This window comes from Pyrus communis, chromosome 8 (genome assembly GCF_963583255.1).
Source record: "Pyrus communis chromosome 8, drPyrComm1.1, whole genome shotgun sequence".
Classification (NCBI taxonomy): Eukaryota; Viridiplantae; Streptophyta; class Magnoliopsida; order Rosales; family Rosaceae; genus Pyrus; species Pyrus communis.
The window spans coordinates 1,270,055-1,339,050 of record NC_084810.1 but is presented as its reverse complement, the minus strand read 5'-3'; the positions used below and the strand labels follow the sequence as shown (position 1 = coordinate 1,339,050).

The 68,996-nt window shown below is 37.6% G+C and overlaps 11 protein-coding genes across 12 annotated transcripts in view; 7 read left to right on the top strand and 4 right to left on the bottom strand.

Annotated features, from left to right (window-relative positions):
- LOC137741529 (gibberellin receptor GID1B-like) overlaps positions 1–1,016 on the bottom strand; it is a 2,545-nt gene extending 1,529 nt beyond the window's left edge. The window contains exons 1-2 of the mRNA XM_068481230.1: positions 350–1,016; positions 1–19 (exon numbers count right to left, since the gene is read on the bottom strand). The exon at positions 1–19 is cut by the window's left edge and continues 1,529 nt beyond it. Coding sequence (XP_068337331.1) covers positions 1–19; positions 350–388 — 58 coding nt within the window. The 5' untranslated portion in view covers positions 389–1,016. The remainder of the gene's footprint in view (positions 20–349) is intronic.
- Positions 1,017–22,857: 21,841 nt separating this feature from the next.
- On the top strand, positions 22,858–24,616 carry LOC137743456 (protein VAPYRIN-LIKE-like). Its single transcript, XM_068483348.1, has one exon. The coding sequence runs from the start codon at positions 22,988–22,990 to the stop codon at positions 24,398–24,400; it is 1,413 nt and encodes a 470-aa protein (XP_068339449.1). The 5' UTR covers positions 22,858–22,987; the 3' UTR covers positions 24,401–24,616.
- A 1,280-nt stretch (positions 24,617–25,896) lies between these two features.
- On the top strand, positions 25,897–27,013 carry LOC137742777 (histone H2AX). Its single transcript, XM_068482725.1, has 2 exons — positions 25,897–26,203; positions 26,663–27,013. Exons 1-2 carry the CDS (start codon positions 26,009–26,011, stop codon positions 26,882–26,884), a joined length of 417 nt encoding a protein of 138 aa, XP_068338826.1. The 5' UTR covers positions 25,897–26,008; the 3' UTR covers positions 26,885–27,013.
- A 1,088-nt stretch (positions 27,014–28,101) lies between these two features.
- On the top strand, positions 28,102–31,334 carry LOC137743566 (uncharacterized). Its single transcript, XM_068483485.1, has 11 exons — positions 28,102–28,252; positions 28,330–28,538; positions 28,636–28,724; positions 28,819–28,875; positions 29,118–29,226; positions 29,320–29,421; positions 29,515–29,579; positions 29,705–29,808; positions 29,911–29,975; positions 30,298–30,352; positions 30,741–31,334. The coding sequence occupies exons 1-11, from the start codon at positions 28,195–28,197 to the stop codon at positions 30,899–30,901; spliced, it is 1,074 nt and encodes a 357-aa protein (XP_068339586.1). The 5' UTR covers positions 28,102–28,194; the 3' UTR covers positions 30,902–31,334.
- A 501-nt stretch (positions 31,335–31,835) lies between these two features.
- On the top strand, positions 31,836–37,905 carry LOC137742603 (serine/threonine-protein phosphatase BSL1-like). The gene is made up of 21 exons (XM_068482511.1): positions 31,836–32,231; positions 32,327–32,387; positions 32,503–32,581; positions 32,773–32,852; positions 32,963–33,057; positions 33,186–33,285; positions 33,371–33,440; positions 33,569–33,670; positions 33,942–34,023; positions 34,123–34,293; positions 34,411–34,594; positions 34,687–34,888; positions 34,969–35,136; positions 35,273–35,511; positions 35,764–35,848; positions 35,938–36,036; positions 36,124–36,323; positions 36,408–36,483; positions 37,018–37,153; positions 37,224–37,363; positions 37,473–37,905. Exons 1-21 carry the CDS (start codon positions 32,027–32,029, stop codon positions 37,554–37,556), a joined length of 2,658 nt encoding a protein of 885 aa, XP_068338612.1. The 5' UTR covers positions 31,836–32,026; the 3' UTR covers positions 37,557–37,905.
- A 700-nt stretch (positions 37,906–38,605) lies between these two features.
- LOC137743876 (pentatricopeptide repeat-containing protein At2g22410, mitochondrial-like) lies at positions 38,606–40,766 on the top strand. The gene has a single exon (XM_068483810.1). It carries the CDS (start codon positions 38,668–38,670, stop codon positions 40,741–40,743), a length of 2,076 nt encoding a protein of 691 aa, XP_068339911.1. The 5' UTR covers positions 38,606–38,667; the 3' UTR covers positions 40,744–40,766.
- A 925-nt stretch (positions 40,767–41,691) lies between these two features.
- Positions 41,692–43,550, top strand: LOC137741736 (protein SLOW WALKER 1-like). The gene has a single exon (XM_068481452.1). The coding sequence runs from the start codon at positions 41,774–41,776 to the stop codon at positions 43,421–43,423; it is 1,650 nt and encodes a 549-aa protein (XP_068337553.1). The 5' UTR covers positions 41,692–41,773; the 3' UTR covers positions 43,424–43,550.
- A 519-nt stretch (positions 43,551–44,069) lies between these two features.
- Positions 44,070–51,643, bottom strand: LOC137741735 (sister-chromatid cohesion protein 3). Of its 2 annotated transcripts, none has more exons than XM_068481450.1 (21): positions 51,477–51,643; positions 51,185–51,386; positions 50,606–50,718; positions 50,310–50,402; positions 49,753–49,916; positions 49,424–49,660; positions 49,134–49,278; positions 48,864–49,042; positions 48,623–48,768; positions 48,391–48,518; positions 47,752–47,925; positions 47,165–47,326; positions 46,883–47,083; positions 46,663–46,800; positions 46,371–46,568; positions 46,110–46,254; positions 45,754–45,860; positions 45,391–45,528; positions 45,006–45,271; positions 44,782–44,906; positions 44,070–44,552 (listed from the first exon to the last, which is right to left on the bottom strand). In XM_068481450.1, the coding sequence occupies exons 1-21, from the start codon at positions 51,528–51,530 to the stop codon at positions 44,296–44,298; spliced, it is 3,372 nt and encodes a 1,123-aa protein (XP_068337551.1). In that variant the 5' UTR covers positions 51,531–51,643; the 3' UTR covers positions 44,070–44,295. The 2 variants fall into 2 exon arrangements, with proteins under 2 accessions (XP_068337551.1, XP_068337552.1); XM_068481451.1 differs by having other exon boundaries at positions 51,185–51,383.
- A 1,017-nt stretch (positions 51,644–52,660) lies between these two features.
- LOC137742021 (NPL4-like protein 2) lies at positions 52,661–56,121 on the bottom strand. Its single transcript, XM_068481752.1, has 2 exons — positions 54,999–56,121; positions 52,661–53,178 (listed from the first exon to the last, which is right to left on the bottom strand). Exons 1-2 carry the CDS (start codon positions 55,989–55,991, stop codon positions 52,924–52,926), a joined length of 1,248 nt encoding a protein of 415 aa, XP_068337853.1. The 5' UTR covers positions 55,992–56,121; the 3' UTR covers positions 52,661–52,923.
- Positions 56,122–61,330: 5,209 nt separating this feature from the next.
- LOC137743477 (rho GTPase-activating protein 2) lies at positions 61,331–64,143 on the top strand. Its single transcript, XM_068483377.1, has 4 exons — positions 61,331–61,833; positions 62,505–62,625; positions 62,714–63,064; positions 63,164–64,143. The coding sequence occupies exons 1-4, from the start codon at positions 61,502–61,504 to the stop codon at positions 63,755–63,757; spliced, it is 1,398 nt and encodes a 465-aa protein (XP_068339478.1). The 5' UTR covers positions 61,331–61,501; the 3' UTR covers positions 63,758–64,143.
- A 4,056-nt stretch (positions 64,144–68,199) lies between these two features.
- LOC137741805 (uncharacterized) lies at positions 68,200–68,709 on the bottom strand. The gene has a single exon (XM_068481523.1). It carries the CDS (start codon positions 68,707–68,709, stop codon positions 68,200–68,202), a length of 510 nt encoding a protein of 169 aa, XP_068337624.1.
- Positions 68,710–68,996: the final 287 nt, after the last annotated feature.

The following is a 68,996-nucleotide window of genomic DNA, read 5'->3' as shown; positions in this document are numbered from 1 at the left end:
TGTTGAGAGGGACAACTTTCTGCATACAGAAAAGAAGCGTAAGCAACCAAACCAAAAGCCCCCAAACAAACAAAAGGGGAAGAACAAACAACGATGTGACTAATTTGTACTTTCCACAACAAAAAATGGAAGAATTAGAAAGAACTCTGAAAATTCAAGCCCCTTGAAACCAAATCAAAAAGGGGTAAAAATCCAATTAAAATTTTGGATTTTGCCCCAAATGAAACACTCCGAAAACAAAAAAATAACGAAATGGTTAATCGTCGCCTTGGTAGGCAGCCCAATTCAGAAATTGGAAGAAAAAAGGGGTCAAATTTGAGAAAAATAAGGAGAGAGGCGAACCAGCTACCTTGGATTCATTGACGTTGACTTCATTACTACCAGCCATGGCTCTATAATCTCTGTGTATCTCTCAAAACCCAGCTAAATTTTCAGAAACCCAGCAAGAAGGGCTCAAAACCCAGCAACTATCCTCAGCAAAACGCCCCCTTTGACGAACATAATAGAAAGTGAGAAGAAATAAAAAGGGTACGAGCAGAGCTGCTGGGTTTGCGGAAAGGACGTGATGGGTTTGCTCAAAGGACCAGTGTATTTTTTCGGTCTCTGGTGTGGGAAGTGCTGGGTTTATTGTACCCCACTCGGAGGAATTTTGGATTCCTCGTTCTGGGTTTTGCTGAACCAAGAGAGAGGGATGAGAAGACACTTCTGTGAAATAATAAGGTTATAAGAGAGCAGAAGCAGAGACAGATCAAGGATATCAGTTTAGAGAGAGAAAGTACAAATTTAAGAGAGAGAGAGAGAGAGAGAGAGAGAGAGAGAGACAGGGGGGGAGAGATTGAGAGTCAAACGCCTAGGAACGACGGTGGTGGACGGAGACGAAAGAGACGACAAAGCGGGCGGCCGAATTAAACTGTTCAGCGGGACCTACTTTTTCTATATTTTTTTCCTTTTATTTTTTGCCTTCCGCAGCTCCGCTTCGTTTTTTTGGTTTTCCTGAGTTGTAGTCTTTAGAGAGAGAGAGGAGTTTGTGTTGTGGCGTGTTCGCTAGCGCGAATGGGTTAAAAAGGTGCGAATGGCTAGCGACAGCTCCGTTGTTGCTTCGAGTGTAATTGGAATACGACGTGATACATTACATTGCACAATCACACATAATGTATCATTATGTATTTTACGTATACTGAAAAATATTTTTGGATTTGTTGAAATTTCTCACATTAACTGTATCAATGAAAAAAGAAGAATTTAAATATCAAACCCACTCAAACTAGCATCGAGACCTTTTGTGATAAAACCTCACACCTGATGTCAGATTGTGCATGTGGTAATTACCAAGTTGGGGACAATATTGATATTGTTGGAAGTGGGTCATATGGCCTATCTCTCTGATAATTCTACATGATATCAGAACCAGAGAGCGGGGCTGTACAGTACTGCCACGTGATGGGTGGGCCCCTTTGACCCTGCGCGATGATGGTGGATCCTTTGGCCCCGCGTGTAGGGTGAGTCCCCTTGACTCCACGTTGGATGGGTCCCCTTGACCCTGAACGACGATAGTGGGTCTCTTAGCCTCGCATGTAGGGTGAGTTCCATTGGCTCTACGTGATTGTCGATGTGTGAATCTTCCACGTGTGACCCATTAATTGGCCAGGTCCCACGTGAGGGGGTGTGTTGAAATGTCTCACGTCTACCGTATCAATGAGAAAAGAAAAGTTTAAATATCCTAACCCCACTCCAACTAACACCGAGGTCTTTTATGATAAAACCCCACACCTAACAAATTGTGCAGGTGGTAATTACCAAGTTGGGGACAGTATCAATGTTGTTGGAAGTGGGCTGTATGGTCTGTCTCTCTGATAATGGATTCACTTTTTTTTTTTTTGCACTTTTTTTATTTAATTATTTTCTAGTTTCTCATAAATAATAAAATTGTCATCGTAAATGTTTTGGTATTTACAAACTTCAAAAATTATATCATTGTTATATTTTGGATGATTTAGTTTATGATCACATTTCAGCTTTGTGTGTGAATGTCACATCTCTACCCGAGGTCCACCATTTCTCGGGCCCACTTTACCACCGTAGCACAATATTGTCTGTTTTGGGCCCCAATCACGCTCTCAAAGTTCCAATGGAACCCAAAACCAGTGAGCTCCAAAAATGCCTCATGCTAGGTATGGATGGAAATATACATATAAGGCTTACAGGATCCACTCCCATGGACGATGTGGGATATCACAATCCACCACCCTTAGGGGCCTAATGTCCTTGTCAACACACACGTGCCGAGGGATTGGCTCTGATACCAAATTGTCACATCCCGAGCCCACTCCACAACCTTAGCATGATATTATCCGTTTTGGGCCCCAACCACGCCCTCAAGGTTTTGTTTCTGAGAAGTCACACGAGAACTTCCCAGTGGGTCACCCATCAAGAGTGCTCTCGCACGCTACTCACTTAACTTCGGAGTTTCCATGGAACTCGAAGCCAGTGAGCTCCTAAAAGGCCTCGTGCTAGGTAGGGATGAGAATATACATATAAGGCTTACAGGATCTACTCCCCTAGACGATATGGAATGTCACAATGAAGTCTTGTCTTTCTTAAATATATATGAGCATTGAACAAATTTCATTACCTTTTACTGGGTTCTCTTCAACTTTGATTAGTATTATCCTAGTTGATTATTTTGGAGGTAAAATTATCCATTAGAGCTTAAACTTCAACTTTCTGGTGTGTAGTTTAGGATTACTTAATCGAAGATTCGGAATAAATACATTTAAATTATTTATTTTTTCTGCAAGAAGAAATAACTCGTTTGTAAGTGTTTTTAAAATAATTGAAAAAACTTGTGGAGAAAAAGATTTTTAGTTCCAAACACATTAAAAGTGTTTTCTACAATAAATGACAGTTATGTGTTTTTTGTAAGAAACGGTGCAAATGCTTTTCAGAATTCACTTACATTTTATCATAAACTTTTTCAGATATTTTAAAAGCAATTTCATACCAGCCGGAAAACTTGCGAGTAGTGAATATAAAATGATGTTATTTTGAATAAAAAAATGAGGGACGGTGGCCAGTGCATTGCATTGTTAAGTGTTAACAACTTTCTACTCTGTTGTATGTTCCGCAATATTCCCTGCTAGTGACTACATAATTTCCTCATAAAAGCTAACTATGTTTTTTAATTTCACATTTTCTAAATATTCATTCTTCTTTTTCTATATTATTTTATAAATATTCTTTCAAAGGATACAACATTTAAAATATTTCCAGCAAAATAACTATTAACCAGTTAATTTTACATGGATGTGCAAAAAGCAAAAAAAAATGTGGTTCATCATATCTCTTCGTGAAAATCTAGCTCTAACAACAGCAATGTACAAATTTTCAAAGATTCAATATCTAGACCTACATATTTATATTTGAGTTCTAAAGACATGGCAGATTTACGTCTTTTGATCTTCTTCTTCAATTTGAAAAGGGTTAAGATTTGAGTTTTTTGGCATTGGAGGAGAAAACATTGCTAATGCTTAGGTATTAACATTTGGTTATGTTATTAGAGATGATTGGACCCAAATTTCAAATCTGATTTTCTTGGTTGAATAACTTTTTTTCTACTTGGCGTAGGTTTCTCATTAGACTCAAATATCATATTGAAATTCAAATTTGGCTCTCAACTTTTTATTGGTAACATAAGATGGTGTATCGCCCTAAAAATTAGCTAAAAGAGTTATTACAAATATTTTGAGTCCTATAAACTCCCTTCGTATCATCAAATGGCCGAGTTTTAATCAAATGAGGAGGATTCTCAAAAATTGGTACCCACAATCCATATTATAGATCCAAATTGACAATGTCATATGTCATTAGCGATGGGCAAAATACCCACGGGTATAGGGTAAATGCGGTTACTCATCTATTTAAAGTTCATGGTTACGATTAGAGGTAATCGTTTAGATAAACAAACGGTTATGAGTATAACCGTTCACTCGTGAAATTAAAGTAGACGGTTATAGGTATTGCTTGCAGTTATGACAGGTTCTATTTATCCGTTTATTTTAATATATGTAAATTAAAAAAAAAAATTAAAAACCCTAAATTGTTCGATCTCAGTGATTTGAGAGAGAAAATAAGTTCTTATCACAATAGGTGCTTCTTATGCCCGCATGTTCCATTTTCAAACGTGCTCGAGAGTGCAGAGGCAGCAAGTAGTAGAGTATGGAGGCAAGGAAACAATTCAGCCCGAGCTTTTCAAAATTATGACAAATTTTTTATTTTTAATTATAAAGTTATTAACAGTTATGAGTGAATAAACGGTTATGATTATAAACAGTTATGAGTGAATAACTGCGATTATCTGTCCGTCATAACCGTTGCTCATCCCTATTTGCCACCATACTCTTCTTCTTTTGTAGACATGCACTAACTTGCAGTTAGCTCTCAACTTCGCCGAAAACTTATATTTATGTTTTAAGTTTCTGGACACAAAAAATCTTTGACTCATATTAAATTTAAATATTAGATTTAAAGTCCAAAATTTCAGATGCACTAAGATACTTTTAGAAAATTCAAAAGAAATAAACAATATAAATATATAAAAAATAAAAACAACCTGCGTGCGGCCGACGCGATAGCACGTGGCGACAAAGGGTTCCGTCCCGATTCTTTTGCCAAACCACCACAACAAAATCTCGATTTTACCCTTGTCACATCCTCAAAACCACGAGCCTATCATTGATGAGGAGGAGGACGACACGTTTTTTGTCCGCTAGTGGAAGGCGCGTGATGGCATGTTTTTTATGATGTGCAGGTAGTTTTGTCACGACAATCTACTTTTTCAAGAATCAAAATATCTATAAAGTTATTTTAGCTTTTTGATATTATCGTGTGATTCACCAGTATCGAACTCAAACGTATCATATGAATGGGAACTTAAAATTTATTATTAACCATTAGATCAGACCGTGGTGGTTCTCGAGGTGACTATTGACGGAGGCGCTTTATCAACAAAATAAAGAAATTATAGCGTGGGCTTTGAGTTTTGTCGTATTATCTGGAGCGTGTTCGATCGTCAATCCTCATCGTGGGCTACGGACACGTGGCGAACGGATATCACTAACGTTTTCCGGGCGGGGCCCACTTTCCGAAAACAAGTTGATACGATGAACTCGGTGGCGGGACCCACCTTTTGAAGCTCCTCCCCGTGATGGCCACCAGACCATGTGAGAGCGCCACGTGGCCCTGATGGTTTGGCTTTTAGTAGATGATTGATTAAGATATTCCTTTGAGACGTTTGATGTGCGACAGTTCGGTCGATCTCCACCGTTGGTGTTGATTGCTTTAACTTTTAATGAATGGGTTCGGTAATGGGGTACATTGTTAAAAGAACATCGATTTTTTTTTTCTTCGACCATGAGTCATTGTGGATGATTTTTTTATAATTACTTTTTTTTTATTGTTTTTTTATTTTTTCGTGTTATGTTATGTTGTCGGAATGTGAATTTTACGCATAGTGATAGATTAATTTTTTTAAGCACTTTGGAGTTCGACCACTTTTACAAGAAAGAAATACAGTGACGAAACATATTGGAGGGCTAAGTACGGACATCCAACTTTTAGAGATGATTTTAAATTGATCCTCACCTTCTAAAACATTCTAAATACCAACCTAATGTTTCTAAAAATTGGCATCTATTAAGTCACTAGCGTTAAGTGATGGCAAGTAAAATATGAAAGTGTGTTTTAACTCTCAAGTCATTAGTGGAGTTTTGAATCTCCAAAATAATGCATTTTAGCCAAATAAATTTACAATTTAACCTTGCTAAAAAGGTAATGAGGTGAGAGATTAGAGCTCCAAAGACAACGATCGTAAAAACAAACTTTAAATCACCTCAAAGGATTGAGTAGTTATCTGTAATTAACTCTAAATTATACTAGGTTGATCAAGTCATGTTTCTTCAGTGAAATTGTTACGAGTTTAGCTTGAGTGCTATATTCTTAGATAGTTCAGCCAATTGTTTTTATGTTTTTATTGTTTCCTGTTGATGGTCGTATGTGTTTCGCTTTCAATATCTACAGCTTATTTATTCACTAAAAAAACTCTTAATATAACCTTCGCGTTGGAAAAAAAAAAAAAATTTTTTCTTGTTTTTAATGAACTTCTTTTAACTCTATAAATTACAAATAACCTATGCAACCGACACCAATTTTATAAATAAGCTGTAAACAATGTGATATGATATTGCAAATGATAAAGACACGAGGACTAGATAAAGAACAAATTCATTTAAATTGCCAACTGGCTTTTGGATGTCTACAAAGACTAACCAATTCCATATGTGTGGCTTGTTTGGTGGGTTAGATGAAATTGGTGTTAGAATGAAATAAGATTAACAAGGATATGTTAAATAACGCATTCTATTAAACGTTCTCCCCTATTACTCTCAGTGATGCTTATTTTATATTTTAACATAACAAAATTGAATTCAAGTTCATTTTAATTGATCATAATTTATTCTAACCAGTTCACCAAACAAGTCGAAAACCTTTCGAGATGGTTATAGTCTGAACGTTCACACCCAACCAAGAGTCCAAACTCCATTCATTTGAACTTTTATTGAACAAAAATAAAATAAAAAGAATATTGTGGGAGTGCTTTGTAATATTTGGACGTATACGTTGTCGTATTGTGAGAGGTGGCTAAGCATGTGCCACGCCACACCCCACGCAAACAAACAAACCAGCCAAACATAATGCCGTGTTCCTTACACTTGTCTTTTGACATGTTTTTAAGCACAAGAAATGATGAAAAATAATATTCTATTATTAGTATAAAGAAGATTTTTCTTATTATTATAATAACGAGCGGAAAGGGATCCAGAGAGGATTCTTTTTTTTTAATCTAAAAATTCAGAGAATTTGTATCATTGAAATTTGATCTAACAGCTGAAGTTATTGTAACTTTTAAAGTGGTCCTATGTTTGTAACCGTTTGATCAAATTTTAATGACACGAATTTCCTGATTTTATGAATTAGGAGGAAGGAATGCGAAAAGAATTCATGTACATAACGAAAAGAGGTTCGAAACTTAGCACCGTGTCTATTAGGATATTAAAATTATTGCAACATTAATTATCCCTACAAATGAGAATTTTTTTTGGAATTGGGTGTAATTCCATGATATTGTATCAAACAACTTAGTTATCAAATTAAAAATCATCTAAGTAAAATTTAATAAATTGTGAAATTATTTGATCACCATATATATAAAAAATCGATGATTTTGGAAATAACTAGTAACATTACGAGAATAATTTCTATATTTAACACATATAGTTTAGTCGTCTCTAATTTTATTGATTTTCTATACAAAATGATCTTTAAATGATAACTAAGTAAATTATTTTGTTCAGAAAAAAAAGAAGAAAAAAACTAAGTAAATAATTGACTTCAAATGTTACACTTCGAAGGGAAAAATAGGTTAATCACAACAAGATTACAATACGGTGTGTTCAAAATAATAGATAAACTTTTATGTAACTAATTTATTGCTCGTTTAGCATTTCAAGTCAATAATCCAAAGTCATGTGAAGAAGGAAAATACCTAAAATGTTGTCACTACAATGCATCCATCTCATTAAGGTCTGTCTTATATATGTTGGAACTTGACGAATATGATTTCACATCAATCATATAACAACATAATATATAATTAATTATGAATTTTTTTTTTTTTAATACAACCGAAACCTTTGTAGTAAAATCTCTATACCTAATAATTGGTGGTTGAGATGCTAAAGAGATGCTCTCAAAGTGAGATTCTCTATTGATTTTTTGTTACCTCATTGTTTAACGTTAATTCTCATATCAACATTATAAAACATTGTATCAAAATCATTCTCCATGTTACTGTTATAAAATATTATGTAAAAAATATGAGATTGACACATAATTTATATAAATTTCTACTTTTAAGAAAATCACCTCACCATTTCTCTAAATGATCAAGTTGAAATAACATGGATAAGGTTGGAAGTAGATCATGCTTGTCCCTTTTAAAACTAGGTATTAAGTAGGGGAATAGGGTGTTTGTATCTTTTGGGAGCTAGATTTTCTAGCAACGTGGGGGCTCCACCATTGTGTTTGGCCTTTTGTGCGTTCGGTCAACAACGAGGAACAGCTTTTGGCTTCTTGTGTCGATCTGGTCAATCCCACTAAGTTAGAGAGAGAGAGGGAGGGAGAGAGAGAGAGAGAGAGAGGGGGGGGGGGGTGAATTACAGTAGAGAAATATTTATTTTGATAAAATTCCAAATGGATTTAGATTTAGAAATCAATCGGACGTGCTTTTAAAATGATTAAAAATATTTTTAGAACTAATCATTGATAAAGATACAAGTAAATTATAGAAAAACACTTAAAATAATTTTTGAAAGAAACACCAGTTATGTGTTTCTTGTAAAAAGCACTTAAAATACTTTTAAAACCCAAAAATATTTTATCTAAAAGTACTTCAATTATTTTAAAAGCACATCCAAACAAGTTTTTATATATTCAGAAATAGACATATATATAAATAATAAATTCAATTAACGAAATTATGGTGAAAGTCTTAATATAATTCGAATCTTAATGAACGGAGTTCATGATTCTGAGTCATACTCTTCATAATATATATAATTCAACATTAATCCCCTTTCATTAACGGTGGATTATTCTGTCGATTTGTCTAATGAGAATTGTCTTCTTTTGGGTAAAGAATATTTCAAGTTCAACTAACACATGCGATAAGTTGAGGACGAGGTTTTATACTTTAATATAAGTTATTTTATCGAAAATGGAATTTGAAATTATCATAACTCTTCACTTTCATCATTGAGATTTATATTCGATAGACACAAAACAAATCCATCATGTACAATGAATGAGGGTTTGGATGATTAGGTGTGATCAATTAAGATAAATAAACCACATAACATATAAGAATGTACAAGCACCACGAGTTGGTTCTGTGATTGAAGAATTTCAGGCCTGTATTCGATACGAAACATTTCGAGTTTGATTTCTAGCATTAGTGAATCACGCGATAATGGTTAGAGGGAGACTGAAATGTCTCTATAAGTCTTCATGACCCCTGAAAGAATGAACTGTCGTAGCAAAGCCACCAGCTGATCTCTTAAAAAAAAAAAAAAAAAAAAACATGTAAGAATGTACATTGTATGTGAATATGAATGTATATTATGGGGTGATTAAATGCATGTGTCTTGAGTAAAACAAGAACCACGAATCATGCGTGTGTCTAAATGCATCTTCCCCAAAAGTTTTGTCTGTCGAGAATAAAAGGCCAAGGACGGTCGCTTTATTTGTTGGGTTTTACCAAACTGTTAACAAAGCATTAATCTTTGATACATTGAATATATTTGCCTAAGAAGCGAGAAAATAAATTGGTATTAAATTTGCAGTTTATGGAAATTGAATGTAAATTTTCTCACTTACAAGTGAAAAATAATGTCACCATACTATAAAACTAGGTGACAACAACACATTAATCTTATTAGGGTTTTTATTGGATATATAGTAAAGGCCTCAGTGGAATAAGGACATTGAGGCGAATGATAGGCATGTATTTCACAATATACGTCATAGGTTCAATTCCTAACATGATGAATCACACGATGGTAATCAAAGGGAGGTTAATATGCTTATGTGAGTCTTCATGGCTTCTCAGAAATGTGGATTGCCGTAACGAAACCACCAACTGGTTCTATTCTTAAAAAAAAAAAAAAATTTAAACATTATTATGAGATTTGTGTTAGCATTAGTTATGCATAAACGCCACGTGATCAACTGTTGTTGAACCACACATTCATACATGACTAACACTAGTGTATTTTTTGTTTTACACGAACAACACAAGAGTGTATGTGAATTGCACTTAAAACTTTAGTAAATTAAGTCACTACCAATTATCGTCCAGGAGAATCGTCCATAACGATTGAGGTTCTATCAATCTTTGATTCTTTTAGCCTATTTAACAACCAAACAATCACCTCATTTGTGGCTTATTTCTTGGTTAATTTTGTAGCTATATGCACACACACACACATTAATGTTGGACATTGCTATAGGGTTATTGTTCACATGTCACACTCATTGAATACACTTTTTTTTTGGGCAAGTGGTTATCGAATATAATATAGGCCCCGGGGGGTGAAGGTTGACATAATGTCTGTTTGTCCCAAAACAGTTATTCAGATGACTAGACCAGAGCATGTGTTAGTTAACCCAAATTAGGATAATTTATTAGCCATTTGCTTCAACTTAGAAAGGAGTGAAGTAAGTTTAAAGGAGCTAAGCTTAATTTGTCTGAATTAAATAGATAATTAGTACAAACAACAATAATAACAAAGCTTCATTCTATTAAGTGGGATCAAGTCTATGAATCTTAGAATGTCACTGCGGTTAAAGTTACGTCAAGTCTTCTGGTAACTCCAAGTACTACATATCTTTCTTATAGTTTCTCTCAAAGTCTTCCCAGATCTTTCTCTAACCCTTTACGCCCGAGTCTCTATCTCATAATTGTATCTTTTAACCGAAGCTTGTGCTGAACTCGTTATAAAAGTATCACATCTCATAATAATAAAGTATTGAACTCATTATAAAGTAAGATGGACATAATATTTCCTACTTACAAATGAAGAAGAATATTACTTACAAGTGAATTAATGGATAATTGTAATGTACAAATTCATAGTATTTTGTTGACAAAACCTTTAGATAACAAATATTTTCTTACATAGATTGATCCTTTTTTCTATACAACTATAAATTATATGGGTGTGCAATGGAAGAAGTCACGCCATGAACTCGTCATAATAATCTGTTGCTCTTTATGGGAGTCGAAGTTTAAAATTTCTAACTTATAAATGAAGATGATTATTACTAGACCATAGACAATTTGGATCGTATTATGAACGTTGTATTTTAAAAAGATATTGACTTTCTTTTTTGAGGATTCTAAGTTGGTTTGAATATTAATTTCTTGCAATGCATGAGATAAGACAATTAGTAACGTGGACAACCCTTGCAAACTCACAAACTCTACCGCCAAGATAATATAAACATATGTGTTTTATGGATTAAACTTTGCTTATCTTGCATAAACTTTAGATTACGGATTGGATTGAGTCAAAGGACACATTGTCAAAATATAACTTAATAAAAATTAGTATTGAATAATTTCCAATTCTATTAAAATAATTTAAAATTATGATAAAATGTGGTGATGGCATTGATGACGAATTGATGAAACGAAAGAAAAAAATAATAAGCAAAGAAAACGACTATGGCAACGATGATGTGGTTCCCTACTTTGAGTACAAGTTGTATGTGGAGTGCATACATAAAACATGACACATGACACATAATTTGTATGCAAATTTTTTTGGTACAGAAAAGCTAACTCACAACATTAAAGGAAACAAAGTGAGTTCGAAAGACCCGAGAAATACCATCTATAAAGCGTTGATCCAGTCCAAATAGGAGGCTTATCAAAGACATGAACGCCAATATCTATATTAAAACTTCAGTTTGCCAACTAATCCGTCACATAATTTTGTAGAAGTCTTAGTTTAGTACTTTTTCCAAACTCCCTATCTATCAAGGTGTACAATCTATATGGGAATGTTGTTTATGTTGTTTCACTTTGCAACTTCATCCTAAATTTCTTCAGAAATCGAGAATGGTTTTGAGAAATTGGTTGAAACGATTAATTTACAAATTTCAATTGCTAAAATAATTAATTTTTATATCTAATTGATATATTGTCAGTTCAATCAGTATGCCCCGTTAAATATTCTCAATGTAATATTGCTAAGGACCACTGAAGCCCAATAACTACAAGAGAAAAGTTTGAAGATAAATTGCTTATGCCTACAAGGAGGACTTCCAAGTGTTTTTTTAGAAAGACGTTAGGTTTCCAATAAAAATTTCAACATACTTACGATAACAACAACGTTTATGAGTTTAAGTACTTTTCGAAAGATAGGACCAATTTCAAACGGAGACTTTGGATCATGCGAACCTTGCAAGTGTCTTGACATAAGAAGCTGCTCACAGAAATGGGCGTGGAATTTAAGTAGTGACAACCCTAAATCCAAACTTTAGACTAAAAAGTGCCCGAAAGATATCATCTTTGTTTTTGCCTCCTTTACGAGATTCACCAGAGGTTTCTTTGGTTTTTACCTTGTTTCTTCTTTGCGATACATCTAACAAAAATACATTGGAGATCTTTTGGTAAGACTGATGCTTGGAAGACCAAAAATTTAGACTATTTTTGATGTGGCAGTTGTTGGTTTGATTCTTTTTTTAAATCATTCAAAAAAAGCCCAACTATCAATTGTCACATCGTCTGGTCTACAAAAAATGGTCTAAAAATTTAGTATCTGTAACATTTTCTCATTGGTAATATGAAAAGCAGCAAATTAGGAAAATAAAGTTGGTGGTTTTGTTGGTAAGTCCGTTTGGGTCTGTCTTTATCAAACGACAGGGCTTTTAACGTTGGGTTTTATTTTTCCATTTGGAATCTTGGGGCCCTTTGTTTTTGCACAAGACTTTGCAACAAATATAGGTTATGAACATGTTAAAGAATTCTAGAGTAATGGTAGTCGGTAGTCTGGTTTTATATTTATTAGATTTACAAGTAAGTAAAAATAGTATTTTTTTCAATTCAATTTTGACCGTACATTTCCCGTATTACTGGTTTTGATGAAGCAATTTCATATTGTAAAGGCACGTTTGGAAATGCTTTTAAAAATAACTAAAAACATATTTAGATTGCTAAAATCGCTTACATAAACGTTTAATACAAAGATTTAAAGTGCCTATTAGTGAAAAAAAATTATTAAGTGTTTTCTAAAAGAATCACATGCTATATCCTTATTTCATAAATTGTTTTCATATATGTAAGAAATTTCAATTTGCGTATCATAAAAGGGCTTTGAAAACATAAGTACTTTAAAAAAAAAAAAACATTTTCAGGCATGTCCTAGTACAAGGTAATGTGAAGGAGTGTGTTGTCTTGAAGAGATTTTTCAGTGCGACTGGAACACTGGATAGTACATTGTATGTCACTTTACAAATTGTGGGATATGTGTATTAAAAAGTTAAGAACTTAAAAAATAAAATTTCTCACCACTTACATAAAAATACATAATGTACCACTTGTGTTCCGGTTACAATAAAAAATTTCTCTTTGTCTTGTTTAAGATGGGCCTAGTCCTCAAAATGTTTTGCTGGACAATATAAAATGGGTTGACATAATTCAGGAAGTGGGCTTTTGGTACAATTTTTGTTTGTCCTCCTCTTCCATCTGCTACTTGCCATCACCAATCGCAGACAACAAAAACTCAGATCAGTTGCAGTTTCAGAGAGATGGTACCGCAACATTAACACAACAAGGTTCATACTTTTGGACAAAGGCAAGACTACCACCGCTACTACTACAACGTCACAGGCCCAAAAGAAGACGTGCTTGGCCCTCGCGGTGGACGAAACGGCGGCGGTTCACTTCGGGCTGTGGGGTGACGAGTGCGACGCCTTCGAGCCCGGCGACATCGTGCAGTTGAGTAACGGCATCTTCTCTTACGTCAGGAACAACTTTTTGCTGAGGGCGGGAAAGAGAGGTAAAAGAAGGTAGGGGAGTTTGAGATGGCGTTTGTTGAGACGCCAATAATTCTAAGAAGTACGTGCAAGAGGCTGTGATTTCGCCGCATTCTTGTATTTTTGACTCAAATACTGAGCGCAATGACGCTCTAGGATTTATACAACCGATTCCACTTAGTAGAAAAAAAGCTTTGTTATTGTTGTTGTACAATTTAAATGCTTTGTTATAGAACAATCCAAACATTTTCATTTTGTAAGTTTGGTTTTATTCGAGCGATATTCTGATTCAGTGTAAACTATGGAGTTGAGGTTCGAAAGTAAATGTAAAGAGGGGAAGCACAAACTCATGCATAAGGGTTTTTCGTTCCCTTTTGTTGGTTTTTACAGATCGCCCAACAACACATGACTGGTGGCAGTGGGACTCATCTTGGTGGGAAAACACAAGACAGAGACCTTACCATCTGAACCGACTAATCTTGGCCATGCATACGGTCTTTGATAATATGAAAAAAAGAGAAGAAAATTAGCATAATAGAAGTTGGTGGTTTTGTTTGTAATTCAATTTGTATCAGACGTTAAGACGTTTAGAGTCCTTTAATAATCATTTGGTTTCACTTTTAAACAACGTCAAATTGTTTGAGTTTTTAGTTTTTGTTCGTGTTTTTCTTTATACATTTTTTTTGTTCCAAATGATAACAAAAAACTAAAAACGAACTCGTTAGCAGACGAGATCTAAAGAGTAGGTTTGATAAATCGATCTGCATGCTTCTTAAGGCCCTTTTGTGTTTTGGACAAGAGTTTGCAAATGTTAGTGCCTAGCCTGTTCAAGATGGGCTTCCTCCTCACAAACTTTGTTTGATTTGCCAAAGCTTAAGGCCCTTTTATTTTTAAACATACATTGGATGTAAAAAGGCTTTTCGTAACAAAAGTTTTCTTGACTATTAGACCATTACCAACTCTTGGATTAAAACTACAAGTGGTCATCTACCACAATAGTGAAGAGGAGTGTTACCTTTGCACCACAGAGTGGGTTCGAACCCCGTCGGCTTCCTAATATAACAAATCTATTGTTTGACCATAAAAATAAAATAAAATAAAAAAAAACTCTTGGATTATAACCTAAAATTTAGGTTTTAAACTAACACAATTTTCTCCAATGGTTGGGTCTAAAATAAATGGAGGCCGCGGCAGGGCGAGGGCTGATGGGAAGTGGGGCCCACCTCTAACAAGAATGTAACCACCCAAAACGTTATTTTCATGATCTCTTTAGTAACTTTTATGTTGAGGTAATGGTTGATTTCCTATTTGAACTTGTATAATATTGGTCAATTTCTCTCTTGAATTTTAATTAGCTGTATACCCTCCAGAACTTTTATAATTGGCCATTTTCTTCCTAAACTTTAATTCCCCCCCCCCCCCCCCCCCACACCAAAACTCTAAACCCGAAAGTTTTTTTTTTTTTTTATTTTTTAATTTTTTTAAAAAAAAGGTGTACTAAGTGAATTAGCAGAAGAATAGAAAAAACAATATGTTGTCCACATTAGGGATAAGATTATGTGTTTTGCAATTATAAAATTAAAGTTTATGGAAGAAATTCGCCAATTATAAAAGTTCGGGGAGTAATCGGCTAAAATTAAAGTTAAGAGAAAATTAGCAAATTATAAAAGTTCAGGGAAGTAATAAATTAAAATTAAAGTTCATGAGAGAAATTGACAACTTCTTACAAATTTAAAGAAAAAATCGACAAAACCTCTATTATCTTTACACGCACTCTTTATATGCCAAATATGCTTTTCAATGTTTTTATATTAAGCCGAAAATCACTACCTCATCAGAAAGAACAACGTATGAAATGAAAACAATACAAAACCAGCTGCAAGATGACCACTAATTTTCATATAAACTCATAAGAAAGAACAAAATATGTAATGCAAACAATACAAAACCAGCTGCAAGATGACCACTAATTTTTATATTTTATATGCTAAAAAAATAAAAAATGATATAACTATTAGCTTGGTTCAATAAAATAAAAAATAATGTATTTTAATTGGACAGAAGCATCCAATCAATGGTTCATTTATATGAAAAGAGATTATCACGTGATCTCTTCCATCAAAGTCACCAGATCTAATGATCCGGACTTTTGAAATTTCATCTAACGGTAAAAAATTATTATAGCTTTTAAAATATCAAAACAAGTGGGCCGTTGATGAAATTTTAAAAGTCTGGATCACTTAATCAGGTGGTTTTGATGGAAAAGATTCGAAGAGATCTCTTTCCCTTTTATATGAATATTCTTTATCTTTTATTAAGAAATGACAGCATCTTATTAGATTTAATACGTAAATTAATCTGCCACTTAGTACTACAGTCTGATGGTATTTCTCTTTACTTGAAAGTGAAAGATCTTAGGTTCAAATCTCGTGAATAACGAATTATATACTAAATTAGATTGTCTATTATGTAACTTAACCGAACTTTCCCTATTCTTAATATAAAAATATTGATATATTAAAAAAAATACATAAACTAATCCATAATTAAACTATATTTCTCATTAGTCAAATGGCAATGATGGTCAAATACGCTTATAGATGTGAACTTAAATGCTTCGTCGTTTTATTATTTTTGCAAGAAACAGGTGACATCTAGAAAGCCTTTTGACCTGGGTGTCATAGGCGCATCTTCTTTTACCTTTTATACATATTTCTCGTCGAATCAAATAAATTAAAAATAATAAAAATTAAAAATAAAATAAAGTATGATAGGTAAAAAAAGATGTGTATATAGCATCATCATTTAACTTTAGATATATGAAGGTAACTAACTGTAGTTTTACTCGTGTTTCATAAAATAGATACTACTAAATCGTACAATTGTATTTCATCACATGGCATAATATTTCTGTCATGAAGATTTTCCTTAAACACAAAATATAGAATGACTACCAGATAGTGGTTGGGATGAATTCCAAGCCCATATTCCACACAATATGTCTTGTGTTTGATTCATGACGCTAGTGAATCACATGATGGTGGCCTATGTGAACCTTCTAAATCCTCAAAACGGTGGACTGCCAAGTTGAAGACACCAACTAGTCTTTTTTTGAGGAAAAAATAAACAAAACATATAGATTTTAATATGCATAATCAATTTAGTCAAGGTTCGTTACAATAGTAATTCATTTCTTTATAACAACCTTAACTAACTGCTAGCCGAATGTATTTGAAATTTTTTTTAAAATAACTGAAAATGTTTTTAGTGAAATAATCTGATGTTGAATCAGATCACACTTCACAATTATAATGTATTAATTTGTTTTTAATGGCATATGCCATAAATTAATAAATTAGTATGTATTCATGTTTGGACCAAAAAGTACATCATTGACCCGTGCAATCAAGGCTATTGAGTAGGCATAGCTCCCAACCGTCAAATGGAAAAGTGAAGATAATCTTATTATTGTTAAAGGATAATATTATGGTTTTATCATAATAATTATTTTTTGATTATCTACATCTTCTTAAACCAGATAAATAAGATGTGAATTATGTCCTAAGCAAGCAGTACAGTTCGATTTGATTTGAGATGTCTGACGGCATTTGGAAGCTAAAAATGAATTTAAAATTCATTTGATCAAGATGCATGCATGAATGAGTTTAATTGTGACGAAGGATAATGATTACATTTTGGCTAGGCTATGATGGTGAGGAAAGAAGCCTAGGTAGGCTAGGCTATGATGAGATAAATTCTAATGGCATAAAGATAAGTTAAAGTTGGAATAAAATAGGGTTAACATGCAGAGTCCCTATTTGTTGTCCAGATTCGCATGTAGTCATCGTTCTACTTCTCAGAATATTCCATTACGAAGTCTTTGGGTGTAATTGAAATGCTCTGCTTATCGTCTAGGCCGTGCCAAGCAAGAACTAAAACTTATAAATACAGAGGTAGCAATAACACGAAGAGTCTCTCCAATTCAACACACAAATTGCCCTACGCAAACTTCTCAAACATCTTGAGATTTTTTTTATTTTCTTTTTCCGCCAACACACCTTCAATTTGGATAAACAACATTGTGAAGGCAACCAGAACATCTTCAGTTTGGATAAACAACAACATTGCCGTAGAATCAGCCGTTCCCGAAGCACATTCAGTTTGGATAAACAACATTGCGTCGAGACCAACTGGTTATCTATCCAAGTCTCGGTTGAGAAGGATCTTCGAATCCTTATTGGCAGAGGTCATCTCATTAGTCATATCGGCGAAGTGAGGTGTTACAAGTTACTACATTCGGCACATTAAAAGCCGAATGTGATATTGAACTTCCCAGAACTAGCAGTCTTATCTTTAGGCTTTAGAACCCGAAGGCCGATGTGTGTTCCTTCCTCGGCCACAGTCGCAAGATCAAGAAGTCAGTAGCACGCTCAACGCAACATCAACACATTTTACGCCTCGGCCGACAATTTGGCACGCCCCGCATACAATTGAAGGACATAGTTAGCTTATTAATTACTCGGCCTATGTGTCACGTAGGCTTATTAGTTTTTAGAGTCAACATGTTGGCACGCCTGGTGGGACCCAGTGCTAAAACTACGAAGTTCATATCATAGATCAAGATCTCAATCAGGTTCCATAGGATGAGATTTGGCGCCAAGTAAAGAATTGCTACAAGAAGAAAGCAAAACTCCTTGAGAAGTTGTCCAGAAGATGGAAGCAATTTTCCGCTCCAGCCACAATCAAAATTCGGCCTAGGAAAATTGTCAAGACGGCCGAAGAAAAACGTAGGCCACCCATTTTTTCAGTCAAGACTAAAAGTTCGATTGGCCTAGAAAAAAAAGGTTCAAGTTTCTAAGCCAAAAATCGACTTAAAAAATGGTTCATCAGAAAAGTGCTCAAATGACGAACAAGGCCGAGACATAGGCCTAGCCAGAAAAACCACACCAATCAATATGATTATTAGCCATAAAGCCGATATAGAGAAATCCTATTCGGCTAAGTTGTTCAAGTTAAAAGCTGAAATTGGCGAAATTATTATGCCCGGAGGGCTTAATAATTGTTCAACACATTCGGTGGCTGAGAATCAAAAATATTTCTCCAAGCCAAAAGTATTTTGAAATGATTCTTTATTCAGCCTAAAGCGAAATCAAATTGACAATTTTGATATAAAAAGATCTCGGTTATGAATAAAACATCGTTGGCCTCCTCCTCATTATGGTTTAGCCACTTTTATTTCCGTTTGCTAAAACCAAAAAAAAAAAAATCATAATAAGAATAAATTATTTTCTTAAACATACAGCTGCGCAAGCCGATGTAAAGAAAATGGGGGGCAAATAGGCCTAGATTTGCTAAGAAAACATGTAATATAATAAGTCTAGGTTAGTGTCGGCCAAGTCTGGGATTTATTGCCCTCGACCATAGGTCCTTGTGTGCTTTCTGCCGCGAAGACGTGATGCTTAGGCTGAGGGTTGAAAAAAATTCGATTGGATCAAAGAGGAAAACGTGGGTCTCATTTGCCAGGCCATGACTCGGCAATCAATTAAGGGTCTGACTTCCAAGTTTTAAAGTGGAATGCCACATCGCGGCATGTGGTTAAAATTCATTTTTTCAATCTCGCCGAGAGATTATTTGTCAAGGGGCTTGGAAGTCATCACGTTGACGCATTTGACCCCTCGGTGATGGAATCAATGCAAATGATGTGGCCTAGTATTTTTGTGCATCAAGGTAGCATTCGGTGGAGTCCTCCAAAAGGTGAAAAGAGGGCTCAGAAGTATATGCATGGCAGCTGTATATCCATGCAATCACATGGCGAAGGAATCTAGGAAAAAGAAGAAATATGCTTGCATGACAGAAACAACAAATTTGGGTCAGTATCGGCAGTGATTTCTGGGTTTTATTGCCCTCGGCCATATGGCTCGGTTGATTCTCACTTCCGACTGAATCATGTGTTTGTTCAATCATTGATTATTGGTGGTCTTTGGTGACTCAGATAAACTGCTTTCAGTCGAAACCCATAATTGCCAACACCGCAATATTTTGACGAACTTTGGTCTTTAACTTGAATTTCATATACGGCGAGCTGAGCTTGACGATTTGATGGCAACAATTGTCACCTTTTTATGCATCACAAGATCAGTACCTGCATGAATTGACTCTTTGAAGAAATGAATTACGTGTCTTACATTACTCTCTCAGTGTCCTACATCAAGGAGGAATTGATTATGTTTCATCTCAAAGACCCCATTTGTTAATCAGTACGTGATGGTGGTGCTTTTTGTGTTTTCACATTGGGTGTCCATTTGTTTTTTAAGACGGCCGAACGAAGAGTACTGGCTTCAAAGGTTGTTTCATGGTCGAGATATGTTTGGCATTTTCTTACTGATCGAACTCGGCGGACAATTCTTTGCTGAGTCATGTATTGGAAAGGTTTAGTTTCTCGACGACGTTCTTCGATGGTAAATGGGTCAGTTTCATATTGTTAACACTGCAGACCAAGCTAACGTTTGTTGTTGGCGAGTTTCTCTTGGCCGTTGTCATTGGTATACAGATCGCCATGAGCTAATGTGCCAAGGAAAATTTATAATTGCCTTGCTCGCGATATGTTTTCGCCGAGTCATGTTTGTGCTCTGTGAGCATATATATCATTTGTTTACTTGGTGGAGTTTAGTGGAACACACTTAGTGGGCAGTTCAGTGATTTGTCCAGAAAGGCCAATTGATAATGTCATTTAATGACATATTTTTCTTTGTGAATTATTTGGTGAAAGCTCATCTTTGGTCTAGCATCAAACAAATTCAAGCTCAATCCTATGATTAATTCGGTAGGGTTCGAGGGTCTACAACCAGCATTTTCTTTAAAGACCTAATTTTTACAATTCAAGGTTGATTCGCCGAGCTCAGCAAGACATTATTCCTTTCCTTCTAACTATGCCAACTTCGGTGGTATCCACCCATTCGATCGACACCATTCAGTTTGACAGTAATTTATTGGTTGAAGTAAAAGAGTGGGATCTATTGGGAATGACATCATTTTTCATTGTCGAGAAGCTAGTGATAACCGAATATTTAGAGGAAGCCAACCGTGCACCCCATCTATTTGGCTATGAGCTGAGTTCGGTATTAATTTATTCGGTGGAGTTATTTGGCAGCTACAAAAGTTCAAATGCAAGCGCAAATTTCCTTAACCATTCGACTTACAGGTCGAACCTCAAAGAAACTAGGGGGCTGTGTTTGGACCCAAAATTATATCATCGGCTCATGTAATCAAGGCTGTTGAGTAGGCATAGCTCCCAATCGTCGGATGGAAAAGTGAAGATAATTTTATTATTGTTAAAGGATAATATTATGGTTTTATCATAATAATTATTTTTTAATTATCTATATCTTCTTAAACTAGATAAATAGTATGCGAATTATATCCCAAGCAACCAGTACGGTTCGATTTGATTTGGGATGTCTAACGGCACTTGGAGGCTAAAAATGAATTTGAAATTCATTTGATTATGATGCATGCATGGATGAGTTTAATTGTGACGGAGGATAATGATTACTTTTTGGCTAGGCTATGATGGTGAGGAAAGACGCATAGGTAGGCTAGGCTATGATTAGATAAGTTATGATGGGATAAAGATAAGTCAAAGTTGGAATAAAATAGGGTTAGCATGTAGAGTCTTATTTGTCATCCAGATTCGCATGTGGTCATCGTTCTACTTCTCAGAATATTACATTACGAAGTCTTTGGGTGTAATTGAAATCTCTACTTATCGTCCAGGCCGTGCCAATCAAGAACTGAAACTTATAAATACAGAGGTAGCAACAACACGAAAAGTTTCTCTAATTCAACACACTAATTGCCTTGCGCAAACCTCTCAAACATCTTGAGATTTTTTTTATTTTCTTTTTCCACCAACACACTTTCAATTTGGATAAACAACACTGTGAAGGCAACCATGACATCTTCAGTTTAGATAAACAACATTGTTGCCGTAGAATCAGCTGTTCCTGGAGCACCTTCAGTTTGGATAAACAGCATTGCGTCGAGACCGACTGGTTATCTATCAAAGTCTTAGTCGAGAAGGATTTTCGAATCCTTATTGGCAGATGTCATCTCATTCGTCATCTCGACAAAGTGAGGTGTTACAAGTTACTATATTCGGCACATTGAAAACTGAATTTGATATTAAACTTCGCAAAACTAGTAGCCTTGTCTTCAAGCTCTAGAACCCGAAGGCCGAGGTGTGTTCCTTCCTCGGCCATAATCGTAAGATTAAGAAGTCAGCAACGCGCTCAACGCAACATCAATACATTTTACTCCTCGGCCGAGCTCAGCCGACGAGTTGGCACGCCTCGCATACAATTGAAGGACGTAGTTAGCTTATTAATTACTCGGCCTGTGCGCCACGTAGGCTTGGTAGTTTTTAGGGTCAACAATTCCATAAATGAGGAGCCTATCTTTATGGTAGAGGATCATCGTCGGATTCTTTTCCTACGGATCATAAGAATCCAACAATCGTGTTCGTTTATTGTACATTGTGCAGTTATATTTCGTTAGGTACTATTTATATTTAAATTTTAAAATTTAAATGATTTTTGACCGTACGATGTATGATGAACAAACACAATTACAAGATCTTTAAAATTTCTAGGAAAAGAATCATCCTTTTCCTATCTTTATCATCTGCCACTACTTGTTGAATTCTTGACCAAATATGATCTCACTTTATGGATATTTCATTATCAAAACATGGAGCCTGCTACGAAACCTACCTCTTTGGGTCATCCCAGTTGAACTTTCAACTCTTGCATCAATCTCTCTAGAAGAACTTTCCACAGATTGGGATGACACTTCAATAGTATCTAAAATCCAACAACATTAAGTATCTCAAATCTTTTTTTCATACAATAATACATGATTAATTTGAGATACTGATACAATGACATTTCGATTGTATGTAAGTTTTTCTCTAAGTTAACTAAACACGATCACGTGCCAAGCTTCATATCATCTTACTTGAATTTTTGAAAAAAATAAGAAGTTTGGGTCTCAAACTTCAAAGTTCCATATTCAAAAAAGCCAACAACCACTCTTTCGTTGTCAAAGTCCCCACCATTAATTACCACTTGATTACTTAATAGCTTATCCAATAAAAAATTGAATTTACACACTCAAAAAAATAATAATATTACAACTTTTGCATGAAAAGGACATAAGGGAGGAAGAAAAAGATCAAACAACCAAACCAATCACCATTTTCATCAGATATCCAAAACCCCAACACCGAATTTTCCCGAGAAAATCACTTTCCCGGAAAATTTCCAGTTTCAGTTTCGCCATGGACAGGCTGGTGAAGCCAGACGTGAAGGAAGTGGAGCTCAACTTCAAGCGAGACCAAAAGTGCAGCACAACCTTCCGGCTGAGCAACCTCATGCATACCATGTCCGTCGCCGTCTCTCTCACCACCACTAACCCATCTCTCTTTTCCTTCACTCAACCCCTCTCCATAATCCCGCCGCTCTCTTCCTCCTCCTACACCCTCCTCCTCTCTCAGCCGTCTGATGAGCCCCCGCTCTCCCTCACAACCAACCCTCATGACGTCATCAACGTCCAGGCCTCCATGCTCCCCACAGGGAAAGCCGACCAGGAGCATCTCCGCCGCCTGTTCCGCCGGCCCGGGCCTCACGTTTTCCGGGACGCTACTATACCCATCTCGTTTGTGGGTCCGCACGTGGTTGAATTTCTGATTTCTCAGCTCACCCGGATCTCGGAATTCGATTCGTTTTTTAACAAGGCGATTTCTGGGTGCTCTGGGGCTGAGCTCACGGCGCTGCTCGGTCCCGCCATAGCTTCCGGGAATGCTAATTTGGTCTCTGACCTGATTGACGCCGGTGCAGTTGTGAATCAGAGAGATTCGGATTCCGGGTCTTTGCTATCTCTCGGTGTTCGGTCCGGAAACATTGATATTGTGAAGGTTCTGATCGCCTCCGGCTGTGAAATTGGTAATTCAGCAGACGAGGTCTTGCACGACGCGGCGGCGATGAACCGGGTCGATTTGTTTGAGATTTTGTACAAGACTCTTGATGGAATTGACGTGAATTTGGTTGACAAGGAAGGTCGAACTCCGATTCATATCGCGGCCGCTCACGGCCACGTCGAGATGTTGAAGTTTTGTATTTCTGTCGGAGGCAATGCGGAGGTTACGGACTCTAGAGGTCGGAGTCCGCTTCACTGGGCGGCGGAGAAGGGGCATTTGGGGGCCGCAAAGTGTCTGTTAAATTGCTCCAATGTGAAATACGCCGTCACCAAAGACGGAAGGACGGCTTTCGATCTCGCCGCTGCAAACGGGCACACGAGCCTGCTGGGTTTCCTGCGATACGACGACGTCCTGAACCGGGCGGCAAGTTTGGACGACGCTCACGGGATAAAGAGTTGCCTTGCGAAAGGGGCAGAGGTGAACGGGAGGGACCAGAATGGCTGGACCCCTTTGCACAGGGCGGCGTTCAAGGGGAGGATCGAGTGTGTGAAGGTGTTGCTTAATCATGGTGCTCTGGTGGATGCCGTGGACGATGCCGGCTACACGCCGCTGCACTGCGCGGCGGAAGCCGGGCACGTGCAGGTGGCCCTGTTGCTGGTTGCTCATGGAGCTTGTGCCAATGTGAAGAGCTTGGAGGGAATTGTTCCCACCAATTTGGACCGTTTCGACTTCAAGAACCACCCTGCTCTTTTTCAACCCTTGTGTCATGAATAAGAGCGAGCTTAGCCGGGAAATAAACGCCTATCACGCAGCTAAACTTACGTTGTACTTGAAACGTCAATGTGATGGTATTTTGTGTCGATAACGCAATAATAAATCTGCGATTGACTTAAAATAGTGTCACATTGCAGATATAATTAGGTTTAGTGATATCGTGATTGTCGAATTTCTTGTTGCATTATGTGATCAATGTGTATATATTTGTGTTAATTTTATGATGTTTGTACAAAGACGAAACTAGAGATTTGCATGAATTTGGGCATCCTTTAATAACAAAGTCACAAATTAAAAAGTTCAATAATGTACTCAACAAAACACTTATACAACTTATTATAATATCCCTCGACATGTTTCATGTTTTCAAACGTTGAATGGTAACTTATTACTAATACCATCAAATCTCTCTCTATAAAAAATGATCATGTTATCATTTATCCATTGATCTCCCATCTAATTTCTCAACATAAATTTTACGCCCAAATATGCTCTTACAACGATGACAATAGTGCATCAAAGAGTTAATACTAATTGAGTGGGGCATCCACCCTAGCTGAGCCTAAGCTAGCTTCGTCAATGTGTTTTTATAACGTGGATGGGAATGGTGATGAGTTTGAATGGTTTCTTCAACCCATGTATACTACGAGAATCAAGATTACTATTTCTATCCTTTTTATATACCTTGAAGTAATCTCACTCTGATGAGTAATGACGTGTTTACTTATTTAGAACAATTTTGATCCCCGACTTCCTCCATGTTCTCTCACCAGAATGCTTGCTAGTTGTTTCCTCTAATATCGGAAATTCAAGTCTCTCTAGTTTCATTGGACTTGTTACTTTAGTTGAGTTTTAAATCTGGATATGGGTGGGGAGTTGTAGTTGGAGACGATGCAGGCGTGCAAACAATGCATGTGTTGGAGACAGGATTAGCAATCCTCTATTTTTCGGGGGTCTCACTAAGACCACCAAATGAAGCATTTAGTCGAGACAAGCTCGACTTAGTCTCATTAAAGTCACATCTTGCTTGCATCAAACACAAAATTGTAATCCTCGCTAAGCCAGTCCAATCCAATAAAGCTTAGTGCAGGCAAATAAACATGTTTTTTTTGAAAAGACTCATGCAATAAAGCTAGTACGGACAAACAAACGCACCCTTAAAGTAGAAGAAAAATGACTCATGCAAGAAAATGTGCAGGTGAGCAAAACTCAGACTGGGTTAGTAAAAGTGGCCAGGCCAGCGTGATGGGGTTTTACAGGGGCCTAGCACAGGTACAATGGGTTTCTCAAAGCAAACCAAAGCTCACCGTTTTGGAGGAACAGTTTCGAAACTTTGAGCCATCGACGCACCTTCCAAGTTTCCCTCGTCCTAAAAATTTTCCCTCTTTTTCCAATTCCGCCAAAAATCAAATTTCCACGCTGGCGATCCGCGCCTAACCTCATCAGCCAATCAAAACACAGCACTCGCTATTACATAAACCCACGCCCTTCCCCAAACCCTTCAAAGTATCACACACCTTCAAGCCCCACGCCGGTCGCACCGTCGCTTTGCCTCTCGATTTTTCGCCGCTAGGGTTGCAGATTCCGGTCCGAATTTCAAAATTCGATATGAGTTCTCCGACCTCCAAAGGCGGCAGAGGCAAGCCCAAGGCGTCCAAATCCGTCTCCCGATCTTCCAAGGCCGGCCTCCAGTTCCCCGTCGGTCGTATCGCTCGGTTCCTCAAGGCCGGCAAGTACGCCGAGCGTGTGGGCGCTGGCGCCCCCGTCTACCTCTCCGCCGTCCTCGAGTATCTCGCTGCTGAGGTTTGTGCTCTAATCAGCTTCATTTCGATTGTTCGTTTCTCTTTTCATTTTCCGATTCTAGGTGCTGTTTGGCTTCCGAGAAAATGCTGAATCGAGTAATGTTTGTAATGCGATTTTTTATATTTTGAATCGTTCTCATTGAAAATGGCTTTTGATTGGACTCGACTTTCATAAGTTCGAAAATTTTAACAATTTATTGCTGCGCTTTGTGTTGTTTATCTGATTTTAGACGCTTGGTGCTGTTTGGCTACTGAGAAAAATCTGGAATTGAATTCGGCTTCTGATTCGAGTTACATTTTGAATTGTTTTCATCGTGAATGACTTTTGATTGGACTCGATTTTGAAAATTTCAATAATTTACTGTTAAGCTTATGTTCATTTTCTGCTTCAAGTTGCTGTTTGGCTTCTAAGAAAATGCCAGAATTGCACTGAAACGATTTGGTTCGATTGGATTTACAGGTGCTTGAGCTTGCTGGAAATGCAGCCAGAGACAACAAGAAGAACCGAATTGTCCCGAGGCACATTCAGCTGGCTGTGCGAAACGACGAGGAGCTGAGCAAGCTTTTGGGAGCTGTCACGATCGCAAACGGCGGTGTTATGCCCAACATCCATCAGAATCTGCTGCCGAAGAAGGTTGGGAAAGGGAAAGGCGAAATTGGATCCGCCTCACAAGAATTTTAGGGTTGTATTGTTGTAATCTGGAATTTAATGGGTTGTAAAATTTTGGGAAATTTCAGGCTTAATACAGATTTATTATAGTCTTGTTTGGTATCTGGAAAAGTTTGCAACTTTTTGTGTTTTAAAGCGTGATTATATTGTATTTTGGTGCGGTTCAATTTTAACAATTATTTTTTTTTAACAATTTAATTTGTGAGTATTCTTGGTTGTCTGAAAAAAGCGTACTGTTGGTGCAATTGAGAATTGCCCAATGTGTAATTGGATTTTTGAGAGTGCTACAAGGTTTTTTTTTTTTTTTTTATCTAATTATAAAAAGTTTAAAGTTTAAAATGTTAATAATAATTTTTTTAAAAAAATTTAGGGCAATAGCCTTTTAAGGTTTATATAATAATTCTGAAAAGTTAATTTTGTCGTTTGAGAAATGTTTTTAAACAATTGGAAGTTTTTTTAAAGAAAATATTTTTGAATTTTAAAAGCATTTAAAGTTTTTTTCTACAAGGAGCATTAAAGTGTTTTTTCATGATTAATTTATATTTTTATTAAGAATTAGTTTTAAAAATATTTTTCAGTTATTTAAAAACACTTGCTAAACGAGAGCATACTAGCATGTGTGGAGATGCTAAATTGTATAACATGCAGTGGTGTAAAAATAATGGGAATTTTAACAAAAACCTACTGATATTGTTCATTTTAACGAAAAAAATCATATTTTTACATTCAAAAGTCAATCATGGTACTATTTACTTTATCTTTTATTTTGTCTTTATCATTAAAACTTAAAGTTTTCAAGTTATTTTTATTAGTTTTCTTAAAAATAATAGCTCTATATTTTTATAATAGTATTATTTACATACTTTTTTTTTTTTTTTTTAACAAATGATATTATCTTCATTAAAAGGAAGATGATAGGCTTAGCCTGATAATGAGCTAGTAATAATATGGTTTAAATTCACCATTGACGAGAATCGAATCTAAAATCTCTCATTTATAAGTGAATCGTAGTATTAAATAACACATACCTATTTTTTTTTATGATTATATTATTTACATACCCACTTTTACTTTATGCACATAGTTTTTTTACTACTAATTTTTTTTCAATTTATTTAATTTGACAATAAAAATTTGAGAGGAGCAGGTGAAAATTAAAAATTAGTGTACGGAAAGCATTGCCCACGTTTTATCAACCCAACCCCTGAAATCCCGACCAAAACAAGTATAAGAACCGCCGAAATCCGTCACTTCCATTTTCTCGTTCCCCGCCGCCCCTCTAGCAATTCACAGACTCCAAGGGAGCTTCTCCGGCGGAAGCAATGGCGGTGCCGCTCGTCAACCTCGCACCGAATCTAACAGTCTCAAAGCTCTGCTTGGGTTCGTCAAACTCTCCCTTCTCCATTTCCAATACTGTCCCTTGCATTCCCACTGAGAATCCGACTCATTCTTCGCAGGGACGATGACTTTCGGCGAGCAAAACTCGCTGCCGGAGTCATTTCGGCTCCTCGGCGGAGCTCTCGAGGCCGGAATCAACTTCTTCGACTCGGCAGAAATGTACCCGGTGGTTCAGCGAGCAGAGACTCAGGGTAGGAGCGAGGAGTACCTCGGCCGTTGGATTAGAGAGAGCAAAATCCCTCGAAACAGCGTCGTTTTGGCCACCAAGGTAGTTGATAAAGCTCTGGTTCTAACAATTCACGCCAATGGTGTTATTATGTTAGATTTCTTTTGGTTTTTGATGTGGGAACGTTGTGTTGATGCAGGTTACGGGACCGTCTGGGCAGATGACTTGGATTCGAGATGGCCCCAAGTGTTTGGATGCCAGGAATATCGCCGACGCCATTGACAGCAGGTTTGATCAAGCATATAGTTCATAATTTTAGTTCTGCTTAAGCACTTTGTGTTATGACTATCTTAGTGATGGGATATGTAATGATTAAATGCAGTTTAAGGCGGTTGCAGACGGATTACATTGATCTTTATCAGATTCATTGGCCCGATCGGTTTGTATGTAGACTTTTTTTTTTTTTCAGTTGTTTGTGAAATTGGTGGAAAATTCAAGTTAATTTTAATTCTGGATATCCCATTGCTAGATATTGTTCAAAGTTTCTTTCTTGCCCCCAACTGTGTATGTGTACTTCACAAAGAAGTTTGCTTGACTTCACTGCGGTTTGGAGAAACTTGTGCTTCAATGTGCACCGAGCGTTTAGTAAAACTTTCAGCTCAGTTATGACTGTTTTTGTAGCTATGTTCCCATGTTTGGAGAAACTGAATATGATCCAACCAGACAATTTTGTTCGATTCCTATAGAGGAACAGCTGGATGCTCTTGGGAGAGCCGTTGATTCGGGTAAGGTTAGTTTCATACTGTTGGTGTTTTTCTCCTCTTTATTGCAATGTTTTGAGAACATGGTGATGGCATAATGATTGAAAAGTTCTGTTTTGTAGATCAGATATGTTGGTCTTAGTAATGAAACACCGTATGGTGTCATGAAGTTTGTTCAGGTGGCTGAAAGGAGCACTTACCGTCCAAAGATTGTGTCTCTGCAGGTTGTTTATTTGATAGAATTCACTCTCACTCAAATGGTTACTGTATTGCTCCATCAGTTTTTGGACTAATTAGACTTATTGTTAATTTGATAGAACGCATACAGCTTGCTCTGCCGAACTTTTGATTCTGGATTGGCTGAATGCTGTCATCATGAGAGGTATTCAAGGGTTAGATTTCAGTAAAAACTAAACCATTTATCATGCATGAAACTATAGGGAAAATTTGTTTGAACCTTGACCTGCCCTTGCCCATTTCTTGATAAAGTTCAATTCAATATTTTAGGATCAGTTTACTAGCTTATAGCCCCCTTGCAATGGGTATACTCTCTGGGAAGTATTTTTCGCCTGATGGGGGTCCACCAGATGCTCGGTTGAATGTATTTAGAGGTCAGTTCTAAAATTTTCCCTCTAATATTTTAGAACGTAGGTCTTTTCTGCACTCTCAAGTGGTGATCTTGTATGAACGAAACTGTTATGTTTCTTCCCCAGGGAAATATTCGGAAGGGGAATCCAGATACAACCTGTCTAATCACATTAGAAGAGCAGCAGCCATGGTGCATATGTTCTTCTTTTAACAATTTAACTTTAATAGGTTACTGAAGATTTCTGAGTCCAGGGTTTCAAAGAAATTTTAAGAAAGTTAAAGAAAACACGTTTTTAAACTCGTATAAAAATCTGGGTACGAATATTGTAATCATACCTTTTTACTGAATTTTATTTCGATCTCAAATTTATGTCTGACTTTGCATGCCCAGCAGTCTCTTTTAGGCGATATGTTACTTTTGTTTAGTGTATCATACGTAGATGGTGGGTGTTTCTGCATATATGCCATAGCAGTTCATGAATACCTACAGTTCTGTTCTTTTATGTTCACAGGAATACTTTAAGATTGCAGAAAAGTACAGTCTTCATCCAGTATCTCTCGCAATAGGTTCGCTCTCTCTCTCTCTCTCTCTCATGGTTTCTCCTTGTACTTGTCCATGTAGAACTGTTGTTTTGAGTTCAGAGAATTGATGTTGCTAATTACAACGTCTGTAATTATAAATGAAGTATTACTTCTAGATAAGTTCCGAATCTGCTCGTTCCTCTTCCCTTTTTCTTGACCTGGTTGCTTAAACCAGACAGCCATGTACTGATTTCAGAATGATTGCTGGCTCTCAATTGTTGGATTAAAACCGTAGTTCTTTTAATTGCTTGAGCTAACACATCTTTTGTAGATTTGACATATACAATGTGGTTGTCCTTAAACTATGTTCATATCGCAGTTGTTTACAGTCATCGACCTTGTACTCAGTATCTACGTTCTTTGCATTTGGCAGCCTTTGTTTTGAGTCGCTCCCTCGTTGCAAGTGTTGTTTTTGGAGCAACCAAGTCGTGGCAACTTCGGGAGGTCCTAGATGGATGCAAGGTCGAGCTCACACCAGAAGTAATCGCGGAAATTAACAAGGTTCATGAAAGGTTTCCGAATCCATGCCCCTGATCACAATTCATTCCATTAAATTTCTTTCTTGTCGGGAATATAATCGTCTTGTTTCTGGTCTATATTATATCATCTGTCGGATTAGTTGAACTGCTGTTTAATGATGACATTGGTCTAGAAAAGTTCAGAGTTTGTTTCCCGCACAGCACCTTGTAACTTACGGAAGTGCGCTTCTTCTCCCTCACTGAAAAGTAGGCCACTTGTACATTCTTCCTGCCTAGTGTCCGAAAATTTTGCCGGTCTGAGTGACCTGACCGGTGGCGTCGACTGACGGGCATCGACGGAGGTGAAAAATGTTGTGCTGTGCGTCGTTAGATTCTGAGTTAACACACCATTTGACTTGCTACTTCTTTTTCCATATTTGAACTTCCTTATGCATTTATGTCAACTTTTTAATAGTCTTCAAGGAGAAAGAGCGCTTTACACGTAGTAATACTTTTCTTGTTCGTTCTAATGACGATATTTGGTCTACGTGACAGTATGAGTTTGTCGTAATTAGGTATTCAACTTGTCATTCATAAGAGTCGAACATTAGACTTTTTATTTACAAGTAAAAGAGCAATATCAATAGACTGTCATACTATTGAAAGTTATCGTATAATACTTAATTATACCTATACAAGTGTAGATATTCTTTAAATTCGATTGATCGGAGCATCCACGACTTTCTCATAAAAGTAGAAAATATCAACATAATACGTGCATTGATTATACCACGAAACTAGATATTTCTATTGTATAATCTACTAGTCCTAAGTGAGCTAAACTTTTTTTAACTCGACACAAAAGGATACGAAAATAACAAATTTAAGAGTTGGATCGTAGTTGAGTCACCTGTTTTGACTGTACTACGTAGCGTCGTTGTAGTCTACCGACCTCCACGATTATTCAATTAAATTTCATTAAAATGTATTTAAAAGAATTTAAAAAATAAATAAAGAAAATTAAAGTGTCCGGAGCCGAAGGCCGGGCCCCAGAAGCACCACAGTCTCAGCCAAAATCGATCAAGGCTTTATCATCGTCCCCGCTGAGAAAGTAGAGAGAGAGAGAGGGAATCAGCAGATCAAATCAAACGGCTCTGCTAGTTGCTGGTGGTGGTGCTCCTGCTTCCGGGTTTGGGTTTTGATGGGGTCGAAGCCATGGCTGTTCCCGGCTCCGACCTATCGTACTCTCGAGACCTTTTGGGATTGCGACGACGACGCCCCTGGTCCACGCTGCGCTCACACCCTCACCGCCGTCGCCGCCACCAAAACCCACGGCCCCCGTCTCATCCTTTTCGGTGGTGCCACCGCCATTGAAGGCGGTGGCCCCTCCTCCGCCCCTGGCATCAGTTAAAATTTCTCTCCCTCCTCGATGTTTGCTTCACTATTTCAATTCGAATCTGGATTTTGCTTTTGTTTGGAGTTTGATTGATTGTGAATGTAGGGTTAGCTGGGGTGACCAATTCGGTGCATTCCTATGATATTCTCACCAGGAAATGGACTAGGTATTTTCTAATTGCTGTATTAATTTTTGGTTTTCGTATTTCAAAAAACTTGTTGGAATTGAATTGGAGTCTTACTGATCGTTTTCTGCTTTCGGGGTTGTTCCAATTCTTGCAGAATGAGGCCTGCAGGTGAGCCACCTTCTCCGAGGGCAGCTCACGCGGCAGCTGCGGTGGGCACTATGGTTGTATTTCAGGTGAATTGAGTTATACATTTCGAGGAATGATTTGAAATTTAGAGTCTTTTGTGTTTACTGGGGTTTAGAGATGGATTATAAGTTTAGAGGTTCTCTTTAACTGGGTTTCTGATAGTTTCAAAGTTCATGAATCAACTTCTTACTGGGTTGAATGAGTGTTAAACTTGATATGTGCGAATTTCTATGCTTAGGGCGGCATAGGTCCTGCTGGGCATTCCACAGATGATCTCTACGTGCTGGACTTAACCAACGATAAATTTAAATGGCACAGGTGAGTATAACTGACTTTAACTGAGCTTGTTCTACTTCAGAGTTTATTGATTAATGCTCAAAATTGCAGTACAAAACATTTGTACTTTTGTTTTTGTTGTCTGTCCGTAGAGTGGTTGTACAAGGACAAGGACCCGGGCCTCGCTACGGCCATGTAATGGACTTAGTTGCTCAAAGATATCTTGTTACCGTCAGCGGAAATGATGGTGTGTGTATTCACTAAACCCTAAGTGTTTGCTATCCATACACTTCACTGTTGTCAAATGCAGGGCCTTTTTGAAGCATTTGATGTTTACTGTCTTTATTTAATATATATATATGTATATTTTTTTAGGAAAAAGAGTTCTTTCTGATGCTTGGGCTCTGGATACTGCTCAAAAACCTTATGCATGGGCTAGGCTGAACCCAGAAGGTGATAGACCATCTGCTAGAATGTGAGTAAAAAATTCATATGTCGAGAAGTGAAATGTTGTGAAAGTTTTGGTGGACTTTGTTTTTTGAGCCAAGATTATTTTGCAGGTATGCAACAGCCAGTGCTCGCTCAGATGGTATGTTTTTGCTTTGTGGTGGAAGAGATATTTCTGGAACGGTATGTGGAATCTGAGTCTACCTCTCTATCATTCTTGTATATTGCCTTTATCAATTTATACTGGGGGTCTTTTGAGCTAAACGGGTTATCTGATTTTGTTTGATTTGCTCATATCTATGCTCCCACAGCCTCTAGCAGACGCTTATGGACTGCTTATGCATAGGAATGGTCAGTGGGAGTGGACCCTTGCACCTGGTGTATCCCCTTCACCAAGATATGAACATGCGGCGGTAAGTGCTAATATATAAACTAGGCATGCAAAGTTACCCATTTGTATGTTGCATGATTACTTTATATGTTTTTTTTTTCTTTTTTCTTTGAAGTGAAGCACATGGTTTACTGAACATATATTTGGCAGTAGAAACCATAATTATCATACAATGTTTGTGGTACTATTGCATTTTGCATTTTCTGCTCAACTAGCTGCCTATCTCTGAGTTATCTTTACCCTTTTGAGTTCGAACCTTATTTTAGCACCTAATTGTCATATTCTGTCATCAGGTTTTTGTTGGCGCAAGATTACATGTTACAGGAGGTGCTCTTAGGGGAGGTCGTGGTATAGAAGGTGAAGCAGCTATTGCAGGTAATGTTTTGGTTGCTAAATTTGTTACCATGATTATGTAAGCTCATTAAGTTTTCTTAATACCTTTTGTTTCTATGTTCCTTTCTCCTTATTTGATAGTATTGGACACTGCTGCTGGAGTTTGGTTAGACAGAAATGGGCTTGTGACTTCCTCACGCACAGGAAAGGGACAGAATGACCATGATCCTTCTTTGGAGCTCATGCGTCGTTTTCGCCACGCAGCTGCATCTCTTGGTTTTCGTATATATATTTATGGTGGTCTTAGGGGAGGTATTTAGAACCTAAATGAAAATATGAATAATGTCATTGAATAATGGATGCAGCCTTCCTCTGCTTATGTGGTTCAATCATGTTTTAATATATCTTTTGTTTTATCTTCTTGTACAGACATCCTGCTAGATGACTTCCTGGTTGCAGAAAATTCATCAGTTCAGTCTGAAGGTAATTTGCCTGTTTTAACATCTGAGAGATCCCCAACTGTATCCAGTCCCAGAATGTTTCATGCTAACACAAGTACTTTTGGAACATCTTCTGATGGTGAACCTGAGAGTACCTCATCAACTGGCTTGAGGTATCATTCCATATCCTCTTTTCCCTCTCTACCAAGTGCTTTGACTGAGCTACGTGCTCATAATTTGTGCCAAACATCATTATTTTTGGCAGCATGGACAAAAATTCAATGGAGAAACTCCGGGAGGCTTCTGCTGCCGAAGCTGAGGCAGCCAGTGCTGTTTGGCAAGCTGCGCAATCAGCATCTGCTACTCCTTCTGAAGAAACATCTGTTTCAGATGATAACTCACAAGTTGCAGAAACATTGTCTGATGGTAGTGACACCGAGGCAGATGTTCGTCTTCATCACAGAGCTGTATGTCTTTTACATCAAAACCTAATTGAGGGAAATTTTCATCTTTAAGTGGCATAAATTATAATTTGCTGTTGTTGTAGGTTGTCGTTGCCAAAGAGGCTGTAGGCAACTTGGGTGGGATGGTGAGACAGTTGTCTTTGGATCAATTTGAAAATGAGAGCAGACGAACGATTCCAATGAACAATGACTTATCACATCCTAACAAAAAGTACACCAGGCAGAAGTCTCCACAAGGGCTACATAAGAAGGCAAGCATCAGTTAACATTTGATCTTTTTCCTCTCTTTTTACACACTATTTCTGGAAGGAATTTTTGTTATTGTTAATTGACAGGTTTTTTTTTTTTTTTTTTTTTTTTTTTTTGGGGTTATCTATTACCTTTCAGGTTATATCTACATTGTTGAGGCCTCGAAACTGGAAACCCCCTGTCAATAGGAAGTTTTTCCTGGATTCTTATGAAGTGGGAGAACTTTGTTATGCTGCTGAGCAGATATTTATGCAGGAGCAAACAGTTCTTCAGCTGAAAGCCCCTGTTAAAGTATTTGGCGATCTTCATGGACAGTTTGGTGATTTAATGCGCTTATTTGATGAATATGGATTTCCATCTGCTGCGGGAGACATAACGTAAGATGACTATTTGTGCACATTCCATATCTGTCAATATACTTGTAGAAGGAATTTGTTTACACCAGAACTTTGACTCGGATATTTACTGGTGAGGTAAAGTCGAATATGAAGAATTTACTCCAATTCTTCGCTTAATAAATTTTTGAAGTGTTAAGAGTTTTTTCAGAAGCTTTTTGGCTGATGACACCCATATAAACTATGAATCTAAGAATAAATCAGACTTTTCAGCTAGTCTAATTATTGTTACAGGTATATCGACTACTTGTTTTTGGGGGATTATGTCGATCGAGGACAGCACAGCTTGGAGACCATAACTTTGCTCCTTGCACTGAAGGCAAGTTCTTCTTTTAAGTAATCTAATTTATATTTTTTTTTGTACTCCCCACTTTTATATTTGACCATATGCCCTGATTGTTTTTGCAGATCGAGTATCCTGACAATGTTCACTTAATACGTGGAAACCATGAAGCTGCTGATATCAATGCACTCTTTGGTTTTCGTATTGAATGCGTTGAGAGAATGGTATGGGCTTTAATTATGCAGACATGATGCAGTCTTTTCTCTGGATTTGAGAATAATAAAAGTTAATAGTAACTTGTGTGCATGTAGGGCGAGAATGATGGAATCTGGGCATGGACTCGGTTCAATCAACTTTTCAACTATCTCCCACTTGCTGCTCTGATTGAAAAGAAAATTATCTGTATGCATGGAGGCATTGGGAGATCTATCAATTCTGTAGAACAGATAGAGAAGCTTGAAAGACCCATTACAATGGATGCTGGCTCTATAATTTTAATGGATCTTTTGTGGTACACTCTTGCTCAGTTCATCTGTTCGTTTGCTGTTAATATAATTGCTCATGTTTACGATCCTATTGACATCTATGTACACAGGTCTGATCCCACAGAAAACGACAGTGTAGAGGGCTTGAGACCAAATGCCAGAGGACCTGGTCTTGTCACCTTTGGGGTACGCAGTTTTGTGTTCTTTTTCTGAATTTGTACTCGAGCATTACTCGTCTTCTTATGACTTTGTTTTTCTCTTTCTGGCATTGATACTGCGCAGAAGTGTCTGTTAGGGTTTAGGTGGGGGTCACTTATCAAAAAACAAAAAGTAGGAGCCACTAATATGACGTTAAATTTATAACAATTTTGACAGTTCTCATACAATAGGAAAGATATAGCCGTTTGTGATTTACTGAAAAGCCCAACACTTTGAGAACTGTAGTCCAAGCGACAGTATAGGCAACCGATTGAAACTGCATTCTTTAACATCAAACGAACTGTACATTTGATGATCTGAGAGCAGGTTTGTTATACCTAATAATCACCATTACTGTAGTTTGGCGTTACGTCAATGTCAATTTTCTTTTGGAATACCGACAGCGTGTTGACTGAGTCCTATACAATCTTGTTTTTTCGAGAACCCTCGCATGTGCATAATTTTAAGTCTTAAGGTATACATACTTGCACCGCCGTACTAATATATTCTTGCTACTTGCAGCCTGATCGTGTCACAGAATTTTGTAAGAGAAACAAATTACAACTCATTGTAAGAGCTCATGAATGTGTCATGGATGGATTTGAAAGATTTGCCCAGGGACAGTTGATCACTCTTTTTTCTGCAACCAACTATTGCGGTAAGCAAAATCTTTGTAAGTTTCTTTCCATGTTGCAGTGCTCGCAGTCTCATATGGCCTTTTCTTGCAGGGACGGCAAACAATGCTGGTGCTATACTGGTCGTTGGCAGAGGTTTGGTTGTGGTTCCAAAATTAATCCATCCTTTGCCACCTCCTCTTCAGTCACCGGAGACATCTCCTGAACGGGTCATAGACGACGCATGGATGCAGGTAAGCACATCTATAGCGTTGTTTAATATGTATATGCCTTTAATGGAAAACTCCCTTATCATTTCCCCTGTTGCCTCTCACATACTCTCGTATCTTTTCTGTTGAGCAGGAGCTCAACATTCAAAGACCACCAACGCCTACTCGTGGTCGACCGCAGCCTGATCTTGATCGAAACTCACTTGCATATATATAGCTCACAGATTTCAGTATTTTCCAACCAGTGAATGTGACAATCCACATTTCTCCCGAGGCCCGATCCTTTCCCAGTTCCCGCATTACATCGTGTTCTCACTTGGATGTTATCGTTGCAGAAGTTGAAGCCTCGTCTAGTGTACACAATCTTAGAATGCTCGCGATTTCGACGTTTAGGGACCGAATTCTTCGTTTCCCGTTCATCGATTGTAATATATGTACAACAAGAAGAGTTTTTGAAGCTAAATAGAGAGAACTTATAGGGAAGGGAAATTGGTTAAGTTTTGTTTCACTGTGATTTATGTAACATAAACTTCTTTCGTTTAATCATTTCGTAAGTGTTTGTTCTCTTTTGGGTAGTGGTGTTTCAGAACAACCTCATAGATTTGTAATTGTATATTTGTTCTCTTGATAGTTGATACAAGCAAATTGGGAGCGGGACAATCGAACGCCGGGCCTCCGTGCATCGGCAAATGTTTTTAACCGCTCGAGCTACAAGTTTTTGGCTTCTCAAGAAATTAAAATCATTCACATCTCATTGCAAATCCAATCTTCTAAATTGCGGGAACAAAAAATCCGATTCTTCTTTTGTTAAATTTTAAGCGGTCACTCGTTGAAAAAAAAAAGTGTGGCAGGGAACTCATTTTAAACTGAATAATACAATAATGTGACTACCACGTTTGTCTACCCAATAAATTAAAAGACAATGTTTGGCTATTCAATGATGAGTAGAAACTCTTACTCAAAACTCTTCGTTTTTGAATGACAGAGTTTTTTCTTATAATCAAAACAGTTCATTTTATAAATCACGTTGTAAAAATCGCCTCTACAAAAAAGGAACTAAACCTAAGGTCATTTGGTTAATCTATTGTAACAAATACATACATGGTTCGTAATGCTCCTACTAATTCCGTTCATCTGTTTTTATACAATTTGATGACTAACGACCTTAATTTTAATTGATTTTTTTTCACAGAGTCGATCTTTATAGCGTAGTAATAATATAAACATTTTTTATCATAAACACAAAATTCTATAAATTGGCAACGGACAATTTTGAGGAAAAACTTATTCATTCTTTGGGTTGCGAAGTATTATTCTAAATAAAATGAATGAATTGGATCCTTTTTAACTCTACATTTGAGCTAATAATTTGCCATGTTATGAAGTCCCACTTCCACTTTCTGCGTTCTACTCACAGGCTCCAAATTCTGAGACAATTCTCGTCAGCCTCCGCCATTAAACCCACATGGAACTCCAAAACCAACGTAATAATCACAAACCCAACTCTGCAGATCATGGAATCCTGCACCACCATGCTCCAGCTGAAGCAAATTCAAGCTCAAATGACTACCACCGGCCTCATCACGCACACCTTTCCGGTCAGCAGGGTTTTAGCCTTCTGCGCTCTCGCCGACGGAGGCGACATTCGATACGCGCGTCTTCTTTTCACCCAGATTGGAAAGCCCAATACGTATATGTGGAACACAATGATCAGAGGCTACTCAAAGGCTCAAATTCCAGCAATTGGGTTTTCGTTTTTCAGTCGAATGGTTCGTGAAGGTGTGGAGATGGACAGCCGAAGTTTTGTTTTTGCGCTCAAGGCGTGCGGGCAGTTTGGGAGAGTTTTGGAGGGAGATTCGATTCATTGCGTGATTTGGAAGATGGGTTTTGATTCTGATTTGCTGGTACGAAATGGGTTGCTCCATTATTATGCTGAGGGTGGGTTTCTAAGTCTTGCACGCAAAGTGTTTGATGAAAGTTCTGCGAGGGATGTTGTTACTTGGACCGCGATGATTGATGGGTATGCAGGAAGTAATTGTTCTGATGAGGCTATGGAATTGTTCGGCTCGATGTTGTTGAGTAATGTCGAACCGAATGAGGTTACTATGATTGCAGTGCTTTCGGCGTGTTCCGAAAGGGGAGATATTGTTATGGGAAAGAGTGTTCATGAATACATACAAAAGAAGAGTGTGAATTGTAGCCTAAATTTGCTCAATGCTTTGTTGGATATGTATGTGAAATGCGGATGTTTGCTTGCGGCTCAAGAGACTTTTGACAACATGAAAGTCAGGGATGTATTTTCATGGACTAGCATGGTTAATGGATATGCAAAATGTGGGGACTTGGACTCTGCAAGAAAGTTTTTCGATGACATGCCCGAAAGAAATGTAGTATCTTGGAATGCGATGATTGCTGGTTATACACAGAATAATCAACCCAATGACGCGTTGAAATTGTTTTATGACATGGTGGAGTCAGGTATGGTTCCAACAGAGGACAGTTTAGTGTGTGCTCTATCTGCTTGTGGTCAATTGGGCTGCCTGTATTTGGGTCAGTGGATTCACAACTACTATATCGATCAAAAGCGTATTCTACGCAGCGTGATTCTGGGGAACGCATTGATGGACATGTATGCCAAATGTGGGGGTATAAATTCGGCCGCACAACTCTTCAACGAAATGCCAGAGAGAAATGTGGTTTCTTGGAACACCATGATTGCTGCATATGCCGGCCATGCGAAGCAAGCGCTTACTCTGTTCGACCAAATGAAAAGTACGGGACTGAAACCGGATTCTATCACATTTGTGGCGGTCTTGTCTGCTTGCAGTCATGGTGGATTAGTTTCTGAAGGCAAAGAGCATTTTGAAAGCATGGCTACGGATCATGGGATCGAGCCGAAAAAGGAACATTATGCTTGTATGATAGATTTACTTGGAAGAGTTGGATTGCTCGAAGAAGCTTACGAGTTGATAAACAAAATGCCAATGGAGCCAGGGGAGTCTGCTTGGGGTGCACTTCTTAATGCATGTAAAATTCACGGGAATGTTGAGATGGCTAAGTTTTCTGCTGAGAGACTCTTAGAATTGGATCCCGAAGACAGTGGTATTTATGTACTGCTTGCAAATTTATGCGCTAATTCGAAAAGGTGGGACGATGTACGGATCTTAAGGAGCATGATGAAAGAGAGGGGTGTGAAGAAGAATCCGGGGCGAAGCTTGATAGAGGTAGAGGGTGAGTTTCATGAGTTTTTGGCTGCTGATAAATCACACGCTCACTCACAAGAGATTTATAAAGTACTAAATGAAATATATTCGTTCTCCAAATTAGTCTCTTTCCCCTCGTACTACCTTCCCTCTCTCTCTCTGAACCTCGGTTCTTCAGACGATTTTACAACTTATGATTAGGTCTGTTTGCGAGAGAATTTTATTTTTTAAGTTATTAATATTTTTAACACACATATTCCATAATTTATATAATGACACATGATGTACCACTCTATGTGCCGATTACATTGAAAAATCTCTCTTTCTCTAGAGAAGATTAGATAGCACCATCATACTTTCTGACCGAATACTATTGATTGGGCCTTGCAAATAGGAATTGGATCCCCTCCTGAGCAGATGGTGGGGATCCTCAGGAACTACTAACACGGACCGTTAGATTTTGATCCAACAACTACAATTATTATAACTTTTAAAGGAACTCTATGATTGTAGCCGTTAGATCAAAATTCAACTGTCTATATTAGTGGCTCATGAGGATCCCCACCATTTGCTCGGGAGGGGATCAAATTCCTTGCAAATATATGTCTTTGTCTAGAATTCCCAAAAAAAAAAAAAAAAAAAAAAAAAAAAAGGGGAAAAGAAAAAGGAAAAATGTATCTTTGTTCTAACTACCCCGTAAGCCCATACAGAAAAGATGGGTTGATTTTTTTACATGATAAGATCCAATCATGTCGTGTATGATACGAACAAACTACTCACTATGAAAATGAAAAACGATTGATTATCTACCCAACAAGATATATACGGTATTATCTATAGTAAGGGTCTACGGTAATGGTGAAAAGTGGTCTAAGCCTTGCACAGTGTGCTAACTATAATAATTTGGTTTTGAATTTTCTCTGGTAAAAATCAAACTTAAGATCTCTCACTTACAAATAAAAAAAAATATTAATAGACCTAAACAGATATATCACTAGACAATATACTAATTGGGTTGGATTTTAAGTGTTTTTCAATTATTTAAGGGTACAAGTGGGAATTATGAGAACTAATTTTTTTGTTAAAAACAAAACAAATGGACTCAAATAAAATTTCTCAAAAAGAGATATATAAGACGGCGTCGTTTCGCGATCTCCCCATCAAAGCCAAAACCCTAACACCAGCAAAACCCTGACCCCAAAAGCGCTCAGCCCCAATTCGAGCTCCATCAATGGCGGAACCACAAATCTCCAAGACCTTCCCTGTGAAACCCAAGCACAAGCCTAAGCCCCGAACCCCCAAACAAACCCCCGAATCCAAATACTGGTCCTCCTTCAAAACCAAGCAAATCCCTGACCTCATCTCCTCCATCACCTCCCTCACCTTCTCCCCCAACGCCCCACACTCTTTCGCCGCCGCCCACTCCGCCTCCCTCACTCTCTACAACCCCCTAAACCAATTCTCGCCCACCGCCACCATCTCCGCCTTCCGCGACGTCGTTTCTTCAGCCTCATTCCGCTGCGATGGCCTCCTCGTCGCCGCCGCCGACCTCTCTGGCCTAGTCCAGGTCTTCGATGTCAAAACCCGAAACCCGCTTCGGAAACTTAAATCCCACACGCGCCCAGCTCGGTTCGTCAAATACCCAGCTTCTGACAAGCTCCATTTGGTCTCCGGCGGCGACGATGCCATTGTCAAGTACTGGGACGTCGCTGGCGAGACTCCGATTTCCGACTTGCTCGGCCACAAGGACTACGTGCGGTGCGGGGATTGCTCGCCGGTCAGTTCGGATATGTTCGTTACTGGGTCATATGATCACACGGTGAAGCTTTGGGATGTGAGGGTTAGAGATTCGGGGTCGGTGATGGAGGTGAATCACGGAAAGCCGGTGGAGGACGTGATTTTCTTGCCATCCGGTGGATTAATTGCGACGGCTGGCGGCGATTCTGTGAAGATATGGGATTTGATGGCAGGTGGGAAAATGGTGTATTCGATGGAGAGCCACAATAAGACTGTGACTTCGATTTGCGTTGCGAAAATCGGAAAGGATAGCGGGGAGGAGGCGCAGCAATATAGGATTTTGAGTGTGGCATTGGATGGTTACATGAAGGTGTTTGATTATGCAAAGATGAAGGTCACTCACTCAATGCGGTTCCCTGCGCCGCTAATGTCGGTAGGGTTTTCGCCCGATTGTATGACGAGGGTGATTGGAACTTCGAACGGGATGATCTATGCTGGGAGGAGGAAGTACAAGGAAGGCGCAGGGGGTGGTTCTGATGAGGAGCTAGATAGGCCGCTTTCGAAGTATGAGAAGAGGGAGAAAAGGTTGAAGGCCTTGGGGGATGCTGGGGGTTTGGGACCTGTGATGGAGGAACCGCAGATTCAGGTTTTAAGGCCTTCGAATTTTCGGTATTTCCATAGAGGGCAAGGGGAGAAGCCGTCCGAGCGGGACTATGTGGTAATGAGGCCAAAGAAAGTGAAATTGGCCGAGCATGACAAGCTATTGAAGAAGTTTAGGCACAAGGATGCTCTGGTGTGTGTCTTGCGCAGCAAGAATCCGGAGAATGTCGTGGCGGTGATGGAGGAATTGGTGGCGAGGAATAAACTGCTGAAATGCACGTTGAATTTGGATTCGGAGGAGCTGGAATTGCTGCTGAAGTTCTTGCAGAAGCACTTGACAGTGCCAAGTTACTCAGGGTTGTTGATGGGGTTGACAAAGAAGGTTCTTGAGACGAGGATTGAGGACATTAAAGCTTCCGATGCGTTGAAGGTCCATATCCGAAACCTTAAACGGTCAGTTGAGGAGGAAATTCGGATACAACAGTCGTTGCAGGAGATGCAGGGTATAATTTCTCCGTTGTTGAGAATTACTGGAAGAAGATGAATACTTAGGTTGGTTTTTTTTTCTGATTTTACGAGGCGGTTAGGTTTTTCCGATGTGTTTGCTTAATAGCTGCCTGAGTTCACTTGTCATGGCAAAGAGTATCTGCAATTTTGTGTTGTTTTTCTCATGTTCTTTCTATGTTTTAAGCAATCTCAGATTTTCGAGATAGAAAACGTGTGGCTCATGTGCAGTGGAGTTTGGAAGTCAACTTCCCAACAAGAAAAGATCTAACGGTTTCCAGCACAAACCAAACCGAAATGAACCAATCAGAAACCGAACCAAACTAAATTGTTAATTCAGTTTGGTTTTCGGGTTTGGCGTGCAGCGAACTGAACCAGACCATAACCAACCCTAGTCCATCGAACTTACCATACAAGTTCTTTCTGTCGTGGAGGAGAGAGGATCCTCTTTGTAAAAATCCCAAAAATCCTCGAATCATATCCGTTTATCATACATCGTGCGATTAATTTTCATTAGGTACTGTTTATATTCAATTTTAAATAAAAAAAATTTATAATAATTTCTAACTACATGATGTACAAATGTAATTTGAAGATCCCAGAAATCCTCAAGAGAGGATCCGACGAGGATCCTCACTTGTCGTGGAGTGTTGCTCGATCCGAACATGAATTTATGCGTAATGACATACTTCGAAAGGTTAATTAATCTCGATTATGCAGTAATAAAGATCCACCAAGCCAATAGGGAGAGCCGAAAACGATTAGACAGATGTGCAAATCGACAAACTATATACGCCTTCAAATGTACGACGTGCAGGTTGCAATTCTAATTTAACGATGCTGCACAGCGAAAGAAAAACCATCGATCAGCCGCTTTGACGCGGCGAAATTACCTTTAAGCTCTCAATGCCCTCATCTGGCCTTCGTTTCCGCTCTTGCAACTCTCAATGCCCTCAACTTGGCCGATGACCTAAATGACTGTATCAACGGAGCATCTTCATCGTCATCCTCGTCGTCTTGCTTGTTTTCTTCCTCTTGAGCATTTTCATGGTCCGATGCGCTTATTAAATCCTCTTCTTCACTCGAACTCTGCTCATCAAAGAGTCCCTTTCCCCGACGCTTTTTGCGTGGGCGACCCCTGCGCTTTACAGAGGGGGCATCCTGTTCATCTGCAGTTATACAATACTCGGATTAAAACACAATAGAATATCATACTTGCAAAACAAAGCCTTCAAGGATCAACAAAATGCAGCATATTCAATTGCATGCATCAGAAGCTCCAGATGATTGTAACATATCAAGGATTTAAATATTTCGTTAAACCAAAATCCTGTAAACATAATGCACAGATGAAAGATTAGCGAGGAAAGTACAGAGACAAGTTCTGTCTGGTCATACCTTGGATACCTTCATTCTTTGCATATTTCTCAAGCAAGTTGTCAACAAACGTGTGATAGGGGCGCCAGCCACTGGGATCTTCATCCGTATTTACATTTTCTGTTCTGCTCTGGACATCCTTCACACTGCTCGCAGAAGAAATCATAAAGATTTAATAGCAAATGGCGAAAGTATAACTTGGGAAAATTTCGAAAGAGGACTATTTTATTAGAAAAAAGTCTTACATGTCCAGGATATCAGATGTTGGCAATTTGGATACGAAATGGATCACAGCACCTTCCAGAAAAGATAACTGCTTCGGCGCATCTAGAAATGCATATTCTATACCATCACTAACAATTTTTAGAATGTTTGATCTGTGCTTGTTCCTGGCAGCACCTATAAACATCCCAGAAATCCGAGCAGCCAATTCTTTACATTCTTGAAAACACTTGCTTGCTGAAGATTCATCATCACTCTCAGAAAGTTGAACCACGTACCGCTGGTAGGCCTAATCAATTAAAAAAACAATGACATTTCTTATATCAGCACACATCAGTAAATTTAACTGTCATTCCACCTATCGCCCCCACCAACAACAAAGACCCCAACCATATTCATGAGTCATACCTTTTTCAGCGCCTCGAAGAAAATTTTGGGAAGATCATCATCTTTCTTCTTTAGACAAGTAATGAGATTCTTAACAATCTCTGCTACAGATGTTCCATGTATCAAAAATCGAGAGATAATCTCCGGACCAAGATATTCCTGCATTAACAATCAATTATAGAAAACCTACAAAAGCTTTATATATAAACTCAAGCAGGCATAAATACATTTTGGGACTTCTACTTGCTTAATCATGAGCAACTATATGCTAGGATAGCAAATCACAAACCCACCAGACTGCACATGATTCGTATCTAACAGGATGAAATTTACCATTCAGTATATGATAGATATATATACAAATACAAAAAATACTATCCTCACCTTAGAACCTACATCGTTAGCAACCAACTTTGCAGCAGCAATAATTACTGCTTCTCTGTTTGCCTCCTCAATATATTCTCGGTTCGCATATTCATCTTCTGTCTCATCTGTGAAACAGAAATCGGAAAGACAATTTATAAACGAATATAATGGAAAAATGTCTCCCTACAATCTTGACGCAGAAATGACCTTTGAGTACATAACAAAAGGTTAAGTTTAACATGTAGTTTGTTCTGATTCAAGGTCCAATTATTATTTTTTGGCCAGAGATTACAAGTCAAATCTTATATAAACTTAGAACCTGAAATTGAAACATTACTTTTAGCTACAGAGGAGATCAAGAACATATTACTAACCTGAAATACTGAGCTGTTGCACACATAGGTTCCAAAATTTTTTAAGAATGGATGCATCTGGATGATATCCCAACCTTTCCAGATTTGTTGAAGCAAAAAGTGTCTTTCTAAACATAAACCACAACTCTGATAGCAGAATACAAACCTTGAGCACAGCAATTATTTCATTAGACTGGTCCATAAATTTTCCAAATCCAATCCAAATTATATAGCTAGTATGAATTTATTGAGATACGAAAAAATTCAGGTAACAATGCTTACCCTACAAGCTAGCTGATTAGCAGGATTACCCTCCAATTCAGGAGGGCTGTTAAGAAAGTACTCTAGTTGCTGAGACAAGGAATTGCGTTTCACCAATAGAGAAGACAAAGATGCTTCAGAGACAGTCTCACTAGTGATGATTGACTGCAGAGACCATTCCAAATGCAGAGACATGTTGAGAAGCAGAAAACTGATAACCTGAAATGAGCATTAGCAGCAAAATAATAAATGACTGCAAGAAAATCTGAAAATACAGACAACGATTTCTATTCTAAAGTAACCACAAACAAACCTCATGGTCCCTGCTTGTATGACTCTGAAGAGTTGAGACAAGATCTTCATACAAGGTATCAGTAGAAACAGCTCTTGTTAATTGAAGCTCATACAACCTTTTCAAATTCACCAGAAGAGGATATTCATCACCACCATCCTGCAGTTCCAATAACATTTAACTTACCACATTTCCGTCAGTTGGCAAGGAAGGAAGAAAAGAGTATATGATTGAAATATACCGCCACTTCTTTCATTGCAGATTTAAGCTTGGCAATAAGCTCATCCTGAAGTTCCTTTAGTGTATTACGAGCAAAATCTTTTAGCTCCCCTTGACTCTCCGTGGAACAAAGGTTGATAGCATTTACGCAAGATCTCAGTGCCTCCCTCTCACCATGTTTAAAAAATGCCTCCTTGATGAGTTGAAGGACAGTTTTGAAGTTCTGGAAAGCATATTGCAATTTCTTTGAGACTACATTGTATAGAAATATAACAAGCAACAGAAAAACCAATCAGCTACCCACCTGCTCCTGCCTCTTCAGGGAATATAGCTCAAGATTCATGTGCACGATAATTTCAATCAGTGATGGTACTTTTGTTTTGTCAGCCATGAACTTCCGTAGAAGTAATGGGTAATTCTTCATCATGGCAAGAGTTATATCTCGTCTGTTGTGTTCAAATACATCCTGACATTCATAATAAAATGCAATTTAGAATCAAGACCTCTTTTGTATGTTTCAGTAAAACCAGCATGAAGACTTCTGGCAGGAAAAGACACAAACGGAGCAGTAAGCTTCAAGGAAAGCATGACAACTATTAAATTCATTCCCAAAACATGCTTGATTAACATGGCAAATACCAAGCAACACAAAGATAACACAACATTCAGCACTAATTTTACAAAGGCAGCAGCGTCAGTCAGACATAAGCAAATCAGGCAACAGTAACTGGAAAAATAATCCAATATCAAAATTGAAAAGCACCAAAATTCATGAGGCTTGTCTAATCAAGCCGTAAACACCATATATACTGACAAAAAGAACAATGACTACTTTAATTGAAAAGGTGTTTCAGAAAACAAAGGGATAAAAGATAAGGTGAATTTACGCACTTTTTGAGCTTTACTGTAATGTGGCTTTCGGTTATCGGTGGCAGGAACAATCCTCTCTCCCACGGCCTTTTTGACAGATGAACAAAGAAGTCGTACCAAGTTTGTTGCATCCTCCTCAGTAAGCTCGATCAATGGATTCTCATTCAAAAGCATGGAGATAATACACTTCCAATCCTGCAAAGTATCACCAGCCTAAGAAACAATAAAAGTATATGGAGGGCTGCCGCTGACTTCCATTTTTTTTATCTTTTAATTGACATGTGAATAATATTTGGCAAGCTAGACTAGAGCCTCTCAATTTAACTTGGAGGCCAGCCCTTTCCCAAGCATTACAGAATAAAAGATATTGACCAATTGGAGTGTATTGATTTTGCTTGAAGGTCAATCCACCTAGACTACCTTTTGTTCACATTCGACATATACTGTAAACATTTCGTGAACATAATGATGTCCATTGAAAAATATATCTCAATTAGCTTCTCCAAGGAATAAGCCTCTTGAGTTTTTCTTTTTTTGGAGGAAGAAGTAACTTTCAATAAAGATAGAGGTTGAAAGGCATAAATTAAAAGTACTATACCATATGAAAGGATGAACCAGAAGAGCTAACTACTTAACAAAAAACAAAAATAAAAAACACACCTTCATTGCCTTCATGTACTCCCAAACATCATCAATGACATAGATGCTTAGAATTGGATCGGCAGAGAACTCATTTAGAATTTTCAACATTCTCCCAAGATGGACCTCAGAAGAATTGCTGCCATCTCCTGCAAAGAATAGTTTCATCAACACATGTACTTGTTCTGAGAACCGGTTGATAACATGGAATAATAAAATCCACAAGTGCAATAGAGTTTGGAAAAAGTGAAACCTTTTGCACCAGATTGGGAGCTATTAAACTTCTGAGAAATCAAGTGTTCATACACTAATGCCCCTATAGCATGCCTGATCTCTGGTAGGTTATCGATAAGCAGATCATATAAAGGAATCAAATCATCATCTTGTAGAAGCTGGTGTCTGCAGCGTAGAAAGAATTTAATTCAATAAGCTTTCACACAAATAGTAAAAAGGGAATAATTAATTTTTAAAGAGTTCCAAACACAGATAGGCACCTTAGTAGTTGTTTAACAAGGCCAATTGCACATACAGCCACAGAAATGTCGATGTCATCAGCAAGATCAATCATCCGACTAGAAAATCTTTCGGTGAATAGACCAAGAGTTGGCACATTATCATCAACCTCATAAAGATTTTGCAATGCAAGGACGGAAGCTTTTCTTACACCAGCACTCTTAGAAGCAGAAAAAAAAAAGAATAATACACGAGGTTTGTCAAGCACATAAGGAAATTAGTTTTAGAAAAATCTATAATCACAAACTTACTTTGTCATTTAGTGTCCAGCCAAGATACTTCAGGTATAAATCCTGCAAGAACAGTGATGGATAGGAAAGAATCCACACGCCTAGTGACTCTATGCAAGACATCCGAATATTTGGATCAATGTCTCGATAGCGATGCACAAATAACCTACAATGATGGCTTAAACTGTTATAAACAACTACAGGATTATTATAAAGACAGAACTTTACCAAATCAAGTTTTTTATTTTTTTTAGAAAGGACTCGGAATCAGTTTTCGTTGCTTCTTATAGTGCCAAGTCAGAATATCCTACCCTTGAAATATCTTGCGCATCATCTGTTCTAGTATAGTTATCTTGTCATGAGTCATTGAAAACCTCTTGTTCAGTGATTCCACACGAGGCCCCTCAGTTTGTTTCTTTTTTTCAGCATCTAATTGTCTACGAGTAGTTTCTCGCTGAGCACCAAGGGTGTTAGCAACAGATATAAACGATGTGACAAGCTGGAGACCCGTCAAAGTAGCAGCTTGACGATAAACTCTTGGAGGAGTGCTGGTTAACACAACCAAACCATTCAAACAAGAGCTTAAGTAATAGATAAATGCAGCTGTAACTATAGTAACTTCAAATATTTGAGCACTAACCATGACAAAGCAATTATATAATCCATGCATTTCTCGAACAAGATCTGATCAACCAATGGCCCATGTTGACATTCACGGACCAAATTATCCCAGAAAGATTGAAGATTTTCTTTGAAGTTCTTAAATTCCTTCTTTTTCGAACTTTGGTAATCTTCAACATTACCCTAAGAGGTCAGAGGAGTGAAGGATAACTTTGGACCAAAAAGATATTGATATACAACCACTTAATAGCTTAGAAACTTATTTTCTCAGTAGGAACTGAAAGATGGCAGAAAAAAAGTAAAGCACAAGTAAAAGAGAATCACAAAAGACAGAACCTTTTTTTTTTTATAAGAAACAAACTTTTATTGAAAACAGAAAGGCTTACAAAAAAGTGGATAATAAATTCACTAACTAACAACAAACCTATAGGCTATAGTACAAAAAGGACTCAATTACCAGACAAACTTGACCTCAAGCTCATTTTACAGCTGCTAACACATCCATTATTAACATAAGACAGAACTATGAGCAATTATAAACCACAAAGACCATAACAATAAAGAAATGAAGGATACACTTCTAGCAAGCTCAACTAGAGCAACCACAACATCATCAACATCAATCTCGTCCAGCAACTCTCCTTTGAATTGATACTTGGCCCCACATGCCTACACATATTTAAGTCTCATCATTCACAAGCTACTCAGGGATGACTAGTATTTTGATTGGAGGAAAATATATGTCCAACTGAGATGGGGGTGCTTCCCTCTTTTATAATATTCTTTAGATATGCCTTTCGCAATCAACAATTAACTGAATCAGTGACATTCTGTTACTTTTGATTTAATTACTAAAAGGTCTTCCGGATTACCTCAAACAGCATCATCAAAAGTTCAACCATAGCAGGTTTTGGATCCTTTTCATATCGCTCAACCCAAAGCTTGACTGCTTGAGGGATAAGTTTCCCATTGCCCTTGATGACCTCTGCAAAATATCACCAGAGTAAATTTAAACTCTCTACACACACCATCCTTAATCCTCATACAGTGTGGCTTTGAAATTAGGACCCAAATTATAAAGAATCATTCAAAAATTAAAGGTTGAGTCGGTTTACAAGAACTCCGGTCCTGAACAAACGAGTTCAAATGGTTTCATGCCAAGGCCATGACCCAACACTAACATTACCATCCTACATGATTGCTTAGTAGGGAATGAATGAATGAATGAATGAAGCAGGAAACCCTGTAGCAACTTAGTGGGAATCGTAAATTTATAGATACAGAATTCAGTCAAAAAAGTTTATCTCAATCCTTTAAAATTTCTTCACTCGTAAAATCATCCAGCTGAACCATTTAACTAAATAGGCAAGAAATCAAGAGAACAGGTAATATATCAATGTAATCATGGCGTTTCACATGGTTACATATAATTAGTGTACGAATTGAAGTACCAATCAAGGTGAGGCCGGCGAGTTTCTGCGGTGCGGCGGCGGAAGGGCCAGCGGCAGCAGCAGCGGCAGGTCGACCTCGTTTAGCTCTAGGACGAGCTTCTTTGAAGTCATCGGGTGAGCTCTCGCGCTCCTCCTGGTCGCTCCCGGCGGTGGTCCTCTCAGGGTTCTCAGTGGTCTGAGTCCGACCCCTAGTCCTCTTCTGCTAGTCAACAACGAAACGCACCGTATCAGGTACACAACCAATTTCACAGAATTGAGAGGAAGAAAGAGAGTAAAGAGAAATGAAACTTACGCGGAGGACAGTCGTCGACGGTTCCGCCGCGGTGGCTGACGGTGGCTCCTCCATGGGCTACAGGCTACTGGTTCAGTGAGCACGAGATTTGCCCTAACTTAGAGAGAGAGAGAGAGAGAGAGAGGGAGAGAGAAATCTCCCGCCTATAAGTGAAAAGGAGTTTTTCTTCATCTAGATCGGAGGGCCTCTTATATTTCAACACTTCTTTTTATTTTCATTTTTTGAAGTTTTTAATTAGAATGAAATTTGAATTTCCTTCCAAACCTCGTGAGAAATTAATCCTTATCATAAAAAATAAAGAAAATTAATGAAAATGATTTGAAAACTTTGAGTTTTAACGAAAATGATAAAATAAAGGGTAAAGTAAATATTATATTCAGGATTTACCTTTTAGTGTAAAAATATAGTTTTTCGTTAAAATGAACAGTACCTAAATCTTTTCATTAAAGTTCCCTAAAAAATATCTTAAAACTCTAATTAATAAGTTAGGGATTACGCACAAACGCCGCTTGGACTTTTAAAAATTTGCAAAATATTACTCAAAGAAGTTTTATGACAATTCAACTATTATAATGTAATTTTACCGCAAATGTATCACGCTTAATTTTTGTTTGAAATTTGCGCGAATACATCCCATTTATTTTCATTTGAAATTATGGAAGTAAATATCACGTGTTAAGGACCGTTTTCTTAGGAATATTTTTGCCACTTCTTTGAGCTATGGATGACTTAGGTAAAACATTGCGTTGACTAAAACTTGTCCTCTCAACATAATTACGTTTATTTTATTTGACTTTGTTATCATAATAAAGGAATTTGGATTCCGTTCGAAGTCTAAAGAATAAGAAATTCAGACTCTTGATTTGTATAAACGAGAGATCAGACCAGCAAAATAAGTTAATAAAAATCGTCGAATTCAATTTGAATAAGTTGAATTGCTTGGTCCTTATATAAACGGCACGATATGGTTTTTTCCGTGAGTTTTTTTGTCGAAAAATTAAGCATCCTAAAGTAAAAGTGAAATGTGGGTGTTGAATCATCGAAAAAAATGTCTCGAGTGGTATTTGTTGTCCTCCCTTTAAATTTACCACCACCTTTCCCAAGTTTACCACTCACACAAAAGTTGCACGACTCTCATCGGTGCTCACCTCCGACGATCGACAACCGATAAGCAATTAGCACCATGGTTTAGAAGATCAATTTATAAATCATAAAATTATAATACAGGCGACGACAACGACGACGACTCAAGCCTAGCACGGGCAAGCATAAACATCCAGACCAGAAACTTTTAATACATAACTTAAACTGCCCGAGAAAAGACACGTTAAAACGTAAGCTAGTCAGGTGCAAAGCAACCTTTTCGGGTGGTGCATGGCATTGCGTAGGAGCTAACCGCGACCAAGGATCATTGGTATAGAATGTAACAGTTTCCGAAAGGGCAGCACTAAGAAGTATTGGCCATAGTCTCGATCAATAACTGGTAGCCTTCTGGTATGGGTGATTGTGTATGGACACACACTGCCAAAGCAGGAACATCGTTAGCAACGTCTAGAAACCTGGCCAGTAAGAGCAGCAAATGGAAATCCGAAATTCGCTTCACAAGTGGAAGATTCTTAGCACGATCCAGATGAGTTTTCAGAGCCTTCAATGTCACTGGGGTGTTACGATTCTCAATAGGAAAGGATGATGAAAGTGGCCCCTGCATTGTGATACAAGTTCATGTCAGAACAACAGATATGTCTTCTTCACAGGAAGAAACACAAGCAAACGGAAAACGCAGTAAGTAGGTAAACCTATGCAGCAAAGTGATTGTACAAGATATATAAATCTTAAGGTGAAACCATCTAATTTATAAATCATTGCCAAGTGATATCTCACTATTTAGTGAAAGTTAGCTATTGTCTCACAACAGTAAACGTCGTATACGGCAAGTGTTTCCCAGATAATGATTATAATCCATGCATCCCGATACTCCTTTTATTTTGATACCTTCAACCTTGTCAATCCGTAATAACTGCGGGACTAGCGCCCTAGTATTTCCATTACTTTGGCCGCAAATAAATTAGATATTCAACAACACTTGCTAAAGAACCCTAGTAGAGTGAATCGTATAGGGTCACTACTAGAGCCCTTTCTGAGATCACTTTCACAAATTATTAAAGATAACAAACAACTTTTCCTTTTTTAAGATTAACCACTTGGAGTGGATTCATCCCATCTGCGCTATTTAAACATCAAAGTGCTCTGTCCCTAATTTATTTTTTCTTTTCTTTTCTTTTCTTTCCCTCCCCAAATATGTTTCCACTAATCATTACACCGAGAATAGGTCATGCTATCATCCACACAAACTTGGACTTGCTGAATCAAATATTATTGTTCTTGTTCCCTGTCTACCAAATAGGTAAGTTCAAGCAACTTCAAGAAAAAATGATCACGTGGCAAAAGTACAGCACTAAATGATTGAGATCCAAAAAACAGCCAAGAGTTTTGAAGAATTGAATGCCCACTGAAGATATGTACTCTATAGCACATTTACCGCAAATAAAACACAGGTTCCTGAAAGGAATATAACATACAAAATGCAAAACTTTGGAGAGATGCGAAAGAGCTCATCTCTTGTCCTGGAAATATTGCATACACATACAACACATTCAAAATTGCTCTACCAAGTATCAACTAAACCAAATCTTATTACTCGAGTGATGAGCTAGAAAGCCAGGGAACCCCAGGTCCTTGCAGGCAACCCAAAACCAAAGCGAACTACTGAAATCTCAGCCAAGAAATGACAAATGCTTATTGAAAAATAAATGAATAAAACTAAACAAGAAAAACTGTACACTAATTAAATTTGCAAATACTCGAACTACCAACATATGAGTGAACACCGCACCCTCAACTATCCGGTCAATTGGTCAAGCTTCAGTGTCGACTGTAAGTATAGGGAATGGGATCTAATTCTTGGAAAATTGATTCAGAAGAACTAATGCGTGTATAACCCTATAATATATACCCATACAGCTCAGACCCTTATCAACAGCAAAAAACACAACACTAACTAGGAAAGTGGAATGTCCAACCCACACACAGATATAACGGCAACAAAATTTCCTCCACATCCAGTCTTAAAAATCTACTGAACAGCAGGCAATTCAAAACCAAAGTTAGCTATTGAATACAACTAGAATAAATAAGGAAACAGGCTATGCAATTGCCTTCATCATAACATGATTTTACCCCAATTTTCTTATTTCCTACCACATTTTCACATTCTTTCCATGACTTTAATAACACTATTCAAAAGAGTTCATTGCCTATTTCACAACAATACAAGGTTCTAGAGAGTTCAATGCCACACTAGGTTATAGACATGCTTCAACTATCAACCGGGACAGTGATTGTTAGGGGGAAAACCGAAAAAGTAACAATCATCATCAAGATAAACAACAATCTAAACAAATAGTGCAATTCAAATTGTTCAAGTAAACTAAGACAAAACAAAACAATTGAATCGAAGCGCACCTGGTGATCGAAGATCTTTACTACCACCAAGAAAAAATCATTGTCCACCTCCTTAGTATCCTTCACTCCAAGGACAACATCCTTCTTCATCTTGGACAACTTGGGATCATCACCCTCTCCAATCTCAGTCTCAAACCACCCTTCCTTAAACAATTTAATACACATATCACTCATCTGAAAAGCTTCAAAATGCACATCAGCACCACCATCCTCATTCACCTCCAACTTAACCATGGCGGTCACCCACTCCTTCAAGCCGCCCTCGGAGTGGAACTCGGCCGCCTGAAGCACCTCCCTATTCGACAAAGTATAGTCCTTTGTGTCCTGGCTCACTGACTGGGTGAATATAAACCCGACCCGCCTCATACCCAACCCCATAGCAATAGCCTCCACCGCCTTCTCCTCCTCCGGGTCTCTGTAAAACACCAAATTCTCCTCCGTCCCCTGCTGCGGAGGCTCGTAGATGAAATCCACCTCCACCTTCCCCTCCTCCGACACCGTACCGTACATAAACCCTCCCCGCTTCGCCGCAAAAGCCAGCGTCTCACTCACATAATGCTGGAATGCATTAGCGCAATCCCGATCGAACGACACCAGTTCACAGTGAGGGTTCTCCTGGCGCGTGACCTTCATCTGCTTGGCGATCAAATCATCCATAGTCATCTTCCTCCCGAAAGAGCCCGCGGGGTGAAAAGCCGGCCCGGCGACGGTGCGCTGGCCGTCGTAAGCCAAGTACACAATCGACCCATGTGCAAGATTCAGCGCTGTCAGAGGCGTATTGGGATTGGCCATGTCGGTGAATCGGGCGATTTCTTCCTGGGTTTTCGCCAAGAGGAGGTTCTGGTTGGTGGAGATGGTCTGGTTCTGGAAAGGGATTCGGAGCTGGGTTTGAATCAGGGATTTGAGTTCGGAGACGGTGGTGCCCTGTGGGTTCTCCACAGTCACTCGTTCGAGGCCGTCTCTGCTGCGAACTCGGAGCATCATCTTTGCCATTCGGCTGTAGATGGGTGGTGGGGTTATGGGGTTTTTTTTATAGGGGTGGAGGAGGCGGTGGCGGGAGGGTGGGGATTAGAATTGGAATCGGATTCGGATTCGGGAGGCCGTGGGATTTGGGAAAGGGAGGAAAGGTGGGGAATTTACAGAAACTTGGGGAAAGGGAAGGGGGAAAAGTATAATGGTGGAAACTTGGGGAAGGGGAAAGTTGTGGAACAGTGGAAGTGAGAGACAGAGAGAAGCGGAGAAGAAGAAGAAGAGTATCGAATCTAAAGGGCAATTGGACTTGTATTGGGTGTATTCGATGGGAGAATTTGAAAAAGTAACCAAATTTTAAACCCTACGCAGAATTATGTTCATTTTTTATCACCATCATTTAGGCCTGGTTTTTTACTGATTCTGAAAAAAGTTATATCAAAAAAAAGCTGGGAGCTGTTTTTGTGTTTGGTAAACATTTAGCTTCAATTTTTTTTCACAGTTTTTTGTGAAAAAAAGCCAAAAATAAGAAGCTGCAAAACTCAGCTTTGAAAAACCAGTTGTTTTTCACATCTGTTTTACATAAAAGTTTACCAAACATTATAATACTGTTTTTTTTTTTTTCAAAAGCACTTTTACAAAAAAATTTACCAAACACTTTATTGTTTTATTTCATAGGTGCTTATTCTCACATCACAGCAGAAACAGCTTTTTTTCAAAGCACAGCAATACCAAACCAGCCCTTAGTGTGGTGTATGCTCATCAACTTCTTTATCACCGTTAGATGATTTTGAATTTTGAGATTTGTGCTTATCCACTACATGAATCTCGAAATTCAAACTCATCTAAAGGTGATAAATATGGTGTTGGTGGTGAGCAAAAATGCTCCCTAGAATTATAACCACCATTTTAATTATACGATAATTCCAACTAAAATTTAATGTAAAAGTACTAATAAACCTTTATTATTAGGAAAAATAATGAAAATGGCTTGAAAACTTTGAGTTTTAATGATAAGAACAAAATAAAAGGTAAAGTGAATAGTACCAAAATAGATTTTTTAGTGTAAAAATGTGATTTTTCGTTAAAGTTAACAGTACCGTAGACTTTTTGTTAAAACCCTCTTTATTATTTAGAAAACTAGTCATATTTTGTACCACAAAATGATTTTTAGCTACTTTTTATTATTGCCCCTCTCTTCGACTCCCACCAGTCCACCACAGCCCCGCCACCCAACCACACCATCTCTTAATCCCAAATCCAGTTAGGCTCTCAAAACTGATGCAAAGAAATATGTGTGTCAGAATTAAAACATATATAGAGAAACGAAAGGAGTAGCGGGAAGATTGCCCCACTATTGTTTGGTGTTAGCAATGTAAGCATATGTTTCCTATCTTGCATAAATCGACCTTACTACACATAAGCCTTTCCCAGGCTTATCAAGATGCCGCAAATCCGATTTTAAAATAATCGAACACGGGCTTTTCGAAAAAATGTTTTTTGTGATATTCATAATGTTATAGAGTAGTCGTACGGCCGTATAGGAAAGATGGGGAGGATGAAAGAGTTTGCAGTCTAGAATTCAATACCTATGACTGGCATCGGTTGTAGTGGGTGTAGCGGTGGTGGTGGATTTGGAAGAAGAGACAGGTGGGGTGGGAGCTAGGATGGAAACGGTTTGGTTTGGGAACAAAAATGATATATTCATCTCCATAACCATAAAAATTAATCATATACATAACCGCAAATTAATCATCGAGTATAATCCATAACCATACTCACTGGGTAACGGATTCTCCATCGGTTAACGGGTATATCCATCTTTGTCAATACAAAAGATATATTCATTCAGTTGATACATTATAAGTTAGTAGATATTAATTTCTTTATTAAACATTTGATGTATAAAATGATCCAATGAATGAATTTTGTTGAGTATAAAAATTAAAACACTGATGATGTTGGCTTGTCTTTGACATCTCCCATAAGCACCATTGAGTTCGCATTGATTTTGATTCAAAACTTTCCTTTCATACGAAATGCAACTTTTGTATTTTCAATGTAATGGTTTGGAGAATAATGGATATACATATACATACATACATATATATATATATATATATATATTATACTATTATATTATATAAAAATTATATTGTTTACTATTCGGGTCAAATTCGGTTACAGATACGGTTTGGGGACCCCTATAACCATATCCAAAACCATAACCGAATAATATAAACTGTTTTTCCCCATATCCAAAATATACCCAAACTTCCATACTCAAATCTGTTCCATTTGGGCAGTTATCCATTGTTATCAGGTTTAACGATTATAATTGTCATCTCTAGGGGCTAGGAAAGAAAGGGACAAGACAAGGGAGAAGGGAGGGGCAGTTTAGAAATTTTGTATGATTTTTTGGTTAAATTTATAAGAATAATAAAAAGTAGGTTTAAAATCATTTCGTGATACAAAATATGGCTAGTTATCCAATTTTTTCGTATTTAATTCAGAATTTGAGAGATTTTAATAGATTTATAAATTTATAGAATTTAAGGAAGTTTAATTGATTGGGCTTTTTGTTTTGGGTCGCTGCATAATTGGGCTTAAGCTTTTTCCTGCGCGGGTTCGGACTTTGGGTTGCACCCGATAATGACGAGATAATCGAAAGGATTATCAAATTAGTCATTTGTTACCCTAGGCTCTCCTCGCATGACAAAAGAGAGTAATATTAGGAAGATTCAATTTTTAAATAAAATTTGCAATTCAAATGAAATGTGTCACTAATAAAAAAATAAGCACGTTAATCAATACTTAAATAATAATCTAAACATCAACAACCACATCATTTAGTTTACCAAATTTAATCTCTCTAGCATTAGTCGGGCCCGATTGAGCTAGAGAGGACAAAGTACACATTCCGAGATAGTTAAAATTGGTCATGGCTTGCTTACAGTACGCTCCCATCTCATGGCTGCCATGTTAAAGAGGAGCTAATAAAATTATCTTTTTGTTAAGTTGCAATTCTTCGAAATCGGGATCTCTCTTTCTAGACGGATATTGGACCACCATGGCTTATAGATTTGTATCTTTGATGAGCATTTGATTTCTAATTAATATTGTTTTAGCATGTGTGACACTTTTTTTTTTTTTACTTAAATTTTGTTGATGTAGTTTTTCTTGAGTAAAGTTTTGATGAGTCGACTCTTTTACAAGTCGTTTGATAATGCCGTATATGTTTTTTGGTACGGAACCCTATTTAGCCTTTGGAAAGTTGGGGGCTAATAAATTTTTCGGAATGGAAATGATTTTCACAGTCTCATTTTCTCTTCTTACAACACTCTTTTTATTTCTAAGCCTTGAATTGAACAAGTAAAAGAGGATCAATTTATAGAAATTAACATGGGTATGTAGAACTAGAAAATTTAATGAGTTTGTGAAAATTATTTTCTTTTACCGAAGTTTTTTTTTTAATTCTCAAGTGAATTTCATAAACTTCTTAAAACAAAAAAGTAGAAAAACACAAATAACAAACTTCTATGCAGGAAATATTAGAGCTAGTGTGAAAATGTTTTCAAAATGGTTAAAAATATTTCTGATCAAAATATTTTTAGAACAAATTCTTAATAAAAATGTAAGTGAATCCTGAAATCACTTTTAAAACCTAAAAATATTTTTGCCAAAAACGCTTTCTGAGTCATTGCAAAAACATTTTCAAACGAAATCCTTAATTGTCACGATTATTTTAACTTATTCTCTCTAGGCATTACCAAATATAATTGAAAGTACAGCAATGGAGCTCTCAAATCAAATGTTCATAAAACCAAGATCTTCTTTGGGTCCCAAAATGTTCCACACAAATAATTCCAAATATTTTATTGGAAAAGAAAAAGGTAATAATTAATATAATATAATTGGGGAAAAATAAATGAAAAAAACAAAAGCTGAATCCATTTTCTTCACTCGGATATTTGGCCTAAAAAGCCTCTCCACTGCTGGTCACATCAAACTTGTCGTTACTTGCGGGCCCGCCACATCACTCAACGGTCGGATCTCCACAAATTCAAATTGTTTTCTTTCCCAAATTCCAAGGACCGACGACCACATGCTTTCTTCTGAGCAAATGACATTTTGACTTCCATCTTTGGTCGTTATTACTAACAAAGCATCAAGGGAAAATTTCTACTGTAATAATTCTTTCGATGTAAATTTAATGGAATACATTAGATTCGATGATCGAATCGATATATGATATTTATTGTTTTAACACATCTTACTAAAGAGATACGACCGACGAAATGAAACAGTTAGATGTGATGTTATATGATTGTATTTTGTTGAGATTGAATTTAACAATTAGATGTATGCTGAAGAATTCTTAAAATATTATAATATATTGTTTATATTAACGCCTTAACATGTTAGTCTGAATTGCTTAAAATGCAATGTAATTATACATTGATGTATGGTAGAAGGACTCTTTAAAGGTTTTTTAGTTAAAATAGTCATTAAAATTTGCATAATCAATCACTTTGGTTTTTGAGATTTGAAATCAATAGAAATGGTCGCTGAGTTTTCCAATCATCAATCATATTGGTATTTCCTTAAAAAATCTCAATTAAATAAAGATCAAATGACAAAAACATCCTCATTTTTGTCAAATCATTTTGGTCCATTATTTATTAAATTGAGGGTATTTTTGTTTTTTAGTTTTTAATTTTTCAAGGAATGACCAAAATGATTGATGATGAACAAACTTAGGGACCACTTTTATTGATTTCAAATCTCAGAGACCAAAGTGATGAGTTATGCAAATCTTAATGATCACTTTGGCTAAAAAGCCCTCTTTAAATTTATTATGAGATCCTACGATCAAATATTTTAGTCCTTTGATCCAATTATGGATTACTTCGCCCATTCAAGTGTTGAAATTAAGATGAAAAGTGATAAATTTAAGCATAGGAGGAAATTGGCACGTTTCAAAAGATTGTAAAAATTTGCATATAACAATTTATAGTCGTGAAGAAAAATCATGCATATGAACTCTGGTGCGGATTTGATTCTCCACTATTCTTTCTCCTTCTAATAACTAATTATTTAACCTACTAACGTTACCGTTTGTAAAAAAGAAAAAATTATCCTATTATCAATGCTTAATTGTGATGTAATTAAATGATGTTAACCATTGACTTGAATGAATTCATAGTCAAGATTTGTGTTGCCAAAAAATACCGAAAGCGAAGGGGTACACTACAGTGGCACATTTGTTATTACTATAAACTAGGAGGTCAAAGTCACCAAACGCTGGAGATAAAGTGAAATTTCAAACGAGTGGCCGTTTGAACTTAGAAAATAAGTTGGAACTTCAAAAACCCTTGCACCATCTCTTCAATGCGATTCAAAGCAAGCCTCAGATTTTCACACTACGACTGAGATTTGTACTCTCTTTCTCTCTACCCCAACAGCAAAGGTCTCAGCATTTCAGAGACACCCAAAAGATTTTACAGTGCAGAGAGAAACAGAGAGAGAGGGAGATGACAGGGCTTGTGATGCTGACGAGGGGCGGCGGCTGTGGAGGCGGAGGTGGCGGAAATGGGAAAGGAGCAAAAGGAGCTAACAAGAGCTCAGAAGAAGAGCAGAACCAGATCTCTGTGGCTGCTCTTCTGTTAGCTGCTGTGAGGAAATCCATGGTGGCCTGCCGTGTCGAAAGAGGCGAAGAAGTCATCTCCGCCGTCCACAACATGGAGATCGGGTGGCCCACGAACGTCCAGCACGTTACCCATGTCACATTCGATCGGTTCAATGGGTTTCTGGGCCTTCCGGTGGAGTTCGAGGTTGAGGTTCCAGGCAGAGTTCCCAGTGCTAGGCAAGTAAAGTTCTTGTTTTTGTTTTTTGGGTAGTCTTAGGTTTACGAAATTCGACATGGGTTTCTCTTAGAATGTTCAAATTATTGTTCTTTATGATGTTTTTACATTTTATAAATCTTGGAGAATTAAAGTAAATTGCTTGATGACGAGTTTTGAGCCCTTTTAGCTCTCCTTGTCTTTTGACAAGGCGACATTCTAAACTAGTCTAATTTACGAGGAGAGAGATTCTAACTTGGAGAAAGTAGCGAGCGCATTTCCATAGCCAATTGGCGTAACCCACATAGTCAGCTCAATTAACTCTTTATGCTTCTGATGTGGGGTTTTGAAGAAATTGTAGTGTCAGGCAAGGGTTTAAACTTGACCAAACTGTTTTATTACATTGAGTGTGTCCTACTGTAGTAGCCATCTTCAGTAGCCATTCAATGAAAATTGTTCAAAAATGTGCAATTTTTCTTTCAGTAGTTTCCCAACCCGCGATTACCCCAAGGACTAGATGGGATTATAATCGTACTCGGGTATCCTATTTTTCTCTGTGTCTAAAAGTTCTGATGTTGGGCTATACGGGAGTTAGATGTTCCGATTGACGTAACAAAGGGAAGTAGAAGTTCATTTTGATTTATTTCTGTGTGTTTAATGCATTGTCTAACTTGTAAATCGTCTAATTTTACAGTGCAAGCGTGTTTGGGGTCTCGGCGGAGTCAATGCAGTTGTCTTTTGATTCAAAAGGGAATAGTGTCCCTACTATTCTCTTGCTGATGCAGGAGAGATTATACTCACAGGAAGGATTGAAGGTGAGAAATTTTTTGTGCATTTGTGAATTTCGCGTTTTGGTTCTTTTATCTTTATCAGTCTTCTTACTAGTCCCTTTGGAAGTTTCAGGCAGAAGGAATATTTCGTATAAACCCCGAGAACAGCCACGAGGAGCTTGTGAGAAGCCAATTGAACAGGGGCATTGTGCCTGATGACATTGATGTCCATTGTTTGGCAGGCCTAATCAAAGCCTGGTTTCGAGAACTTCCTTCGGGAATACTGGATGGACTGTCTCCTGAAGAAGTTCTTCAATGCAACACGGAGGAGGAATCCGTTGAGCTTGTGAAGCAATTAAAGCCAACCGAGACCGCGTTGCTCAACTGGGCAGTCAATCTGATGGCTGATGTTGTTGAGGAAGAAGAACTCAACAAAATGAATGCGCGAAATATCGCTATGGTTTTCGCTCCAAACATGACTCAGGTAATTTAAAACAGCCGAAAATATGTTTTTTTTGCCTAGGGTTGCTCCATGATTAAGGTTGATCAATTAAGCCCTTTTTGCAAATTCTTCCCCCACCAGATGTCTGATCCTCTGACGGCTTTGATGCACGCTGTTCAAGTAATGAATTTGCTAAAGACACTGATTATGAAGACGCTAAGAGAGCGTGAAGAGAACGATGAAACTGGAGGATATTCACCAATGTCATCTTGTTCATCTGATCATCAAACCGATGAAGACTCTGATGATAGTCAGCAGGAAATGGATATTAGATCTGAATTAGAGGGACCAACATCAGACTATGATGAAAACACGCACTCCATCCACAGCAGCGAAGATGAAGATGAAGTTCGATCAGTAAGTGAGATAGAAGAGTGTTTATTAAGGCACTTAGGGGAGAACAAAACTGCCGGAAACAGCTTGGTGGTGGCAGATCAACCAACAGGCGAGTTGTGCGGGGAACATCTGAGCCCTCAAAGTTGCATGAGCTTCAACATGGACTCTGGCACATCGTTTTGTGACAGCAAAAATGGGAACTCCGCCCTCAGTACTACGAGTGACGGGGAAGCCTCATCAGGGAAATGTATGGCAGCTGAGGAAACTAATGTTCAAATGGAGAGCCCTTCATCAGCATCGAGTTCAAACAGGAATAAAATAGAGACAGTGGACAGATAAGCGGAGTCTAATTCACCAGCGCTTCATTTTCGCATACTCTCTAGAGATTTAGTTTGCTCTCCACAGTCAAGTTTCTTGTATATTATATAATGGTTTGTGAGAAGATTTAGTTGAACCAAGCTTGGGAAAGCTTGCTTGTGGTTTGAATTCTGACTTGATTAGCAAGTTAGGGTACAGCTTTGGGCTGAACTTATGCTGGATTTGTAGTAGAATTAGGACCATTACGGTTAGGAACTCTAACCTCTCTCTTTCATGTTCTGGATAGCTTGTGTGGAAGTCTGTTGTTGAAATCATGGGGAGATTGAATCATTATTTCTGAAATTCTGCTTGTTATGTGTTTTTGTAGTATCCTGATGTTCTTGTAGTTCATAATATGCGTAATGAAACATTTTCGTGAGTTCGAAATTTAATATATTCCGAGAAAATTTTAGCATACAACAATGTATAACATACATCAGTGATTGTATCTATTATATTGGACACGTCCACATTTTCCTCTTAAAAATAGAATAATAATTACCGTTCGATCTGTAACGTACATCAGACATTGTTGTATGCCGTATGTACATTATCCATGGATGTTTGGAAAGAAAATTAAACAAATGGAGACTTTGGATGACACACCCGACCGACATCAAGGCGTGCTAGCTGTCACGTGAAGGTGACATAGCCATGTGCACAGTGTGGAAGTAACTAGATAAGATAAGATAAGGTGCAAGACGAAATAAGTGTGAATTCACAACCAGAGCATAAGTAGCCTAAGTGCAGTCCAGCATGACGAATACTAATTATACAACACCCAAAGATGACCATACAATGGTGATAATATGTTAGAGCTGCCGTGGATTCCTCGCAAACCACCAAAAAGCACTCCTAACTAGAACCTGGGAGGGCGCAAAACAGAAAATGTGAGTGGGCAAAAATAAAGTTTTTCAAAACCATTTCAATTATCAAATATAGTAACCCTTCGCCGTAAAACCTATATAATTTCCCAGAAAATAGAATACACCTCTATACCACAACCATGCTCAGAATAGCAAAATTCACATATATGCCATGTCAAATATCTCAGCATAAAAATATGTAAGTCAGGTGATATAAATCAATGCAAATAATATGTCAGTCGGAGTCACCTAACATGACCTGTACGGCTCAAATCCACATCTCAACAAATATACCTACACACGAGTCGGAACCACCTAAAGTGGTCTGTACAACAGGACTAGGTGTAAATAAATACGCTCAACTGCTACGATTACGTGAAGACTCTGCGAATGATCGCGGGTCACCTACGAGTCGGAACCACCTACAGTGGTCTGTACGACAGGACTGTGCACCTAACTTGGATCTAAGATGAGCGTATGGTGCTGGAGGTGAACATCACGTGAAGGATTGTGCCCTAACTCTGGGCAGGAGCACTAACACCGGGGTTCAAGTTTATGAGCTCTCAACATGTCTCACATAATCATGAATTCAGATAAGCAATCTATAACTCACTTGGTACTTACCTGAGCGTCCACTGCGTCAAATTACAATATGCACATATCATACAAATTCATAGTCTATGCATAAACCAATATGCATGGCATTTATAAACATAATTTCATTTAATCGATTTTCTGGGAAAAATCTCAAATATATAGGTATATACGAAAAATCAAAAGCCCACTCACTGGTATGTGGAAGGGTCATAGCCCCCAAGCCTCGATTGACTGCGCTCGTCTTCAGGATAAGTCTCACCTATATGCGAAACAACTATATAAACGTTAATTTATTAAAGCACATAAATGAAACTAGCTAATAACTTCTCATACATTGCTCAAATGGGGTGTTTGAATATACCAACGTGATCTACTCAACACCACGAACATCCCGATATTTTTAGAAAAATTTTCCAACTACCCACGTGCAGGCACGTGCGTGCCACACATACAGAAACCCTAACGGCATTAGGGAATATTCCGTCCAAAAATGGAATATACCATTAAATATACCTGATGCCGTTAGTATATTCCGTCAAAGTTGACGGAATATTCTTCGTCTTCTCCGGTGATCCTTCCTAGAGCCGCTGCCACCCGCCGTCTGCGTCGCTCGAAACTGGAAAAACTTCTAATCGTCATAACTTTTTCATTTCTTAACCAAAATCCATGAAATTTGTACCAAAATGAAGCTTACAACGAGTAGAACAAAACCTTATCACTTTTAGGACTTAATCCAACGGGATCTCGCCGGAAAACCCACGATAATCCGGCCACCACTGCAACTCTCCAAAACTAAGCTTCCCGACGTCCAAAACACTTCAAAATTACTCCCCGAGCTTCGTGAAGGCGTCCTAAAACTCCCTAGAACCTTAAAACTCGAAGAAAAGTCCACAATCACAACTGCATGAACAATAACCTAAATTGGGAATTCTGGTTTCAAAGGTTTCCGAGGTTTTCACGTCCAGCCACCACCACCATTTGACTCCTAAGCTTACAAGGAGTCCAAAAACACCATTCACGACCTCGATCTGTGATGTTTGAAAGGGTTTTGAGGGTTGTCCGTGCAGGTTGTACGGAAATGGCAAGAAAATTCGAGACGGAGGAGAGAGATAGAGTCAACGGGATTGGATGTGTGTGTGTGATCCAAATGGCAGCCAACCAAAGCAAAAGAAATTAAAATAAAACCTAAGTTCTAATTGGTTCCAAAAAATAAGGAAAACATGAATTGGACCACCACCAAAATGCATGTCACACAACACCACACAACGTTTAAGGGCAAAATCATCATTCCACTACTCTCGAGGATAAAATAATATACCTATTCGGGACAGGCTGTCACATTGGATGCGGTCCCTAACTATGAATATTATTTGACTGAAACCTTGTTGGTTTTCAATTTTTGATCCAAGTCCCTGAACTTAATGTGATAATTTATTTCTATATACGTTACTATATATTTTAAATTAAAAATTGAAAATTATAGTTGTTTATATTAATGAGATTTTAAATAAAAAACCATAATTTGTGGGATTAAAAATATTAAAATATAAATATACTATTTTGTGTGTGTATAAACATGGCTACATTCATCAAAAATAACCAAAAAATTATTGTATCAAAACATGAGTACATTCTTCAAAATCACAAAAAAAAAAAAAAAAAAAGGAAGAAGATATTAGGCTGAATAAATTTAGTAAATTTCTTCGATTAAACTTAACATGGATACATTCTCAAATCAAAGAAAAAAGAATGTACCCACATAAGTTTAAAAATGGATTAGAAAAAAAATTTGAATAGATTTTATATAAAACAAAATGGTACATTTTACATATAACAAATTGGTATATTTAAGAATGAGTACATTTTAAGATTAAAAATTTGAAAAAAATTACATGAATGGTACATATAATTAGCATGGGTACATATAGCAAAATTAAAAACGGGTACAAATACAAATAAAACTTTATAAAATATGGGTGCAAAAAGAAATTAATATATAGGTACAAATTTATACAAGTTAAAAAAGGGTTGCAAATTAAAAATGAGTTGCAAATTAAAAATGAAAATATATGTAAAAAAATTTAGCCATAAATATAAACATACTAATTGTAACATTTTTAACAGTAAATGAATATATTTAGAAATAAAAATATTTTATTATTGACATAATTAATGATGTTATTAATACCAGAAACTTAATCAAAAATTAAAAAAGAATAGAATTTTAATCAATGGAGTAGTAAAATAAAGAACCTAAATTCTCCTTAAACAAATATATGGAATTAGCCTTTTCTTTTTAACATGTAATTTGTTGAACAATTGCTGTATCTACCACTAGACCTCAAAATATATATTTTACTTTGAAGAAAGTGGAAAGCAATCTCATCAGAAAACCACTGCTTTTTGAGCTCCAAATAGTTCGCATTTTCAACAGCGTGTCAACTTCTTCTTTCTTTTTTTTTTTTTTTTTTTTTTTTTTTTGCAAACATAAACTTCATTGGTAGAAGAAAATGTTACAAGAAATAAACATAAAGATAAACTGCAATTAGGCTAAATAAACAAAAACATCAAAGCAAAACACATGATGATCCAATCAAGACTCAGTCCCTTAACACAATTCATCGCGGCCACAGCCACCACGCACCTCGCAATTTCATCATTGGAGTAAGTGGATTCACCGTCAGCACCCACAAAAACCAAACGTACAAATCTAATGCCGATCTGATAGAAATGGAGAGAGAGATGATGAGAACAATTATGTCTTCATATATCTGAATCTGTTATGTACAATTGCAATATCATTTAAAATACAGGAATTATTTTTTTAAACACAAATCCTCCCGTAATTTGCCAAATCTGCTTTTTATAACCAAGCTTAATTTTCCCCTTCCACTCCACTTTTTGAAGAAAAAAGAGAAAACAAAATTGAAAAAATTGATGACTCAGAAATTAAGCAAAGTCTCATGAGGCCAAGCAAGTTTCCCAAAATAGCCTGCTCTTCTCCACCTCTTTCAACAGCTCAAACTCTTTGGTTGAATCAACGGACACAGTTGATTTCAGCTGCTGTCCCCCCATCAATGGCATCCCAACATTTTCCCCACTCCTCCATCTTTGATGATGATCATAAACTGATGAACATTCTTCTTCTTCTTCTTCATCCTCCTCCTCATCGTTGCCACGATCATCGTCATCGTGACCATGATCATCAAGATCATTGAGCACATCATCAGCACTAGGGTTCTGATCAAACGAATCGTAACTGCACGATTGAGCATCATCCTCATCAGCCATAGACAGCATGGGATGATCATCATCTGATGATACTGCATCAGCCTCAGAATCACCAGTTGCTTCAAACAACATGAAAGAAGACACATCCATAACGTTCTTCTTCTTCTTCTGCATCCTCGTCGCGTCGAAAATGTCGTCCTTCACGTGCGCCTCCACATGAAACCATGAATTATGGATCATATTCGAAACATGAAGAGTAAGTCTACTCCCTTTAAGGCTGTGCAAAAGTAGGGGTATAGGCCTATATATATTACAGAGAAACGTGGGCTGTCTTGTTTTGACACTCAAAAGTCCTGGGGTCCTATCTTCCCAGGTCGATCTAATTTTAATCAAAATCATGGAAAAATTATAATAAAAAATAAATGGAAAAGAGAGTATTTTTTGAAAAAGACCTGCATAAATACTAGAATATAAACCATGTGAGTTGGCTGGCTGACTTCTAGAAGAAAACGATATACAACTAAGCT

What these genes read in the sequence shown, in the direction of transcription:
- LOC137743456 (XM_068483348.1), top strand. Translation starts at nt 22,988, where the DNA reads ATGGACAGGCTGGTGAAGCCAGACGTGAAGGAAGTGGAGCTCAACTTC.
- LOC137742021 (XM_068481752.1), bottom strand. Translation starts at nt 55,991, where the DNA reads ATGGCAAAGATGATGCTCCGAGTTCGCAGCAGAGACGGCCTCGAACGA. An exon ending in TAAAGATCTTCGATCACCAG is followed by an intron (nt 53,179 to 54,998) that starts GTGCGCTTCGAT and finishes ATCACAATGCAG; the next exon opens with GGGCCACTTTCATCATCCTT.
- LOC137743876 (XM_068483810.1), top strand. Translation starts at nt 38,668, where the DNA reads ATGAATTGGATCCTTTTTAACTCTACATTTGAGCTAATAATTTGCCAT.
- LOC137741736 (XM_068481452.1), top strand. Translation starts at nt 41,774, where the DNA reads ATGGCGGAACCACAAATCTCCAAGACCTTCCCTGTGAAACCCAAGCAC.
- LOC137743477 (XM_068483377.1), top strand. Translation starts at nt 61,502, where the DNA reads ATGACAGGGCTTGTGATGCTGACGAGGGGCGGCGGCTGTGGAGGCGGA. An exon ending in ACTCACAGGAAGGATTGAAG is followed by an intron (nt 62,626 to 62,713) that starts GTGAGAAATTTT and finishes TGGAAGTTTCAG; the next exon opens with GCAGAAGGAATATTTCGTAT. An exon ending in TCGCTCCAAACATGACTCAG is followed by an intron (nt 63,065 to 63,163) that starts GTAATTTAAAAC and finishes TTCCCCCACCAG; the next exon opens with ATGTCTGATCCTCTGACGGC.
- LOC137741735 (XM_068481450.1), bottom strand. Translation starts at nt 51,530, where the DNA reads ATGGAGGAGCCACCGTCAGCCACCGCGGCGGAACCGTCGACGACTGTC. An exon ending in CCCTGAAGAGGCAGGAGCAG is followed by an intron (nt 47,084 to 47,164) that starts GTGGGTAGCTGA and finishes TATGCTTTCCAG; the next exon opens with AACTTCAAAACTGTCCTTCA. An exon ending in CTAACGATGTAGGTTCTAAG is followed by an intron (nt 45,529 to 45,753) that starts GTGAGGATAGTA and finishes TTGTTAATGCAG; the next exon opens with GAATATCTTGGTCCGGAGAT.
- LOC137742777 (XM_068482725.1), top strand. Translation starts at nt 26,009, where the DNA reads ATGAGTTCTCCGACCTCCAAAGGCGGCAGAGGCAAGCCCAAGGCGTCC. An exon ending in TCGAGTATCTCGCTGCTGAG is followed by an intron (nt 26,204 to 26,662) that starts GTTTGTGCTCTA and finishes TTGGATTTACAG; the next exon opens with GTGCTTGAGCTTGCTGGAAA.
- LOC137742603 (XM_068482511.1), top strand. Translation starts at nt 32,027, where the DNA reads ATGGGGTCGAAGCCATGGCTGTTCCCGGCTCCGACCTATCGTACTCTC. An exon ending in GCACTATGGTTGTATTTCAG is followed by an intron (nt 32,582 to 32,772) that starts GTGAATTGAGTT and finishes TTCTATGCTTAG; the next exon opens with GGCGGCATAGGTCCTGCTGG. An exon ending in TTCTGCAACCAACTATTGCG is followed by an intron (nt 37,154 to 37,223) that starts GTAAGCAAAATC and finishes CTTTTCTTGCAG; the next exon opens with GGACGGCAAACAATGCTGGT.
- LOC137741805 (XM_068481523.1), bottom strand. Translation starts at nt 68,709, where the DNA reads ATGATCCATAATTCATGGTTTCATGTGGAGGCGCACGTGAAGGACGAC.
- LOC137743566 (XM_068483485.1), top strand. Translation starts at nt 28,195, where the DNA reads ATGGCGGTGCCGCTCGTCAACCTCGCACCGAATCTAACAGTCTCAAAG. An exon ending in CAAAGATTGTGTCTCTGCAG is followed by an intron (nt 29,422 to 29,514) that starts GTTGTTTATTTG and finishes TTAATTTGATAG; the next exon opens with AACGCATACAGCTTGCTCTG. An exon ending in TCCAGTATCTCTCGCAATAG is followed by an intron (nt 30,353 to 30,740) that starts GTTCGCTCTCTC and finishes TGCATTTGGCAG; the next exon opens with CCTTTGTTTTGAGTCGCTCC.